This window comes from Arachis hypogaea, chromosome 20, assembly GCF_003086295.3.
Source record: "Arachis hypogaea cultivar Tifrunner chromosome 20, arahy.Tifrunner.gnm2.J5K5, whole genome shotgun sequence".
Taxonomy (NCBI): domain Eukaryota; kingdom Viridiplantae; phylum Streptophyta; class Magnoliopsida; order Fabales; family Fabaceae; genus Arachis; species Arachis hypogaea.
This window is the reverse complement of record NC_092055.1, coordinates 85,906,299-85,978,387: the sequence shown is the minus strand read 5'-3', so window position 1 is coordinate 85,978,387 and position 72,089 is coordinate 85,906,299. Positions and strand designations below refer to the sequence as shown.

Sequence of the window (72,089 nt, the reverse complement as noted above, 5' to 3'; positions counted from 1 at the left end):
CTATCCCTCTGTATAAAATAAAAATCTTAAGCAATAAGGGCGAGGGAACTCTATGAAAGCAACTCAATTCAAAAAATTAACTCATAAATAAGGTCTAACAATCGCCCGCAGCTTCAAACTGAGTCTTCGAACCTGTATCACTGAAAGGTAGAAGATTTTGGGGTGAGAACAAACCACACGTTCTCAGTAGGGAATGGGAATGCCGTAAAAGTAATGAGTAACATGCAAATAATTAACATACTCAAGGAAACTATATTTTTATCAAACCTTTATAAAAATACTTTTGGTTTTACTTTAGCTAATTAATTACCTCCTTCAAAATCTCTAAACTCAAAACAAATTCTAAATATGAAACTAGTCACACTAACCATCTATCAGTCACATAATTAATTCTCAATCAAAACATCAATTCTCAATCACCTTCATATATTCGTCACCCAATAGCACTAATAAGAGATTCAATTCAATATACAAACAAGTCACAGCAAGGCAAATAGCACAATCACAGGGAAGTACAACGTGCAAGCCCAATCAAATACAAATGCACGAACAAGGATGATGCATGTCTAGCCCTAGTGCAGGTAATGAGCTCATTTGTCGGTTACATACCCGCTCCCGACGTTACCCGGAGTCCTTTGACCAGGTAAGGCTTCCCTTTTGGCAATGCCCCTCGTAAGAGTCCTTTGACTTGTGAGGCAAACCACTGCAAGAGTCCTTTGACTTGCATGGCGGAGCTAGTTAACTTATAACTGCCCAACACACTCACTGTAAGAGTCCTTTGACTTACAGGAGCATATGCTAGTTATGTGTTTTCTCGATACCTCTGTAAGAGTCCTCTGACTTATAGGATAGCATTATAGCTAAGTATCCCAGGGAAGCGCTCTTAGTGGTCGTACCACCATCTATCTGGCTGCCTTCACGCATCAGATCATTACATAATCATTCTCATTATCATCATTCATTATCATTCTCATTATTCATCATCACATTCACATTCTTATGCAATATCTTTTTCTTTCTCTGTTCAATCATACTATACAAACTTTACATCTTTCACTTTTGTAATATCTTGGCTCAAGCCATTTCTCTTTACCATTCGTTCATAAAAATCTCAATCATCAATTCAGTTCATAATCTCTGCTATGGCAATCTTGAGTCAAGCCAACTTTAAAACTATCTTTCATTTTAGTTCTCTATCAAAGACTCAAGAAAATCATTTATTTTTAAATTCATTAAACACTTTTCAAAACATAACCTTTCATTAGAAGTAATCAAATAAAACTCTTTCTCAAGTTTACTAACTTCACAAAGATTCAAAAATCATCTCTCTTACTATTCAAATTCAAATATTATTGTTTCACCAAATTTCTAAAAAGGTAATCCTTTATTTCAAGCCCAAAACATAACTCTATCTATGTTGAATCAAATTCAAAATATAATTTCTTTCTTAAATAATTCAAGTTCGAAACATAAACCCTTCCTTGGTAATTCAAATTCAAAATATTATAATTCTTTTCTTAACTAAATAAAATTATTTTCATAATAAATTCAGCCCATACATAATACTTTAATCAATAGTTAAAACTTAAATAACCTAACTTTCCAAATCCAAACCTTCTATAATAACTTTTTCAAGTAAAACCTCAGATTTTACGAAATTTCGGCAGCACCTCCCCTAAAACTCGGACTTAGCCACCCTTACGGGTTCCCTCTTTCTCAACAAATCACCAGCCCTTTTTTTTTCAATAATTTTCAAACAGACAATTCTCAATCAATCAGATATTCGTATTTCATAATAATTAGCAAATCAATCATACTCCACAATTTCTGCTAATCCATCAATCAAATCTCACCATGTCATACTTACTTTTCACTTATCATAAAATCCTTTCAAATTTAAACACAATCAACTAGTAATCCCAAAAAAAATCAGCCTTTCATAATTTTAATTAATGCCATTTACTCTTTAGCGAAGTTACTATTTTGTTTTAAAAGTCAAATTTGAAGAGAATGATTTAGTAATCAAACTTCAATCTTTTAACTGTTCTCAAACTTAATTCTAATTAATTATAAATCAACTTTAGCAACCATCAAAGCCAATTCCAATCAGTCGTTGTCAGCATCACAGCCGTTCCGTTACATCAGATAACTAAAAAAAACAACAACAAGCACTTATTCGTAATAATCAGAATACAGCCACAACTTAGCCAGAATTAATCTTACCAATTAATCAATCACTCACAGCAACAGAACTGGTCACAATCGCAGCCTTAATCTAAACTTCATTCATCAATTATCAAAACGTCAGATTTTTAATAATTAGCTCAACATTTTTTTAGCTTAATAAGTAACATTAAATAAATCATTCACAACCCCATTTCAACTAATTTCAACCCGTCACAAGTCCATTTCACAGCCATTCCAATATACTAAAATTCCAATTCAATATCAAACAATTCAAAATAACTCACTCAAGATCAAAATCTCAGTCAACTCATCACAAAAAAAAAATCAGTAATTCAAAATACAATTCACAACCAGATTTGAACCAATTCAGCAATATCACATAAGATCAGAATTTCCAACAAATCCACTACCGTTACACTATATCAAATAACCAGCACATCATTCAATTCAATATAAATCCGTCAAAGATCAGAATTTCAGTCAGTTTGCAACCATCAAGCAAACCAGCTTATGGCAACCAGCTCAACATAATCAAATAACAGGATTCTCAATAATTCCAAACAATTAGAAAATCGGTAATATTTACAGCCTCAAATCAAAATCAATATCACCAGTTTAATCACCATTCACAACCACATTTAATTCAAATCATAGCTCAGAAAAATCACAATAGCTAACCATTCTCAAACACATTTCAAGTCATTCTTGTCAATTAAGAAATTCTTGACTATTATTAACCATTTGCACTTATCCAATAACTTTGCAGGCATTCTAAATTAAAAACGTTAAATCCCCTACCTCAATGTCGAAACTCACGAAAATCGCCAAGCACAGCAGCTCCGTTAGCAATTTCAAGCACCCATTCAGCTCTCTTGGCGGCAACCACGATGATTCTGGGAAGCTCCAATGATGATGGAAGGCCTCAGCATCAGCCAAACAGCAACAGTAACAATTCAGATTAGAGCCAGAGCAAGGCCAGAGCAATATAAACTCAAACAGTGGCAGTGGCGCTTACGTCAGATTCCAAAACCCAGAAGCAGAGGCAGAACAACATCTTCTTCCCTTGATTCTCGTGGCGCTCCTCTTCTCTTTACACATGGTAGCAGCGACGCTCTCTAGTGGCGGCTCGGACAGTGGACTCCACTCACGGCGACAACGACACTCTCTTCCACAAACCTTGGCAGCAGCGGCGACGAAGGGCAGCGTTGCTTCCTCTTCTCCCTCGCGAACTCCTTTCTTTCCCTCTCCTCTGTTCACATTTCACGGCGGTGGCAGAAACTTCATCAACGGTGATGCAGCAGCACGGTGACAGATCGGCGACACGGCGCTATGGCTCCTGGTTCGCGTTCCTCTCTGCGACCTCCACAGAACGGCGATGACGACGACAAGGATAAACAGCGACGAAGGCGGATGGTTCCAGCGACAGTGACGGCCCTAAGGGAGACAACGAGCAACGGCGGCTGTGGCTCCTCAGACGACGACGCGCGACAGATCCAGCGGCGGTGGGAACAGCTGAGGCGACAGCGACACGGGCTCCACGAAGGTCACAATGGCTGGACTTCGCAGTACTGCAACTCGCGTGGATGGTGACGACAGTGACGGCAAAAGACCCTCAGCGGTGGCTCTGGCGACTGAACGGTGGCTGCTTAGATCACACTCTGATTTCCTCCCTCTCTCCCTGTCTGATTCCGTTTCAGCGTTAGGTTTAGGAAGAAAGGGGGTGGGGGCTGTGTTCAAAGGCTGGGAAAATGGGGAAAAATTAGGGTTAGGGTTTTTGGGATTTGGGAATTAGGATTTCTGAATCAATTTGGGAATTTAGGTTTAGGAATTAGGGAATTTATAAAAGAATATGGATAGATATGAATAGATATTTTGATAAAATTGAAGAGTACAGTAATTTTAAAATCAAATATACTCTCTTAAAAATATTTAGGAATATTATTTATCAACATATTGCTAAGTTCAATCAATTATTTCTAATTTACATTATAAAATGAACAAGTTAATTATATATTGTAAAGTACAATTTAAATTCAAATATCAATTTTCTAGATTAAATCATACAAATCTCTATTATTTTTCTATCTCTGAAACTTTAATTTCAATTTATAAAATAATTAATCATAATAAAAATTGTACATAAATATTAATTGACTTAAACTTAAAGTATTTATAAATATCAATCTAATCATATATAATAAATTAATCTCTAAGAGTACAAATTAATAAAATAGAACATAATTCATTAAAAATTACTTAAATTGAACAGTACAATTCTTTCTTATTTTTCAATTACTAAAATTATAATTTCAATTATACCAAATATCTAATAAAGATTATATAAAAATTCTAATTAATTTAAACTTCAATTATCATGAAACTCCATTTGATTACCTTTAGCAAAATAATTTTCTTAAAATAAAATTATCAACAAATAAAATAAATCATAAATAACTAATTATTTGATTTTCAAAAACTAGGGTTTTTACATTCTACCCACCTTAGAAAAAATTTCACCCTCGAAAATTGCTAGAATAAAATAAGTCAAACTGAAATCAAAGAAAGCAAAATATATGGACAAAAGTATAGGCATTGTCAAGGATGAACTTTCAAAGAGTTACGTAAGCAATCAGATTCAAAGGCAAGTAAAGGTATACAAGAATGACGAGGTATGGTTGGGAAACAATCAAATCACTTTCTAAGGAGAAATTCAAACCAGAGAATTCCAATAAAAGCAACGAAGAAAAGGATGGCACGAGTTCATGTGGCACGAATAAAGATTATACGTCGAATCGAAGCTAACTTCATAACCTCTAACGCTCCCAAACCCCGTGAATCGCATTACCTATTACTTCTATTTCGTCTATGATAACCTGTTAGTGTTGCCATGTACATAATTCATAAGTATTAAGTTGGCCAGACCTAATACCATGAGGCATGCAATGGTAGACTAACAGCGTTAATCATCAGACAGTCATGCATATAGAACTAAAACTCTTGTAATCAGAACAAGTCACAAAGCATGACAAACACTCAGAGTATGCAATGAAGCATAGTCAGTCCATTCCCAAGGCTCTAACAGGAACGACTGCTCTGATACCATTTGTAACGACCCAACTTCCAGAACGTCATGATCGTACTGAAAGTAAGGCGTTACCAACCTGTTTTCCTTTATTAACTATTTACTATTGAGCCTTTAGTTCGATATCGCGATTTAGTTTTATAGAAAATTCCAGAAAATTTTGTTTTCATTTCATAAAGGTCATATATCAAAGATCACCAGGAAATAATAATCACATAATTATTAATAATAATATTTGTCATACAAAAGATTTCAAATAAAACTCAGATACAAATCCTATCGCTCTGTATAAAATAAAAATCTTAAGCAATAAGGGCGAGGAAACTCTATGAAAGCAACTCAATTCAAAAACTTTAGTCATAAATAAGGTCTAACAATCGCCCGCAGCTTCAAACTGAGTCTTCGAACCTGTATCACTAAAAGGGTGGAAGATTTTGGGGTGAGAACAAACCACACGTTCTCAGTAGGGAATGGGAATGCCGTAAAAGTAATGAGTAACATGCAAATAATTAACATACTCAAGGAAACTATATTTTTAACAAACCTTTTTGAAAATACTTTTGGTTTTACTTTAGCTAATTAATTACCTCCTTCAAAATCTCTAAACTCAAAACAAATTCTAAATATGAAACTAGTCACACTAACCATCTATCAGTCACATAATTAATTCTCAATCAAAACATCAATTCTCAATCACCTTCATATATTCGTCACCCAATAGCACTAACAAGAGATTCAATTCAATATACAAACAAGTCACAGCAAGGCAAACAGCACAATCACAGGGAAGTACAACGAGCAAGCCCAATCAAATGCAAATGCACAAACAAGGATGATGCATGTCTAGCCCTAGTGCAGGTAATGAGCTCATTTGTCGGTTACATACCCGCTCCCGACGTTACCCGAAGTCCTTTGACCAGGTAAGGCTTCCCTGTTAGCAATGCCCCTCGCAAGAGTCCTTTGACTTGTGAGGCAAACCACTGCAAGAGTCCTTTGACTTGCATGGCGGAGCTAGTTAACTTATAACTGCCCAACACACTCACTGTAAGAGTCCTTTGACTTACAAGAGCACACACACACACACTCACTGTAAGAGTCCTTTGACTTACAGGAGCATATGCTAGTTATGTGTTTTCTCGATACGTTTGTAAGAGTCCTCTGACTTACAGGATAGCATTATAGCTAAGTATCCCAGGGAAGCGCTCTTAGTGGTCATACAACTATCTATCTGGCTGCCTTCACGCAGCAGATCATTACATAATCATTCTCATTGTCATCATTCATTATCATTCTCATTATTCATCATCACATTCACATTCTTATGCAATATCTTTTTTTTTCTCTGTTCAATCATACTATACAAACTTTACATCTTTCACTTTTGTAATATCTTGGCTAAAGCCATTTCTCTTTACCATTTGTTCATAAAAATCTCGATCATCAATTCAGTTTATAATCTCTGCTATGGCAATCTTGAGTCAAGCCAACTTTAAAACTATCATTCATTTTAGTTCTCTATCAAAGACTCAAGAAAATCATTTATTTTTAAATTCATTAAACACTTTTCAAAACATAACCTTTCATTAGAAGTAATCAAATAAAACTCTTTCTCAAGTTTACTAACTTCACAAAGATTCAAAAATCATCTCTCTTACTATTCAAATTCAAATATTATTATTTCACCAAATTTCTAAAAAGGTAATCCTTTATTTCAAGCCCAAAACATAACTCTTTCTATATTGAATCAAATTCAGAACATAATTTATTTCTTAAATAATTCAAGTTCGAAACATAAACCCTTCCTTGGAAATTCAAATTCAAAATATTATAATTCTTTTCTTAACTAAATAAAATTGTTTTCATAATAAATTCAGCCCATACATAATACTTTAATCAATAGATAAAACTTAAATAACATAACTTTCCAAATCCAAACCTTCTAAAATAACATTTTCAAGTAAAACCTCAGATTTTACGAAATTTCGGCAGCACCTCCCCTAAAACTCGGACTTAGCCACCCTTACGGGTTCCCTCTTTCTCAACAAATCACCAGCCCTTTTTTCTTCAATAATTTTCAAACAGACAATTCTCAATCAATCAGATATTCGTATTTCATAATAATTAGCAAATCAATCATACTCCACAATTTCTGCTAATCCATCAATCCAATCTCACCATTTCATACTTACTTTTCACTTATCATAAAATCCTTTCAAAATTAAACACAATCAACTAGTAATCCCAAAAAAAAAATAGCCTTTCATAATTTTAATTAATGCCATTTACTCTTTAGCAAAGTTACTATTTTGTTTTAAAAGTCAAATTTGAAGAGAATGATTTAGTAATCAAACTTCAATCTATTAACTGTTCTCAAACTTAATTGTAATTAATAACATATCAACTTTAGCAACCATCAAAGCCAATTCCAATCAGTCGTTGTCAGTATCACAGCCGTTCCGTTACATCAGATAACTAAAAAAAACAACAACAAGCACTTATTCTTAATAATCAAAATACAGCCACAACTTAGCCAGAATTAATCTTACCAATTAATTAATCACTCACAGCAATAGAACCAGTCACAATCACAATCACAGCCTTAATCAAAACTCCATTCATCAATTATCAAAACGTCAGATTTTTAATAATTAGCTCAACATTTTTCAGCTTAATAAGTAATATTAAATAAATCATTCACAACCTCATTTCAACTAATTTCAGCCCGTCACAAGTCCATTTCACAGCCATTCCAATATACCAAAATTCCAATTCAATATCAAACAATTCAAAATAATCACTCAAGATCAAAATCTCAGCCAACTCATCACAAAAAAAAAATCAGTAATTCAAAATACAATTCACAACCAGATTTCAACCAATTCAGCAATATCACATAAGATGAGAATTTCCAACAAATCCACTACCATTACACTATATCAAATAACCAGCACATCATTCAATTCAATATAAATCCGTCAAAGATCAGAATTTCAGTCAGTTTGCAACCATCAAGCAAACCAGCTTATGGCAACCAGCTCAACATAATCAAATAACAGGATTCTCAATAATTCCAAACAATTAGAAAATCGGTAATAGTTACAGCCTCAAATCAAAATCAATATCACCAGTTTAATCACCATTCACAACCACATTTAATTCGAATCATAACTCAGAAAAATCACAATAGCTAACCATTCTCAAACACATTTCAAGTCATTCTTGTCAATTAAGAAATTCTTAACTATTATTAACCATTTGCACTTATCCAATAACTTTGCAGGCATTCTAAATTAAAAACGTTAAATCCCCTACCTCAACGTCAAAACTCACAAAAATCGCCAAGCACAGCAGCTCCGTTAGCAATTTCCAGCACCCATTCAGCTCTCTTGGTGGCAACCACGATGATTCTGGGAAGCTCCAATGATGATGGAAGGCCTCAGCATCAGCCAAACAGCAACAGTAACAATTCAGATTAGAGCCAGTAGCGCTTATGTCAGATTCCAAAACCCAGAAGCAGAGGCAGAACAACATCTTCTTCCCTTGATTCTCGCGGCGCTCCTCTTCTCTGTACATATGGTAGCAGCGGCGCTCTCTAGTGGCGGCTCGAACGGTGGACTCCACTGACGGCGACGACGACACTCTCTTCCACAAACCTTGGCAGCAGCGGCGATGAAGGGCAGCGTTGCTTCCTCTTCTCCTTCGTGAACTCTTCTCTTTCCCTCTCCTCTGTTCGCAGTTCACGGCGGTGGCAGAAACTTCATCAACGGCGACGCAGTAGCACGGTGACAGATCGGCGGCGGCGGCGCTATGGATCCTGGTTCGCGTTCCTCTCTACGGCCTCCACAGAACGGTGATGACGACAACAAGGATAAACGGCAACGGAGGTGGCTGGCTCCAGTGACGGTGACGGCCCTAAGGGAGACAATGAGCAACGGCGGCTGTGGCTCCTCAGACGACGACGCGCGACGGATCCAGCGGCAGCGGGAACAGCCGAGGCGACAGTGACGCGGGCTCCACGAAGGTCATGATGGCTGGACTTCGCAGCGCTGCAACTCGCGTGGATGGTGACGACAGTGACGGCGAAGGACCCCCAGCGGTGGCTCTAGTGACTGAACGGTGGCTACTTAGATCACACTCTGATTTCCTCCCTCTCTCCCAGTCTGATTCCATTTCAGCATTAGGTTTAGGAAGAAAGGGGGGGTGGGGGCTGCGTTCAGAGGCTGGGAAAATGGGGGAAAAATTAGGGTTAGGGTTTCTGGGATTTGGGAATTAGGGTTTCTGATTCAATTTGGGAATTTAAGTTTAGGAATTAGGGATTTTATAAAAGAATATGGATGGATATGAATAGATATTTTGATAAAATTGAAGGGTATAGTAATTTTAAAATCAAATATACTCTCTTAAAAATATTTAGGAACATTATTTATCAACATATTGCTAAGTTCAATCAATTATTTCTAATTTACATTATAAAATGAACAAGTTAATTATATTTTGTAAAGTACAATTTAAATTCAATTATTAATTTTCTAGATTAAATCATACAAATCTCTATTATTTTTTTATCTCTGAAACTTTAATTTCAATTTATAAAATAATTAATTATAATAAAAATTGTACATAAATATTAATTGACTTAAACTTAAAGTATTTATAAATATCAATCTAATCATTTCTAATAAATTAATCTCTAAGAGTACAAATTAATAAAATAGAACATAATTCATTAAAAATTACTTAAATTGAATAGTACAATTCTTTCTTATTTTTCAATTACTAAAATTATAATTTCAATTATACCAAATATCTAATAAAAATTATATAAAAATTCTAATTAATTTAAACTTCAATTATCATGAAACTTCATTTGATTACCTTTAGCAAAATAATTTTCTTAAAATAAAATTATCAACAAACAAAATAAATCAAAAATAACTAATTATTTGATTTTCAAAAACTAGGGTTGTTACATGTTCATTCTTTAGTTCTTTGATTTCTTAGTTCTTTTAACATTTCGTTTCTTGATTTCAAAACCCCTTTTTGCCTCCACAACCGAAAGCATAACACTTCCAATTGCATCATAGGGAGAACGACCCGAGGTTGAAAGACTCTCGGTTTATATTTGATTTAAATTGTGATAACATTTGATTGATGATCAATTGTTGGGTTTGGACTATACTTGCAACGTCAATCCTACTTTTAGTGTGAAAAATCCAAACCCATGCTTTTGGTTTCTTCATCAAATTTGGCATCGTTGCCGGGGAGCTAGCGTCATGAGTGCTATATTTTGGTTGTTGTAAATATGTGAATAGTGTAAATAGATACTTTTTGGGTTGTTTGCTTGTTTTTGCTATTAATTAGGATTTTGTTTCTTTGGATACTTGGTGCCTTTAGTTTTTATTTTCTATTTTCTCTATGAGCTATCACCCTTGTTGCTTGGAGCTTGGTTGAGATTGTTTTGTAGGGTATGATGAGTTCAAGTTGGGATTGTATCAAGAAACAGGAGAAGCGATGGAGGGAGGAGGAATCTTCCCCATACTACAACGAGCCAAATCCCTCTCCAAGCCCTTCCCTATATGAATATCAAACCCAAGGACATAACCTCCAACTACCAACCCTTCAAGTACCATATCATACACCTCCATGGAATCAAAATCTCTACACATCTTGCTACCAACGTTATGAACCATCACCCCCTTATACACCACCTCAATATCCCCACTCAAATGACACACCTTCCAACTACACAACCTTTCTCCCAACCTTTGAATCTCCTTTTCCACCTCAATATGAAGTTTTACAACCCTTGCCCCAAGAAGAACAAGACCTTCAAGCATTCTTTCAAGAGCAAGAAGGGTTCCAAAGGACACAAGGGAAGTTCATGGCTACCATAGCTGAAGCGGTGAACCGCTTAACCTCGCTACGCTCAAGCAATCAAGGCATTCCCCTTGAGGAATATAAAGGAGCAACGAAGAAGTGTAGAGAGGAGGAAAATATGGAGTCTCGAGGGAAAGAAGAAGAGCTAGGACAAGAATTGCAAAAAGAGGAGGAAGGTAGAACTAGTGAACCAGAAGAGGTAAATGGAGAGTTGAGGGAACTTGATCAAGAAGTGGATTGCATCAACAATGATTTTTTGTCCACCTTGGTCAATCCCCTCAATGATCTTGAGGAACCTTCCACTCTTGAGTTTGAGAGAGGAAGGGAATAGCTAGAAAAGAGTGGTGAGGAAGAGGTGATCATCTAAGAAGTGGAGGTATACATGCAAGAATTTACAAGGATAACTCCACCCTAAGGACAAATTGAGTGGGTAACAATATCTTCAATGAGCTTCGTAGGCCCGTACCAATTTGTTCTCTTGGAAATGGATTATCAACTTAGGGTGCTTCTTGGAGCATTGAATCATGAAGAAATGGGTGTTGGTTGCCAAAGGGATTCAAGGTATAAATGGTGCAAGATTCAATTAGGAGGAGTCCAAAATTCAAGTGGGTGCTTCAAAGGTGCTTGGGAAGGTTGTTCATCCAAGGGTACAAATGGTTGTCAACAAGAGGATGACAGAGAAACCAACGTATGGGATCCGGGCATATAACTCTACAACAATCAATTTTGGATCCCAAGAGTTTGCCTGAGGTTGCTTGAGAGCTTAATGTACTTCCTTTGGGATCTAGGAGGATTTTTGAAGAGCAACGATGGTTGGCAACTCAAGGATGAGTGGAAGCATAAGCCACCATGACACAAGCTTCAACCAAAAGTCCAACTTGAGGACATAAAACCAAAGTACTAAGTGGGAGACACCCCACCATGGTAATATCCTTGCAACTCTCCTTTCTTTTAGCTTTTAATTGTTGGATTTTGTCTCCTTGATTAGCATAGTTTGATTGCATTCTAGGCTTGAATTTAGTTGAACTTTATGTTTGATCATGTGTTTTTGAAGAATGATGTATTTTGGGCTTGAAAAACTTTGATTGATATCATGATTGATGCCTTAGAGGCTTTAAAATTGTTGCAGAAACAAAGTTCTGTGCGTGCGCACAGCCTTGTGCGTACGCACACTTACCCTGTTTTTCACCATCTGTGTATGCGCACCGATGTGTGCGTACGCACATCTGTTTGCACGCGTCCTGATGGTGGCAAAAATCGACCAGTTAAGAAATTTAATAAATGAATTGCGTTGCAAGTACAGTTCTTAACCAACTAAGATCCGCCTTCTCAATTTAAAAGGGGTTGTCACAAAAATTAAAATTAAAAATACTGGGAGTAGGAGTCCCAGGTCGTCTCTCAATGAGTTGCAGGAAAGAGTGCTAATTTATTAATTAGAAATTTTCCAGAAGGTTTGAATTGGATAATGAGTAATTAAAATAATTTTAAATTAAAGCAATAAAACTAAGAATTTTTATTAATATAAAAAGCCTTGACTGGGGAATTGATTAATCGGAAGTTCTATCCTTGTTGGAATCTTCTCAAGTGTAATGTAAAGCGATTGTTGTTATCACTTAGTTAACCCTTACTGAGTAAAGGAAAGTCAAGTGATTGAACTGATTCTTATCCACAGATCCTAGTCCTTTCCCTTGGGAAGGTCTAGCGTTAGTAGATATAGAATTAGCCAACAATGTTCAAATTAACTAAATACTCGAGCATTCCAACTCAAGTGTCTCCTCTTAATCAACCCCCATGTCAAGTAGAAAATCTACTCCATTGACATAGAATTAATATTCATAAAAATATAAGAAGACATAATAAATTAAATAAAATAAAATATAGAATTAAAATTAATTAAAATTAAAAGTAACTCTATATATTAATAAATTCAAAATGCAACATACTTATTTGAATAGGGTCAATGAGCAATGAATAAAAGTAAAGGAATAAGGAAACAAACTAAAGTAATGTCTTCACGGAGGTAATGATTCTTCAGCATCCAAAAATCCAAAACAAAAGCCTAAACTACTAATGTAAAGTTAATCTAGATTCAGATCTAAAACTAACATTAAACCTAATCTCAATGTATCGGAATGTGTGTGGATGCCTGTTGAGTTTCTGCATGTTTCCTAGGTTTAGTCTGTGTTTCTGGGCCGAAAACTGGGTCAAAATGTGGCCCGAAATTGCCCCAGCATATTCTGTTATTTTTGCAGATCGCGCAGGTCACGTGTACGCGTCATTCAGCGATTTTCCTTGTAACGCGTTCGCGTCGTCCACGCATTCGTGTCATTCGTGCAGACTTCAATCCACGCGTTTGCGTCATCCACGAGTTCGTGTCGCTACGATTTCTTCTTTTCGCGCGCTCGCTTGAGCCATGTGCTCGCGTCATTGTTCGTTGGTCATCTCCTTGGTTTCTTGTGTTTCTTCCATTTTTGCAAGCTTCCTCTCCATTCTCTAAGCCATTCCTGCCCTATGAAGCCTGAAACACTTAACACACGGATCACGGCATCGAATGGGATAAAGGAGAGTTAAAATACATAATTAAAAGATCTCTAGGAAGCAAGTTTTCAACCATGGAATAATTTTGGGAAGAAATTGTAATATCATGCTAATCATATGAATAAGTGGGTAAAGACTTGATAAAACCACTCAATTAAACACAATATAAATCATAAAATAATAGTTTATCAACCTCCCCACACTTAAACATTAGCATGTCCTCATGCTTAGCTTAAGGAGATAAAATAAATGAGTAGGGAAATGTGAAACTCATGCAATGCAATGCAATCTATATATATGAATACAACTATATGATTCTTTTCTACTTGGTTAAAAAGGAAACAAGCTCTTCAAGGCAAATATAAATTAGATTTCACTAATTCAAATTATATAGTAAAAACAGGTAACGTTGTAAGAAGATAGCACATGAAAGAAGGGAACACAGAATCAAGCACTGAACCCTCACTCATGGTGTATATGCACTCTAGTATCTCAAGTGTATAGGGTAATCACTCTACTCTTCTCTAATCATGTTTTCTAAACTTTGTTTTTCACCTAACCAATCAACAATATTTAATGTACCAATGCAACATCATGAGGTCTTTTTCAAGGTTGTAATGGGGCTAAGGTAAGGGTAAAGGTATACATATGAAAGGTATACATATGTCTAAGTGAGCTATAAATTGAATCTTTGACTAACCTAAGCTCTTATCTAGCATGCATACACTCCTTATAACTCTAGAATCATGCCTAGCTACCCATAATTTTCACTTTTGCATTATATACTCATGTATTAACTTTTCCTTAGATTTTTTTATCACATATGCATTGATCTTTGAACTTAACTTAGAATTGGAGTAACTTTGTCCCCTCATTTATTTACTTAATTACTAATATTTTTTTTAAATAAACATAGCTTATCAATGCACATAGATTTTTAATTTTTTTGTAGTTTTACATGAGTAGGTACCCAAATTCCCATTATTTTATAATGACACATTCCTTTATTAACCCATGCTCCCATAATTTTCCCATGCTTAATTAACACACAATTTCTATCTTAAACAAACCAAATATTCAATTGGGATATTTAATTTTTTTTACGCTTAAGGCTAGTAATGTGGTAAAATATAGAACAAATGGGATTAAAAGGCTCAAAGTGGCTGTGAAAGATGATTAAAAGGGTAGGCTTATTTGGAATAAGTGAGCTAAACAATTAATGGCCTCAATCATATGCATGCATATAAATACATTAAACATTGGACATATAGGAAGAAACAAAATAAAGATTACAATCATAAAGAAGTAAACACACAAGAATAAAATATTTATGGTTAAATAGTGTAACCATGTTCTTTGGCTCAAAATCTCACGGGTTGTGTGTTCTTAGCTTTTTAAATTAGTGAAATTTTTTAAAAATAGGGTCTTAAAAAGAAACTTATTATTTTTTCAATCAAGTAGAACATGTATACAACTAATTATTACTATGCAATTTATCCTATCCTAAACAAAAGAAAAAATTAACTAAATATCCTATATTATTGGTGTATAAAGGAGAAGAAATTACCTCCGGAAGTCAGGTACTGACCAACCTCCCCACACTTAAAGCTTTGCACCATCCTCGGTGCCATCTGTCAGGAACAAAGGAGGGCTGGTAGCAGCATCTCCACCATCGGGGCCGTCATGGCTTCCTGTGCTGGTAAATGAAGTGGAGTCTGGGGTGTCTGGGTCATCTCTACGTGGTTGGTTACCAACAAGTAGCTCCTTGAGGTATGTAAATATGTGCTTCTTACAGTGCTCTCTTTGCTTTCCTTTCCATTCAAGCCGGTCTAGCTTCTCAAGGATTTTGTGGAGCAGTTGGTTTGTTGAAGGTGCTTGTGGTGTGGAAGAAGAAGGAATATCTTCTGGTGGTTCTGTGCTCCAGTTGATAGATGCTGCGGGAGGTCTGATATACTTCCCGTTAGGGACGTATTGAACATGCAAGCAACCTTTATGAAAATTAATATATAATTGTCAAATAATTCCACAATATCTCACAAGAAAAATGTAGAAGTAAATAATCACCTATTTAAATATCTAACACCAATTAAAGGAATAAAAGAAAAGAAAGATAAAGAAAATATAGATAATAAAAGTGAAAAAAAAGAAGACATAAATAAAAAGAATAAAGGAAAAGTAAAAAGTAAAGAAAGAAAGAGAAGAACCTTGATAATGGATGTAAAAAATAAGGAGGAAGAAGGTAAAAAGTGAGAAAGAATAAGGAAGGAAGAAGGAAGAAGAAAGAAATAAGAAGGGAAAAAGAAAAATTAGGATTTCGGGAAGAAAAGATAAGATATTTTGGCTGATGTGGAAATTCTGTGCGCCGCATGTGACGCGGACGTGTGGGTCACGCGGTCGCGTGGTATGTGATATTTGTCAAGTGACGCGGACGCGTGACCTGATTTATGCGAATGGCGCGAGGGCAGCCATGCGTTCGCGCAACTCTCTGTTTAAAACCCATTTTGCCAAATTTTAGGGTGACTCGATCGCGTGGCTGACGCGATCGCGTGAATGGCCATGTTTTGAGGATGACGCAGCCGCGTGGGGCACACGGTCGCGTGATGGGGCTGGTGCTTCCAGCATCATTCCAGCCCAGCTCCATCATAACTTGCTGCCATACACCTCTTTTACGTCAATTTTTAGGGGCACGCATTCAAGTGGGTGACGCGGACGCGTGGGAGGCTCGTTTCCAAAATGACGTGGACGCATCATTGACACGGTCACGTGGGCATGATTGTGCCTAAGGCACGCCTCCAGCCACGCTTTTGCATGACTCTCTGTTCAATTTTCTTTTCTTCAGAACGCACATGTGACGCGGACGCGTCAGCGACGCTTACGCGTCGCATGCGTGTTTTTTTTTTTTTTTTTAAGATATGCAGAATGCTAATGCAAATGTGAATGCAGGCTATATGTAGAAATTATAAGAAGAGTCATTAACACCATAAAAATAGAAGTAAAGTGAAATAAATCTAAGACTGAAATTGAACGATCATCTTTGTTATTTTTCATCTTCTCACCATGATAAAGCTTCAGGCGATGTCCGTTGACCTTTAAGAATTTGGAGCTAGAAGGATGACGCAGGTGGAAAACTCCGTATAACTCTACTTTTTCTACTCTGTATGGACCTTGCCATCTTCATCTCAGTTTACCTAGCATAAGCCTCAGTCTGGAGTTATAAAGAAGAACTAACTCTCCTGGTCTGAATTCTCTCCTTTATATGTGCTTGTCATGGACAGCCTTCATCTTTTCTTTGTATCTCCTAGAGTTGTCATATGCTTATAGGCAAAGATTCTCCAGTTCTGCTAGTTGCAGCTTCCTTTCAGCACCAGCTTTCTCAAGATTCATGTTTCACTCCCTCATAGCCCAGAAAGCCTTGTGTTCCACCTCCACTGGAAGGTGGCAAGCCTTTCCGTATACTAAGCGGAAGGGGCTCATCCTAATGGGTGTCTTGTATGCTGTTCTATATGCCCAGAGTGCATCTTGTAGCCTGGCACTCCAATCCTTCCTGTGAGATTTTACTATCTTCTCCAGAATACGTTTTATCTCTCTGTTAGAGACTTTCGCTTGCCCATTGGTTTGGGATGGTAAGCTGTTGCTACTTTGTGAATTATCCCATGCCTCTTCAGTAATCCTGTTAGTCTCCTGTTACAAAAGTGAGTGCCTTGATCACTGGTGCACGAAATCCTGATCGTTCATTCTTTGGTAACGGCGCCAAAAACTTTATACGCACATTTATAATCTTAGTTCTTTGTCACAACTTCGCACAACTAACCAGCAAGTGCATTGGGTCATCCAAGTAATAAACCATACGTGAGTAAGGGTCGATCCCACGGAGATTGTCGGTTTGAAGCAAGCTATGGTCACCTTGTAAATCTCAATCAGGCGGATATAAATGGTTATGGTGAATTGATAGTTAAAATATAATTAAAATATAAAATAGGATAGAAATACTTATGTAATTCATTGGAGAGAATTTTAGATAAGCATATGGAGATGCTTTTGTTCCTTCTGAACCTCTGCTTTCCTACTGTCTTCATCCAATCCTTCATACTCCTTTCCATGGCAAGCTGTATGTTAGGCATCACCGTTGTTAATGGCTACTTCCTATCTTCTCAGTGAAAATGGTCCAAAATGCGCTGTCACCGCACGGCTAATCATCTGTCGGTTCTCGATCATGATGGAATAGGATTCAGTAATCCTTTTACGTCTGTCATTACGCCCAGCACTCGCGAGTTTGAAGCTCGTCACAGCCATCCCTTCCCAGATCCTATTCGGAATACCACAATCAAGGTTTAGACTTTCCGGATCTCAAGAATGGCCACCAATAATTCTAGCCTATACCATGAAGACTCTGATCATAAATCAGGAGGCTAAGAGATATGCATTCAAGCTTGCTTTCATGTAGAACGAAAGTGTTTGTCAGGCACGCGTTCATAAGTGAGAATGGTGATGAGTGTCACATAATCATCACATTCATCATGTTCTTGTGTGCGAATGAATATCTTAGAGAAGAAATAGGCTTGAGTTGAATAGAAAAACAATAGTACTTTGCATTAATTCATGAGGAACAGCAGAGCTCCACACCTTAATCTATGGTATGTAGAAACTCTACCGTTGAAAATACATAAGTGAAAATAGGGTAGACATGGCCGAGTGGCTAGCCTCCCATGGAGGTCTCATAACGTAAAAGTTACATAATGTGTTCCAGAGATCCAGATATGTAAATACAATAGTAAAAAGTCCTATTTATACTAAACTAGTTACTAGTGTTTACAGAAATGAGTAAATGATGCAGAAATCCACTTTTGGCCCACTTGGTGTGTGCTTGGGCTGAGCATTGAAGCTTTCACGTGTAGAGGTCTTCCTTGGAGTTGAACGCCAGTTTGTAACTTGTTTCTGGCGTTTAACTCTGCTTTGCAACTTGTTTTTCGCGTTTAACGCCAGAATAGGGCAGAAAGCTGGCGTTAAATGCCAGTTTGCATCATTTAAAATTAGACAAAGTATGAACTATTATATATTGCTGGAAAGCCCTAGATGTCTACCTTCCAACGCAATTGAGAGCGCGCCATTTGAATTTCTGTAGCTCCAGAAAATCCACTTTGAATGCAGGGAGGTCAGAATCCAACAGCATCTACAGTCCTTCTTCAGCCTCTGAATCAGATTTTGCTCAGGTCCCTCAATTTCAGCCAGAAAATACCTGAAATCACAAAAAAACATAAAAAATCATAGTAAAGTCAAGAAATATGATTTTTAATTAAAAACTAATAAAAATATACTAAAAACTAATCAAATCATACTAAAAACTATGTAAAAATAATGCCAAAAAGCATATAAATTATCCGCTCATCACAACACCAAACTTAAATTGTTGCTTGTCCCCAAACAACTGAAAATCAAATAGGATAAAAAGAAGAGAATATACTATAAATTCCAAATATCAATGAAACTTAGCTCCAATCAGATAAGCGGGACTAGTAGCTTTTTGCATCTGAACAGTGTTGGCATCTCACTTTATCCTTTGAAGTTCAGAATGATTGGCATCTATAGGAACTCAGAATTCAGATAGTGTTATTGATTCTCCTAGTTCAGTATGTTGATTCTTGAACACAACTACTTTATGAGTCTTGGCCGTGGCCCTAAGCACTGTTTTCCAGTATTACCACCGGATACATAAATGCCACAGACACATAACTGGGTGAACCTTTTCAGATTGTGACTCAGCTTTGCTAAAGTCCTCAATTAGAGGTGTCTAGGGTTCTTAGGCACACTCTGTTTTTGCTTTGGACCTCGACTTTAACCGCTCAGTCTCAAGCTTTTCACTTGACACCTTCACGCCACAAGCACATGGTTAGGGACAGCTTGGTTTAGCCGCTTAGGCCAGGATTTTATTCCTTTGGGCCCTCCTATCCACTGATGCTCAAAGCCTTGGATCCTTTTTATTAACCTTGCCTTTTGGTTTTAAGGGCTATTGACTTTTTCTGCTTGCTTCTTTTTTTTTGCAAGATTTTCTCTATTCACTGCTTTTTCTTGCTTCAAGAATCATTTTTATGATTTTTCAGATCATCAAATAACATTTCTCATTTTTCATCATTCTTTCAAGAGCCAACAATTTTAACATTCATAGACAAAAAATTCAAAAGACATATGCACTGTTCAAGCATTCATTCAGAAAACAAAAAGTATTGTCACCACATCAAAATAATTAAACTAATTTCTAGGATGAATTCGAAACCATGTACTTCTTGTTCTTTTGTTTTTAGAATATTTTTCAATTAAGAGAGATGATGGATTCATCGAACATTCATAGCTCATAGACACTTAAACAGTAATGATCATATAGTAAAGACACAAACATAAGTAAAACATAAGGCTCAAGAACCGAAAAACAGGAAAATAAGAACAAGGAGATTAAGGAACGGGTCCACCTTAGTGAGGGTGGCGTCTTCCTCTTCTTGAAGAACCAATGGTTCTCTTAAGCTCCTCTATGTCTCTTCCTTGTCTTTGTTGCTCCTCCCTCATAGCTCTTTGATCTTCTCTAATCTCATGGAGAATGATGGAGTGCTTTTGTTGAGGTCCATGATCTCTTGTTTGCTCCATCCTTTTCTTAGTGATGGGCTTGTCCTCAACAATGAGGATGTCTCCCTCTATATCAATTCCAGCCGAATTGCAGAGGTAGCAAATGAGGTGAGGAAACGCTAACTGGTATGCGAAATTGTTACTCGGGTTGTAAAATTTGTTGTTCGTTCTCTCCCTGGCAATGGCGCCAATAACTGGTGCACAATACCATGGTCCAAACATAACTTCACAACTTCGCACAACTAACCAGCAAGTGCACTGGGTCGTCTAAATAATAAAACCTTACGTGAGTAAGGGTCGATCCCACGGAGATTGTTGGTATGAAGCAAGCTATGGTCACCTTGTAAATCTCAGTCAGGCGGATATCAAATGGTTATGTAGTTTTCGAATAATAATAATAAATAAAAAGAAAATAAAGATAGAAATACTTATGTAATTCATTGGTGAGAATTTCAGATAAGCGTATAGAGATGTTTTCGTTCCTATGAATCTCTGCTTTCCCACTGTCTTCATCCAATCAGTCCTACTCCTTTCCATGGCAACCTTTCTGTAAGGGCATCATCGTTGTTAATGGCTACATCCCATCCTCTATGTGAAAATGGTCCAACTGCTCTGTCACGGCATGGCTAATCATCTGGAGGTTCTCGATCATACTGGAATAGGAATTACTATCCTTTTGCGTCTGTCACTACGCCCAGCACTTGCGAGTTTGAAGTTCGTCACAGCCATCCCTTCCCAGATCGTACTTGGAATACCACAGACAAGGTTTAGACTTTCCGGATCTCAGGAATGGCCATCCATGGGTTTTAACTTATACCACGAGGATTCTAATATCTCGGACTCAGTCCACTGTATTAGATATCCAAGAGATATTCATTCTAGTTTGTTTGCATGTAGAACGGAAGTGTTTGTCAAGCACACGTTCATAAGTGAGAATGATGATGAGCGTCACATAATCATCACATTCATCATGTTCTTGGGTGCGAATGGATATCTTAGAAGCAGAATAAGTTGAATTGAATAGAAAATAGTAGTACTTTGCATTAAATCATGAGGAACAGCAGAGCTCCACACCTTAATCTATGGAGTGTAGAAACTCTACCGTTGAAAATACATAAGAGATGAAGGTTCAGGCATGGCCGAATGGCCAGCCTCCAATGTCTAAGGACTAAACGTTCCAAAAGATGTCAAATACAAGAGTAAAAAGTCCTATTTATACTAAACTAGCTACTAGGGTTTACAGAAGTAAGTAATTGATGCATAAATCCACTTCTGGGGCCCACTTGGTGTGTGCTTGGGCTAAGCTTGAAGTTTACACGTGCAGGGGCTTCTTCTAGAGTTGAACGCCAAGTTGTAACATGTTTTTGGCGTTCAACTCTGGTTTGTGACGTGTTTTTGGCGTTTAACTCCAGACTGCAGCGTAAAACTGGCGTTTAACGCCCTTTTGCGTCGTCTAAACTCGGCCAAAGTATGGACTATTATATATTGCTGGAAAGCCCTGGATGTCTACTTTCCAACGCAATTGGAAGCGCGCCATTTCGACTTTGAGTGCAAGGAGGTCAGAATCCAACAGCATCAGCAGTCCTTCTTCTACCTTTGAATCTGATTTTTGCTCAAGTCCGTCAATTTCAGCCAGAAAATACCTGAAATCACAGAAAAACACACAAACTTATAGTAAAGTCCAGAAATGTGAATTTAACATAAAAACTAATGAAAACATCCCTAAAAGTAACTAGATCCTACTAAAAACATACTAAAAATAATGCCAAAAAGCGTATAAATTATCCGCTCATCACAACACCAAACTTAAATTGTTGCTTGTCCCCAAGCAACTGAAAATCAAATAGGATAAAAAGAAGAGAATATACTATAAATTCCAAACTATCAATGAAACATAGCTCCAATCAGATGAGCAGGACTTGTAACTTTTTGCCTCTTGAATAGTTTTGGCATCTCACTTTATCCATTGAGGTTCAGAATGATTGGCATCTATAGGAACTCAGAGTTCAGATAGTGTTATTGATTCTCCTAGTTCAGTATGTTGATTCTTGAACACAGCTACTTTATGAGTCTTGGCCGTGGCCCTAAGCACTTTGTTTTCCAGTATTACCACCGGATACATAAATGCCACAGACACATAATTGGGTGAACCTTTACAGATTGTGACTCAGCTTTGCTAAAGTCCCCAATTAGAGGTGTCCAGGGATCTTAAGCACACTCTTCTTTTACTTTGGACCTTGACTTTAACCGCTCAGTCTCAAGTTTTCACTTGACACCTTCACGCCACAAGCACATGGTTAGGGACAGCTTGGTTTAGCCGCTTAGGCCAGGATTTTATTCCTTTAGGCCCTCATATCCACTGATGCTCAAAGCCTTGGATCCTTTTTATTACCCTTGCCTTTTGGTTTTAAGGGTTACTGGCTTTTTGCTCTTGCCTTTTGGTTTTAAGAGCTTTTGGCTTTTTCTGCTTGCTTTTTCTCTTTTTTTTCCGCTATTTTTTTCTATATTTTTTTTTCTGCAAGCTTTTGTATTCACTGCTTTTTCTTGCTTCAAGAATCATTTTTATGATTTTTCAGATTATCAAATAACATGTCTCCTTGTCATCATTTTTTCAAGAGCCAACATATTTAACATTCATGAACAACAACTTCAAAAGACATATGCACTGTTCAAGCATTCATTCAGAAAACAAAAAGTATTGTCACCACATCAATATAATTAAACTAAGTTCAAGGATAAATTCGAAACTCATGTACTTCTTGTTCTTTTGAATTAAAACATTTTTCATTTAAGAGAGGTGATGGATTCATATTCACTACTTTAAGGCATAGACACTTAAATACTAATGATCATATAATGAAGACACAAACATGGATAAACATTTAACATAGAAAACGAAAAATAGAAAATTTAAGAACAAGGAATGAGTCCACCTTAATGATGGTGGTGTTTCCTTCTTGAGGAATCAATGATGTCCTTGAGCTCCACCTTAATGATGGTGGCGTTTCCTTCTTGAGGAATCAATGATGTCCTTGAGCTCTTTTATGTCTCTTCCTTGTCTTTGTTGCTCCTTCCTCATTGCTTTTTGATCTTCTCTAATTTCATGGATGATGATGGAGTGCTCTTGATGTTCCACCCTTAGTTTCTCCCAATAATTGTGTGGGGGAAAATGTATCCCCTGAGGTATCTCAGGGATCTCTTGATTTGCAGTCAAATGTTCTACCACTGAGCTATAGACCCTTGATGGAAGCTTTTGTCTTCCCTTTCCTCTTTCTAGATGTTTCTCTGGCCTTAGATGCCATCAATGGTTATGGAAAAACAAAAAAGAAATTATGCTTTTACCACACCAAACTTAGAATGTTGCTCGCCCTCGAGCAAAAGAAGAAAGAATAGATGAAGAAGAAGATGTGAAAAAAACTAGGATTATGAGGAGGGAAGGTGGGGATCCTGTGGGATCCACAGATCCTGAGATGATCCTGTGAGGTCCACAGATCTTGAGGTGTCAAGGATTTACATCCCTGCACCAATTAGGCATGTAAAATGCCTTTGCATGCAATTCTGGCGTTTAAACGCCGAACTGATGCTTGTTCTAGGGATTCAACGCCCAGATGCAGCATATTTCTGGCGTTGAACGCCAGTTCTATGCTCTATTATGGGTGTGATTTTTCTTCTGCTGTTTTTGATTCTATTTTTAATTTTTTTTTATTTATTTTGTGACTCCACATGATCATGAACCTAATAAAATATGAAATAACAAAAGAAAAATAAAATTAGATAAATAAAAATTGGGTTGCCTCCCAAAAAGCGCTTCTTTAATGTCAATAGCTTGAGAGTGGGCTCTCATGGAGCCTCACAGATGTTCAGAGCATTGTTGAGACTTCCCAACACCAAACTTAGAGTTTGGATATAGGAGTTCAACACCAAAATTAGAGTTTGGTTGTGGCCTCCCAACACCAAACTTAGAGTTTGACTGTGGGGGCTTTGGTTGACTCTATTTTGAGAGAAGCTTACTGTGCCTCTTTTCCATGTTTACAGAAGGATGTCCTTGAGTTTTAAACTCAAGGGAGTCCTCATTCAACTGAAGGACTAGTTCACCTCTATTAACATCAATCACAGCTCTTGCTGTGGCTAGGAAGGGTCTTTCAAGGATGATGGATTCATCCTCATCCTTCACAGTATCTAGGATTATGAAATCAGCAGGGATGTAAAGGCCTTCAACCTTTACTAATATGTCCTCTACTTGTCCATAAGCCTGCTTTCTGGAATTGTCTGCCATCTCTAATGAGATTTTAGTAGCTTGTACCTCAACGATTCCTAATTTCTCCATTACAGAGAGTGGCATGAGGTTTATTCCTGACCCAAGATCACATAGAGCCTTCTCAAAGGTCATGGTGCCTATGGTACAAGGTATTAGGAACTTTCCAGGATCCCGCTTCTTCTGAGGCAATCTCAGTTGATCCAATGCATTTAGTTCATTGGTGAATAGGGGAGGTTCATCTCCCCAAGTTTCATTACCAAATAAATTGGCATTCAGTGACATCCTCATTCTCTTCAGAAGAAGAATACTCATCAGAACTCATGAATGGCATAAGGAGGTTCAATAGAATCTCTATGTTCTCTAGATGAGTCTCAGATTCCTTTGATTCCTCAGAGGGAAACTCCTTATTGATCACTGGACATCCCAGGGGGTCTTCCTCCTTGGGATACACGTCCTCTCCTTCCTCCTTGGAATCGGCCATGATGGTCATATCAATGGCCTTGCACTCTCTTTTTGGACTTTCTTCTGTATTCCTTGGGAGAGTACTAGGAGGGATTTCAGTGATCCTTTTACTCAGCTGGCCCACTTGTGCTTCCAAATTTCTAATGGAGGACCTTGTTTCATTCATGAAACTCACAGTGGCCTTAGATAGATCAGAGACAAAGTTTGCTAAATTAGAGGTATTTTATTCAGAATTCTCTGTCTGTTGCTGAGTGGATGATGGAAAAGGCTTGCCATTGCTAAACATGTTTCTTCCACCATTATTAAAGCCTTGTTGAGGCTTTTGTTGATCCTTCCATGAGAGATTTGGGTGATTTCTCCATGAGGGATGATGAGCGGATAATTTATACGCTTTTTGGCATTATTTTTAGTATGTTTTTAGTAGAATCTAGTTACTTTTAGGGATGTTTTCACTAGTTTTTATGTTAAATTCACATTTCTGAACTTTACTATGAGTTTGTGTGTTTTTCTGTGATTTCAGGTATTTTCTGGCTGAAATTGAGGGACTTGAGCAAAAATCAGATTCAGAGGTTGAAGAAGGACTGCTAATGCTGTTAGATTCTGACCTCCCTACACTCAAAGTGGATTTTCTAGAGCTACAGAACTCAACATGGCGCGCTTCCAATTGCGTTGGAAAGTAGACATCCAGGGTTTTCCAGCAATGTATAATAGTCCATACTTTGACCGAGTTTAGATGACGTAAGAGGGCGTTGAACGCCAGTTCTACGCTGCTATCTGGAGTTAAACGCCAGAAACACGTCACAACCAGAGTTGAACGCCAGAAATACGTTACAACCTGGCGTTCAACTCCAGAAAGAGCCTCTGCACGTGTAACATTCAAGCTCAGCCCAAGCAGACACCAAGTGGGCCCCAGAAGTGTATTTATGCATCAATTACTTACTTCTGTAAACCTTAGTAACTAGTTTAGTATAAATAGGACTTTTTACTATTGTATTTGACATCTTTGGAATCATCTTTGGACGCCTGCTTCTTAAATCATGGGGGCTGGCCTCTCGGCCATGCCTGGACCTTTCACTTATGTATTTTCAATGGTAGAGTTTCTGCACTCCATAGATTAAGGTGTGGAGCTCTGCTATTCCTCAAAGATTAATGCAAAGTACTACTGTTTTTCTACTCAATTCAACTTATTCCGCTTCTAAGATATTCATTCCCTTTGAACGCGTGCCTGACAACCACTTCTGTTCTACCTTAGATTGAATGAGTATCTCTTGGATCTCTTAATCAGAATCTTCGTGGTATAAGCTAGATTGATGGCGGCATTCATGAGAGTCTGGAAAGTCTAAACCTTGTCTGTGGTATTCCGAGTAGGACTCTGGGATTGAATGACTGTGACGAACTTCAAACTCGCAAGTGCTGGGCGTAGTGACAGACGCAAAAGGAGGGTGAATCCTATTCCAGTATAATCGAGAACCTCAGATGATTAGCCATGCTGTGACAGAGCATTTGGACCATTTTCACAAGAGGATGGGATGCAGCCATTGGCAAGGGTGATGCCTCCAGATGATTAGCCATGCAGTGACAGCGCATCGGACCATTTTCCAGAGAGGATTAAAAGTAGCCATTGACAACGGTGATGTCCTTACATAAAGCCAGCCATGGAAAGGAGTAAGATTGATTGGATAAAGACAGCAAAAAAGCAGAGGTTCAGAGGAACGAATGCATCTCTATACGCTTATCTGAAATTCTAACCAATGAATTACATAAGTATTTCTATGCTTTTTTTCTATTTATTATTAATATTCGAAAACTCCATAACTATTTGATATCCGCCTGACTGAGATTTACAAGGTGACCATAGCTTGCTTCAAGCCGACAATCTCCGTGGGATCGACCCTTACTCACGTAAGGTTTATTACTTGGACGACCTAGTGCACTTGCTGGTTAGTTGTATCGAAGTTGTGAATGAAAAATGATTTATTAAGACATGCGTACAGAGTTTCTGGCGCCGTTGCCTGAGATCACAATTTCGTGCACCAAGTTTTTGGCACCGTTGCCGGGGATTGTTCGAGTTTGGACAACTGATGGTTCATCTTGTTGCTCAGATTAGGTAATTTTCTTTTTGTTTTATTTTCAAAAATTTTTCAAAAACCTTTCAAAAATTTCTCACCTGTTTTCGAAAAAAAAAATATAAATCTTTTCAAAAATATATTTTTCTTCAGAATTTTTAAGAATGAATTCTAGTATTTCATGATGATTTGTTGAATCCTGGCTGGCTGTAAGCCATGTCTAGTCTTTTGGACTGGGGTTTCAACTTATCATCACAAGAGCTTGTTGATTCTCACACACTTAGTTGCTCTATGCATGGAAAGTATAAATATCTTCTAAAGCTTGACTGGCTATTAAGCCATGTCTGACCCTCAGATTGGAGCTTTAGACTAAGATTGCAAGATTCCTGGAATTCATATTAAAAATTTTGGAATCCTTATTTTTCTTTTTCAATTTAATTTTCAAAAAAAATACCAAAAAAATTAGAAAATCATAAAATAAAAAATATTTCATGTTTCTTGTTTGAGTCTTGAGTCAAGTTGAAAGTTTGGTGTCAATTACATGTTCATCTTGCATTTTTCGAAAATTCATGCATTCATAGTGTTCATCATGATCTTCAAGTTGTTCTTGATAAATCTTCTTGTTTGATCTTGATGTTTTCTTGTTTTGTGTCTTTTCTTGTTTCTCATGTGCATTTTTGCATCCATAGAGTCTAAGCATCAAATATTTCTAAGTTTGGTGTCTTGCATGTTTTCTTTGCATTAAAAATTTTCAAAAATAAGTTCTTGATGTTCATCTTGACATTCAAAGTGTTCTTGGTGTTCATCTTGACATTCATAGCATCCTTGCATGCATTCATTATTTTGATCCAAAATTCTCATGCATTGCATCATTTTCATATTTTTCTCTCTCATCATTAAAAATTCAAAAATCAAAAAAATATCTTCCCCTGTTTCTCTCTTAAAATTTCGAAAATTAGATTTGACTTATTCAAAAAATTTTAAAATCTAGTTGTCTTTATGAGTCAAATCAAATTTTCAATTTAAAAATCTTATCTTTTTCAAAAATCAAAACTTTTTCATTTTTATTAGTTATTTTCGAAAATTTTAAAAATTTTTTTCAAAAATCTTTTTCTTATCTTTATCACATAATTTTCGAAAATAACATCATCAATTAATGTTTTGATTCAAAAAAATTTCAAGTTTGTTACTTACTTGTTAAGAAAGTTTCAAACTTTAAATTCTAGAATCATATTTTGTGATTTCTTGTGAATCAAGTCATTAATTATGATTTTAAAAATCAAATCTTTTTCAAAAATATCTTCTTATCTTATCTTTTTTCAAAAATTTGATTTTAAAATATCTTTTCTAACTTCCTATCTTCTTATCTTTTCAAAATTGATTTTCAAATTTGTTTCAACTAACTAACTAACTTTTTGTTTGTTTCTTATCTTTTTCCAAAACTACCTAACTAACTCTCTCTCTCTAAAATATCTCCCTCTTTTTCAAAAATTTTTTTTAATTAACTAATTATTTTAATTTTTTATTTTAATTTTATTCCTAATTTTCGAAAATTACTAACCTTTTTCAAAAAACTATTTTCGAAAATCACTAACCATTTTTCAAAAATAATTTTCAAAAATTCTCTCTCTCTCTCTCTCATCTCCTTCTATTTATTTATTCATCTACTAACACTTCATCTCACCCAAATTCGAACCCCCTATTCCATCTGTGTTCGAATTTTCTCTTCTTCCCTTCTTTACATTACTCTTCTTTTCTTCTTCTACTTACATAAGGGAACCTCTATACTGTGGTAAAAAGGATCCCTATTATTATTATTTTTCTATTCCCTCTTTTTCATATGATCAGGAGCAAAGACAAGAATATTCTTGTTGAAGCAGATCCAGAACCTGAAAGGACTCTGAAGAGGAAACTAAGAGAAGCTAAATTACAACAATCCAGCAAGCACCTTTCAGAAATTTTCGAACAAGACGAGGAGATGGCAGCCGAAAATAATAATAATGCAAGGAGGATGCTTGGTGACTTTACTGCACCTAATTCCAATTTATATGGAAGAAGCATCTCCATTCCTACCATTAAAGCAAACAATTTTGAGCTGAAACCTCAATTAGTTTCTCTGATGCAGCAGAACTACAAGTTTCATGGACTTTTTAGTTCTTAACTGAATTCTTGCAGATCTGTGATACTGTTAAGACTAATGGAGTAGATCCTGAAGTCTACAGGCTCATGCTTTTCCCTTTTTCTGTGAGAGACAAAGCTAGAGTATGGTTAGACTCTCAACCTAAGGATAGCCTGAACTCTTGGGATAAGCTGGTCAAGGTTTTCTTAGCCAAGTTCTTTCCTCCTCAAAAACTGAGTAAGCTTAGAGTGGATGTTCAGACCTTCAGACAGAAAGAAGGTGAATCCCTCTATGAAGCTTGCGAGAGATACAAAGGACTGACCAAAAAGTGTCCTTCTGACATGCTTTCAGAATGGACCATCTTGGATATATTCTATGATGGTCTGTCTGAATTGGCTAAAATGTCATTGGATACTTCTGCAGGTGGATCCATTCGCTTAAAGAAAATGCCTGCAGAAGCTCAAGAACTTATTGACATGGTCGCTAATAACCAGTTCATGTACACTTCTGAGAGGAATCCTGTGAGTAATGGGACGCCTATGAAGAAGGGAGTTCTTGAAATTGATACTCTGAATGCCATATTAGCTCAGAATAAAATATTAACTCAGCAAGTCAATATGATTTCTCAGAGTCTGAATGGAATCCAAGCTGCATCGAACAGTACTCAAGAGGCATCTTCTGAAGAAGAAGCTTATGATCCTGAAAACCCTGCAATAGCAGAGGTGAATTACATGGGTGAACCTTATGGAAACACCTATAACGCCTCATGGAGAAATCACCCAAATCTCTCATGGAAGGATCAACAAAAGCCTCAACAAGGCTTTAATAATGGTGGAAGAAATAGGTTTAACAATAGTAAACCTTTTCCATCATCCACTTAGCAACAGACAGAGAACTCTGAACAAAATATTTCTAATTTAGCAAACTTAGTCTCTGATCTATCTAAGGCCACTGTGAGTTTCATGAATGAAACAAGGTCTTTCATTAGAAATTTGGAAGCACAAGTGGGCCAGCTGAGTAAAAAGATCATTGAAACTCCTCATAGTACTCTCCCAAGCAATACAGAAGAAAATCCAAAAGGAGAGTGCAAGGCCATTGATATAACCATCATGGCCGAATCCAAAGAGGGAGAGGAGGACGTAAATCCCAGTGAGGAAGACCTCCTGGGACGTCCAGTGATCAATAAGGAGTTTCCCTTTGAGGAACCAAAGGAATCTGAGACTCATCTAGAGACCATAGAGATTCCATTAAACCTCCTTATGCCCTTCATGAGCTCTGATGAATATTCCTCTTCTGAAGAAAATGAGGATGTTACTGAAGAACAAGTTGCCAAGTACCTTGGTGCAATCATGAAGCTGAATGCCAAATTATTTGGTATTGAGACTTGGGAGGATGAACCTCCCTTGTTCACCAATGAACTAAGTGATCTGGATCAACTGACATTGCCTCAGAAGAAACAGGATCCTGGAAAGTTCGTAATACCTTGTACCATAGGCAACATGATCTGTGAAAAGGCTCTGTGTGACCTTGGTTTAGGGATAAACCTCATGCCCCTCTCTGTAATAGAGAAACTGTGAATCTTTGGGGTGCAAGCTGCTAAAATCTCATTAGAGATGGCAGACAATTCAAGAAAACAGGCTTATGGACAAGTAGAGGACGTGTTAGTAAAGGTTGAAGGCCTTTACATCCCTGCTGATTTCATAGTCCTAGATACTGGGAAGGATGAGGATGAATCCATCATCCTTGGAAGACCCTTCCTAGCCACAGCAAGAGCTGTGATTGATGTTGACAGAGGTGAACTAGTCCTTCAATTGAATGAGGACTCCCTTGTGTTTAAAACTCGAGGTCATCCTTCTGTAAACATGGAGAGGAAGCATCAAAAGCTTCTCTCAAAACAGAGTCAACCAGAGCCCCCACAGTCAAACTCTAAGTTTGGTGTTGGGAGGCCACAACCAAACTCTAAGTTTGGTGTTGAACTCCCATATCCAAATTCTAAGTTTGGTGTTGGGAAGTCTCAACAATACTCTGAACATCTGTGAGGCTCTATGAGAGCCCACTGTCAAGCTATTGACATTAAAGAAGCGCTTGTTGGGAGGCAACCCAATTTTTATTTATCTAATTTTATTGTTCTTTCATGTTTTATTAGATTCATGATCATGTGGAGTCACAAAATAAATATAAAAATTGAAAACGGAATCAAAAACACCAGAAGAAAAATCACACCCTGGAGGAGGATCTCACTGGCGTTTAAACACCAGTAAGAAGCATCTGTCTGGCGTTCAACGCCAGAACAGAGCATGGTTCTGGCGCTGAACGCCCAAAATGGGCAGCATCTGGGCGTTTGAACGCCAGAATTGCACCCTGGAGAAGAGCTAGTGCTGAACGCCCAGAACAAGCATGGTTCTGGCATTCAACGCCAGAAATGGGCAACAAATGGGCGTTCAACGCCCAGAACAAGCACCAATCTGGTGCTGAACGCCCAGAGTTGTGTGCAAGGGCATTTTGCATGCCTAATTTGGTGCAAGGTTGTAAATCCGTGAACACCTCAGAATCTGTTGACCCCACAGGATCACCTCAGGATCTGTGGACCCCACAGGATCCCCACCTACCTCCACTCACTTCTTCTCACCCCTCTTTCACACAATCCCATAAACACTCTTCCCCAAAACACTTCACAAATCACCTCAATCTCTCTTCCCTATAACCACTTCACCACTCACATCCATCCACTCTTCCCTATTAACCTACCTCATAAACCGCACCTACCTTCAAAATTCAAAATCAATTTCCCACCCAAAACCCACCCTTATGGCCGAACCTTACCCCCCCTCCCTTCCCTATATAAAGCCCTCCATTCTTCTTCATTTTCACACAAAGCAACCCTCTCTTCCCCTTCTTAGCCGAAACACATCTCTCTCTCCCTCTCCTCCATTTCTTCCTCTCCTTCATCTATTCTTTCTTCTCTTGCTCGAGGGCGAGCAATATTCTAAGTTTGGTGTAGTAAAAGCATAAGCTTTTTGTTTTTCCATTACCATTGATGGCACCCAAGACCGGAGAATCCTCTAGAAAAGGGAAAAGGAAGACAAAAGCTTCCACCTCCGAGTCATGGGAGATGGAAAGATTCATCTCCAAAGCTCATCAAGACCACTTCTATGATGTTGTGGTCAAGAAGAAGGTGATCCCCGAGGTCCCTTTCAAGCTCAAGAAAAATGAGTATCCGGAGATCCGACATGAAATCCAAAGAAGAGGTTAGGAAGTTCTAACAAACCCCATCCAACAAGTCGGCATCCTAATGGTTCAAGAGTTCTATGCCAATGCATGGATCACTAGGAACCATGATCAAAGTAAGAAACCAAACCCAAAGAATTATATTACAATGGTTCGGGGGAAATACTTAGATTTTAGTCTGGAAAATGTGTGGTTGGCGTTTAACTTGCCTATGATGCAAGGAGATGCACGCCCTTACACTAGAAGGGTCAACTTTAATCAAAGGTTGGACCAAGTCCTCATGGACATATGTGTGGAAGGAGCTCAATGGAAGATTGACTCCAAAGGCAAGCCGGTTCAATTAAGAAGACTGGACCTCAAGCCTGTGGCTAGAGGATGGTTGGAGTTCATCCAACGCTCCATCATCCCCACTAGCAACCGATCTGAAGTTACTGTGGATCGGGCCATCATGATTCATAGCATCATGATTGGAGAGGAAGTAGAAGTTCATGAAGTCATCTCCCTTGAATTCTACAAAATAGCCGAAAAGCCCTCTCCTGGGGCAAGGCTAGCTTTTCCTCATCTTATTTGCCATCTATGTTACTCAGCTGGAGCTTTCATAGAAGGAGACATTCCCATTGAGGAAGAGAAGCCCATCACTAAGAAAAGGATGGAGCAAGCAAGAGAGCCCATTCATGGATCTCAAGAAATGCATGAAGCTCATCACTATGAGATCCCGGAGATGCCTCAAATGCATTTTCCTCCACAAAACTATTGGGAGCAAATCAACACCTCCCTAGGAGAATTAAGTTTCAACATGGGACAACTAAGGGTGGAACATCAAGAGCACTCCATCATCCTTCATGAAATAAGAGAAGATCAAAAAGCAATGAGGGAGGAGCAACAAAGACAAGGAAGAGACATAGAAGAGCTCAAGGACATCATTGGTTCCTCAAAAAGGAAACGCCACCATCACTAAGGTGGACTCATTCCTTGTTCTTATTTTCTGTTTTTCATTTTCTTAATGTTAAGTGCTTATCCATGTTTGTGTCTTCATTACATGATCATTAGTATTTAGTAACTTTGTCTTAAAGTTATGAATGTCCTATGAATCCATCACCTCTCTTAAATGAAAACTGTTTTAATTCAAAAGAACAAGAAGTACATGAGTTTCGAATTTATCCTTGAACTTAGTTTAATTATACTGATGTGGTGACAATGCTTCTTGTTTTCTGAATGAATGCTTGAACAGTGCATATGTCTTTTGAAGTTGTCGTTTATGAATGTTAAATATGTTGGCTCTTGAAAGAATGATGACAAAGAGACATGTTATTTGATAATCTAAAAAATCATAAAAATGATCCTTGAAGCAAGAAAAAGCAGCAAAGAACAAAGCTTGCAGAAAAAAAAAAAGAGAAATGGCGAAAAAAATAGAAAAAAAGAAAAAAAAAAAGCAAGCAGAAAAAGCCAAAAGCTCTTAAAACCAAAAGGCAAGAGCAAAAAGCCAATAACCTTTAAAACCAAAAGGCAAGGGTAAATAAAAAGGATCCCAAGGCTTTGAGCATCAGTGGATAGGAGGGCCTAAAGGAATAAAATCCCGGCCTAAGCGGCTAAATCAAGCTGTCCCTAACCATGTGCTTGTGGCGTGAAGGTGTCAAGTGAAAACTTGAGACTGAGCAGTTAAAGTCAAGGTCCAAAGCAAAAGAAGAGTGTGCTTAAGAACCCTGGACTCCTCTAATTGGGGACTTTAGCAAAGCTAAGTCACAATCTGAAAAGGTTCACCCAAATATGTGTCTGTGGCATTTATGTATCCGGTGGTAATACTGGAAAACAAAGTGCTTATGGCCACGGCCAAGACTCATAAAGTAGCTGTGTTCAAGAATCATCATACTGAACTAGGAGAGTCAATAACACTATCTGAACTCTGAGTTCCTATAGATGCCAATCATTCTGAACTTCAATGGATAAAGTGAGATGCCAAAACTATTCAAGAGGCAAAAAGCAACAAGTCCCGTTCATTTAATTGGAGCTATGTTTCATTGATAGTTCGGAATTTATAGTATATTCTCTTCTTTTTATCCTATTTGATTTTCAGTTGCTTGGGGACAAGCAACAATTTAAGTTTGGTGTTGTGATGAGCGGATAATTTATACGCTTTTTCGCATTGTTTTTAGTATGTTTTTAGTAGAATCTAGTTACTTTTAGGGATATTTTCATTAGTTTTTATGTTAAATTCACATTTCTGGACTTTACTATGAGTTTGTGTGTATTTCTGTGATTTCAGGTATTTTCTGGCTGAAATTGAGGGACTTGAGCAAAAATCAGATTCAGAGGTTGAAGAAGGACTGCTGATGCTGTTGGATTCTGACCTCCCTGCACTCAAAGTGGATTTTCTGGAGCTACAGAACTCACAATGGCACGCTTTCAATTGCGTTGGAAAGTAGACATCCAGGGCTTTCCAGCAATGTATAGTAGTCCATACTTTGACCGCGTTTAGATGACGTAAAAGGGCGTTGAACGCCAGTTCTATGCTGTTGTCTGGAGTTAAACGCCAGAAACACGTCACAAACCAGAGTTGAACGCCAGAAATACATTACAACCTGGCGTTCAACTCCAGAAAGAGCCTCTGCACGTGTAACATTCAAGCTCAGCCCAAGCACACACCAAGTGGGCCCCGAAAGTGGATTTATGCATCAATTACTTACTTCTGTAAACCCTAGTAACTAGTTTAGTATAAATAGGACTTTTTACTATTGTATTTGACATCTTTGGAATCATCTTTGGACGCCTGGTTCTTAGATCATGGGGACTGGCCTCTCGGCCATGCCTGGACCTTTCACTTATGTATTTTCAATGGTAGAGTTTCTGCACTCCATAGATTAAGGTGTGGAGCTCTATTGTTTCTCAAAGATTAATGCAAAGTACTACTGTTTTTCTATTCAATTCAACTTATTCCGCTTCTAAGATATTCATTCGCACTTCAACCTGAATGTGATGAACGTGACAATCATCATCATTCCCTATGAACACGTGCCTGACAACCACTTCCATTCTACCTTAGATTGAATGAGTATCTCTTGGATCTCTTAATCAGATACTTCGTAGTATAAGCTAGATTGATGGCGGCATTCATGAGAGTCTGGAAAGTCTAAACCTTGTCTGTGGTATTCCGAGTAGGACTCTGGGATTGAATGACTGTGACGAACTTCAAACTCGCAAGTGCTGGGCGAAGTGATAGACGCAAAAGGAGGGTGAATCCTATTCCAGTATAATCGAGAACCTCAGATGATTAGCCGTGCTGTGACAGAGCATTTGGACCATTTTCACAAGAGGATGGGATGCAGCCATTGGCAAGGGTGATGCCTCCAGACGATTAGCCATGCAGTGACAGCGCATCGGACCATTTTCCAGAGAGGATTAAAAGTAGCCATTGACAACGGTAATGTCCTTACATAAAGCCAGCCATGGAAAGGAGTAAGATTGATTGGATGAAGACAGCAGGAAAGCAGAGGTTCAGAGGAACGAATGCATCTCTATACGCTTATCTGAAATTCTAACCAATGAATTACATAAGTATTTCTATCCATATTTTCTATTTATTATTAATATTCGAAAACTCCATAACTATTTGATATCCGCCTGACTGAGATTTACAAGGTGACCATAGCTTGCTTCAAGCCGACAATCTCCGTGGGATCGACCCTTACTCACGTAAGGTTTATTACTTGGACGACCCAGTGCCCTTGCTAGTTAGTTGTATCGAAGTTGTGAATGAAAAACAATTTATTAAGACGTGCGTACAGAGTTTCTGGCGCCGTTGCCTGAGATCACAATTTCGTGCACCAAGGGATTATAGGTGTTACCATAGGGTTCACCCATGTAATTTACCTCTGCTATTGCAGGGTTCTCAGGATCATAAGCTTCTTCTTCAGGAGATGCCTCTTGAGTACTGTTGGATGCAGCTTGCATTCCATTCAGGCTTTGAGAAATCATATTGACTTGCTGAGACAATATTTTATCCTGAGCCAATATGGCATTCAGAGTATCCATTTCAAGAACCCCCTTCTTTTGAGGCGTCCCATTACTCACAGGATTCCTCTCAGAAGTGTACATGAACTGGTTATTAGCAACCATGTCAATGAGTTCTTGAGCTTCTGCAAGCATTTTCTTTAAGTGAATGGATCCACCTGCAGAAGTATCCAATGACATCATAGCTAATTCAGACAGACCATTATAGAATATATCCAGGATGGTCCATTCTTAAAGCATGTCAGAAGGACACTTTTTGGTCAGTTCCTTGTATCTCTCCCAAGCTTCATAGAGGGATTCACCTTCTTTTTGTCTGAAGGTTTGAACATCCACTCTAAGCTTACTCAACTTTTAAGGAGGAAAGAACTTGGCTAAGAAAGCCTTGACCAGCTTATCCCAAGAGTTCAGGCTATCTTTATGTTGAGAATCTAACCATATTCTAGCTCTGTCTCTCACTGCAAAAGGGAAAAGCATGAGCGTGTAGACTTCAGGATCTACTCCATTAGTCTTAACAGTATCACAGATCTGCAAGAATTCAGTTAAGAACTGAAAGGGATCTTCAGATGGAAGTCCATAAAACTTGCAGTTTTGTTGCATCAGAGAAACTAATTGAGGTTTCAACTCAAAATTGTTTGCTCCAATGGTAGGGATGGAAATGCTTCTTCCATGTAAATTGGAATTAGGTGCAGTAAAGTCACCAAGCATCCTCCTTGCATTATTATTATTTTCGGCTGCCATCTCCTCTTCCTGTTCGAAAATTTCTGTAAGGTTATCTCTGGATTGTTGTATTTTAGCTTCTCTTAGTTTCCTCTTCAGAGTCCTGTTAGGTTCAGGGTCTGCTTCAACAAGAATGTTCTTGTCCTTGCTCCTGCTCATATGAAAAAGAGGGAACAGAGAAATAATAATAATAGGGATCCTTTTTACCCAGGTATAGAGGTTCCCCTGTGTGAGTAGAAGAAGAAAAGAATGTAATGTGAAGAAGGGAAGAAGAGAAAATTCAAACACAGATAGAAGAGGGGGTTCGAATTTGTGTGAGATGAAGTGTTAGTATATGAATAAATAAATAGAAGGAGATGAGGGAGAGGGAATTTCGAAAATAATTTTGAAAAAGAGTTAATGATTTTTGAAAATTAAGATAAAATCAAAATTAAAATTAAAAATTGAAACAATTAATTAATTAAAAAGAATTTTTGAAAAAGAGGGAGGTATTTTCGAAAATTAGAGGGGGATAGTTAGTTAGGTGGTTTTGAAAAAGATAAGTAACAAATAAAAATTCAATTAGTTAGTTGAAAAAGATTTGAAATTTGTTTTTGAAAAAGATATGATTGAAATTTTAAAAGATATGATTGAAATTAGTTTTGAAAAAGATTTGAATTTTAAAATCACAATTAATGACTTGATTCATAAGAAATTACAAGATATGAATCTAGAACTTAAAGTTTGAATCTTTCTTAACAAGAAAGTAACAAACTTGAAATTTTTGAATCAAAACATTAATTGTTGATAATATTTTCGAAAATTATGAAATAGAATTAAGAAAAAGATTTTTGAAAAATATTTTTAAAATTTTCGAAAATAAATAAGAAAAATGAAAAAGATTTGATTTTTGAAAAAGATTTTGAAAAGATAATATTTTTAAATTGAAAATTTGATTTGACTCATAAGAAACAATTGATTTTTAAAAATTTTTGAAAAAGTCAATCCAAATTTTCGAAATTTATGAGAGAAAAAAGGAAAGATATTTTTTTGATTTTTGAATTTTTAATGATGAAAGAGAAAAACATGAAAAAGACTCAATGCATGAAAATTTTGGATCAAAACAATGAATGCATGCAAGAATGCTATGAATGTCAAGATGAACACCAAGAACACTTTGAAGATCATGATGAACATCAAGAACATATTTTTTGAAAATTTTTCAATGCAAAGAAAACATGCAAGAAACCAAACTTAGAAATCTTTCATGTTCAGACACTATGATTGCAAGAATGCACATGAAAAACAAGAAAAGACACAAAACAAGAAAACATCAAGATCAAACAAGAAGATTTACCAGGAACAACTTGAAGATCATGAAGAACACTATTAATGCATGAATTTTCGAAAAATGCATAAATTTTTTAGAAAAAATCAATTGACACCAAACTTTAAAAATTGACTCAAGACTCAAACAAGAAACACAAAATATTTTTGGTTTTTTATGATTTTATGATTTTTTTGTATTTTCTTTTAATTTTTTTCGAAAAAAATATGGAAAAAGAAAATAAGAAATCCAAAATCTTTAAGAAGAATTCCAGGAATCTTTCAATATTAGCCCAAAGCTCCAATCAAAGGGTTGGACATGGCTTAATAGCCAGTCAGCTTTAGGATGGAATTACATGCATTGTGGTGATTAGTTGAAGACCAATCTCAAAGCAGTTTGGATATGGCTTTACAGCCAGATAGGATTCAACATGTTACCATGAAATTCTAGAATTCATTCTTGAAAGTTTTGAAGCCATAGAATAATTAAACATTTTTTTTCAAATATTAATTGGGAAAAAACGAAAAAGAAGGAAATATTTTTGAAAAATTTTTTGAAAACTTTTTGAAAACAAAATAAGAAGAAAATTACCTAATCTGAGCAACAGGATGAACCGTCAATTGTCCAAACTCAAATAATCCCCGGCAACGGCGCCAAAAACTTGGTATGCGAAATTGTTACTCGGGTTGTAAAATTTGTTGTTCGTTCTCTCCCTGGCAACGGCGCTAATAACTGGTGCACAATACCATGGTCCAAACATAACTTCACAACTTCGCACAACTAACCAGCAAGTGCACTGGGTCGTCCAAGTAATAAAACCTTACGTGAGTACGGGTCGATCCCACGGAGATTGTTGGTATGAAGCAAGCTATGGTCACCTTGTAAATCTCAGTCAGGCGGATATCAAATGGTTATGGAGTTTTTGAATAATAATAATAAATACACAGAAAATAAAGATAGAAATACTTATGTAATTTATTGGTGAGAATTTTAGATAAGCGTATAGAGATGCTTCTGTTCCTCTGAATCTCTGCTTTCCCACAGTCTTCATCCAATTAGTCCTACTCCTTTCCATGGCAAGCTTTCTGTAAGGGCATCACCGTTGTCAATGGCTACATCCCATCCTCTCTGTGAAAATGGTCCAACTGCTCTGTCACGGCATGGCTAATCATCTGGAGGTTCTCGATCATACTAGAATAGGATTTACTATCCTTTTGCGTCTGTCACTATGCCCAGCACTCGCGAGATTGAAGTTCGTCACAGCCATCCCTTCCTAGATCCTACTCGGAATACCACAGATAAGGTTTAGACTTTCTGGATCTCAGGAATGGCCATCCATGGGTTCTGACTTATACCACGAAGATTCTAATATCTCGGACTCGGTCCTCTGTATTAGATATCTAAGAGATATTCCTTCTAGCTTGTTTGCATGTAGAACGGAAGTGTTTGTCAGGCACGCGTTCATAAGTGAGAATGATGATGAGCATCACATAATCATCACATTCATCATGTTCTTGGGTGCGAATGGATATCTTAGAAGCGGAATAAGTTGAATTGAATAGAAAACAGTAGTACTTTACATTAAATCATGAGGAACAGCAGAGCTCCACACCTAAATCTATGGAGTGTAGAAACTCTACCCTTGAAAATACATAAGAGATGAAGGTTCAGGCATGGCCGAATGGCCAGCCTCCAATGTCTAAGCACTAAACATTCCAAAAGATGTCAAATACAATAGTAAAAAGTCCTATTTATACTAAACTAGCTACTAGGGTTTACAGAAGTAAGTAATTGATGCATAAATCCACTTCCGGGGCCCACTTGGTGTGTGCTTGGGCTGAGCTTGAAGTTTACACGTGCAGAGGCTTCTTCTAGAGTTGAACGCCAAGTTGTAACGTGTTTTTGGCGTTCAACTCTGGTTCGTGACGTGTTTCTGGCGTTTAACTCCAGACTGCAGCGTAGAACTGGCGTTCAACGCCCTTTTGCGTCATCTAAACTCGGCCAAAGTATGGACTATTATATATTTCTGGAAAGCCCTGGATGTCTACTTTCCAACGCAATTGGAAGAGCGCCATTTTGAGTTCTGTAGCTCCAGAAAATCTACATTTAGTGCAGGGAGGTTAGAATCCAACAGCATCAGCAGTCCTTCTTCTACCTCTGAATCAGATTTTTGCTCAAGTCCCTCAATTTCAGCCAGAAAATACCTGAAATCACAGAAAAACACACAAACTCATAGTAAAGTCTAGAAATGTGATTTTAACATAAAAACTAATGAAAACATCCCTAAAAGTAACTAGATCCAACTAAAAACATACTAAAAATAATGCCAAAAAGCGTATAAATTATCCGCTCATCACTAACCTTGCCAAAGTGGAGGACTTGTCAGCCACCTTGTAAAGTTCTTGAGGTTTCTCTGGCCTTAGGTGCCATTGATGGTTATGGAAAAACAAAAAGCAATGCTTTTACCACACCAAACTTAAAAGGTTCGCTCGTCCTCGAGCAAAAGAAGAAAGAAAGTAGTAGAAAAAGAAGAAAATGGAGGAGATGGAGTGAGAGAGTGTATTCGGTTAAGGGGGAGAAGTAGTGGTTGTGATGTGTGAAAATGGAGTAGTGTTAAGGGGTTTATATAGGGGTGGGGGGAGGGTAGGTTTCCGCCATTAGGGTTGGGTTTGGAAGGGAAAAGAATTTGAATTTTGGAGGTAGGTGGGGTTTATGGGGAAGAGTGGATGGATGTGAGTGGTTAAGGGTATTTAGGGAAGAGGTATAAAGGTGATTGGTGAAGGGTATTTGGAGAAAAGAGGTATGAAAAGGTGTGAAGAGGAGAGAAGAAGAGGTGGGGTAGGTGGGGATCCTATGGGGTCCACAGATCCAGAGGGGTCAAGGACTTAGCATCCCTGCTCCATTTAGGCGTGCAAACGCCCTTAGAATGCATGTCTGGCATTAAACACCAGCTTGCTACTTGTTTCTGGCGTTTACCGCCAATTCCATGCTCTGATCTGGCGTTAAACGCTAGTCTGGTGCTTGTTTCTAGCGTTTAACACCAGCTTGATGCTTCTTTCTAGCGTTAAACACTAGTTTGATGCTTCTTACTGGTGTTTAAACGCCAGTACGCTCTTTCTCCAGGGTGAGCTATTTTTAATGATGTTTTTCATTCTATTTTTTATTTTTCAGTAGTTTTTGTGACTTCACATGATCATCAACCTAAAGAAAACATAAAATAGCAATGGAAAATAAATAGATATAATTAAATAGTATTGGGTTACCTCCCAACAAGCGCTTCTTTAATGTCAATAGCTTGACAGTGAGCTCTCATGGAGCCTCACAGATGTTCAGAGCATTGTTGGGACCTCCCAACACCAAACTTAGAGTTTGAATGTGGGGTTCAACACCAAACTTAGAGTTTGGTTGTGGCCTCCCAACACCAAACTTAGAGTTTGACTGTGGGGGCTTTGGTTGACTCTGTAGTGAGAGAAGATTTTCATGCTTCCTCTCCATGGTTACAGAAGGAGAACATTGAGTCTTAAATACAAGGTAGTCCTCATTCAGTTGAAGGACTAACTCTCCTCTGTCCACATCAATCACAGCTTTTGCTGTGGCTAGGAAGGGTCTTCCAAGGATGATGGATTCATCCTCATCCTTCCCATGTCTAGGATTATGAAATCAGTAGGGATGTAAAGACCTTCAACCTTTACTAACAAGTCCTCTACTAATCCATAAGCCTATTTTATTGATTTGTTTGCCATCTCTAGTGAGATTCTTGCAGTTTGTACCTCATAGATTCCCAGTTTCTCTATTACAGAGAGTGGCATGAGGTTTATCCCTGACCCAAGGTCACACAGAGCCTTCTCAAAGGTCATGGTGCCTATGGTACAAGGTATGAAGAACTTTTCGGGATCCAGTTTCTTCTGAGGCAATGTCTGCCTTATCAATGCACTTAGTTCATTGGTGAACAAGGGGGATTCATCCTCCCAAGTATCATTACAAAATAAACTGCCATTCAACTTCATGATGGCTCCTAGATATTTAGGAACCTGCTCTTCAATGGTGTCTTCATCCTCTTCAGAGGAAGAATAGTCATCAGAGCTCATGAATGGTAAAAGGAGGTTCAATGGAATCTCTATGGTCTCTAGATGAGCCTCAGATTCATTGGATTCCTCAAAGGGAAACTCCTTATTGGTCAGTGAACATCCCAGGAGGTCTTCCTCACTAGGATTCACGTCCTTCTCCTCCTCTCTGGGTTCAGCCACACCAAGTAAGGTTATGGCCTTGCACTCTCTTTTTAGATTCTCTTCTGTATTGCTTGGGAGAGTACTAGGAGGAGTTTCAGTGACTCCTTTACTCAGCTGGCTCACTTGTGCCTCCAAATTTCTAATGGAGGACCTTGTTTCATTCATGAATCTTAGAGTGGCCTTAGATAGATCAGAGACTATATTTGCTAAGCTAGATAGATTCTGCTCAGAATTCTCTGTCTGTTGCTGAGAGGATGATGGAAAAGGCTTGCTATTGCTAAACCTGTTTCTTCCACCATTATTAAAGCCTTGTTGAGGCTTTTGTTGATCCTTCCATGAGAAATTTGGATAATTTCTCCATGAAGGATTATAAGTGTTTCCATAGGGTTCTCCCATGTAATTCACCTCTGCTATTGAAGGGTTCTCAGGATCATAAGCTTCTTCTTCAGAAGATGCTTCTTTAGTACTGTTGGATGCAGCTTGCAATCCATTCAGAGTCTCAGAAGTCATTTTGACTTGCTGAGTCAATATTTTATTCTGAGCCAATATGGCATTCAGAGTATCAATTTCAAGAACTCCCTTCCTCTGAGGCATCCCATTACTCGCAGGATTCCTTTCACAAGTGTACATGAACTGGTTATTTGCAACCATGTCAATGAGTTCCTGAGCTTCTACAGGTGTTTTCTTTAGGTGAATGGATCCACCTGCAGAATTGTCCAATGACATCTTTGATAATTCAGACAGACCATCACAGAATATATCCAGGATGGTCGATTCTGAAAGCATGTCAGAAGGACACTTTTTGGTCAGTTGCTTGTATCTCTCCCAAGCTTCATAGAGGGATTCACCTTCTTTCTATTTGAAGGTTTGAACATCCACTCTAAGCTTGCTAAGCTTTTGAGGAGGAAAGAACTTGGCTAAGAAAGCCGTGACCAGCATATCCCAAGAGTTCAGGCTATCTTTAGGTTGAGAGTCCAACCATATTCTAGCTCTGTCTCTTACAGTAAACGGGAAAAGCATAACACTGTAGACCTCGAGATCAACCCCATTGGTCTTAACAGTATTACAGATTTGCAAGAATTCAGTTAAGAACTGAAAAAGATCTTCTGATGGAAGTCCATGAAACTTGCAATTCTGTTGCATCAAAAAAACTAATTGAGGCTTTAGCTCAAAATTTTTTGCTCCAATGGGAGGGATTGAGATGCTTCTTCCATGTAAGTTGGAATTTGGTGCAGTAAAGTCACCAAGCATCTTCCTTGCATTGTTGTTGGGTTTGGCCATGTTTCCTTCTTTTTTGAAAATTTCTGTCAGATTTTCCCCAGAGAGTTGTGCTTTAGTTTTCCTTAGCTTCCTCTTCAGAGTCCTTTCAGGTTCAGGATCGGCTTCAACAAGAATGTTCTTATCCTTGTTCCTGCTCATATGAAAAAGAAGAGAACAGAAAGAAAATATGGAATCCTCTATGTCACAGTATAGAGATTCCTTATATGAATATAAGAAGAGAAGAATAGAAGAAGAAAAAGATAAGAATTCGAACACAGAGGAGAAGAGTGGGTTCGAATTTTTGAGTGAAAGAGGGGTGTTAGTAGATAAATAAATAAATAGAAGGAGATGAGAGGGAGAAGAATTCGAAAATTAAATAAAATAAAATAAAAAAATTTTTGTTTTTATTTTAAATATTAGTTATAATTCAAAAAGACAGAAAGGAATAAAATTAAAATTAAAATTTAAAATAATTAGTTAATGAAAAGAAATTTTGAAAAAGAGGTTAGTGATTTTCGAAAATTAGAGAGAGAAAATTAGTTAGGTAGTTTTGAAAAAGATAAGAATCAAACAAAAAGATAGGATTAATTTGAAAAAGATTTGAAAATCAATTTTGAAAAGATAAGAGGTTACAAAAGATTTTGAAATTGATTTTGAAAAAGATGTGATTGACATTTATTTTGAAAAAGATTTGAAAAAAAAATTTAAAAAGATTTGATTTTGAAAATTAAAGTTGATTACTTGACTAACAAGAAACAAAAAGATATGATTTTAAAATTTAAAGATTGAACCTTTCTTACTAGGCAAGTAACAAACTTAAAATTTTTGAATCAATTACATTAATTGTTAGCATTAATTTTGAAAATATGAAATGGAAATAAGAAAAAGATTTTGAAAATAAATTTTGAAAATTTCGAAATAATGAAAGAAAAAAATAAAAATGATTTGATTTTTGAAAAAGATTTGAAAAGGATAGAATTTTTAAATTGAAAATTTGATTTAACTCATAAGAAACAATTAATTTTAAAAACTGTTTGACTAAATCAAACCAAATTTTCGAAAATTTATGAGAGAATAAGGGAAATATATTTTTTTTAATTTTGAATTTTTAATGAGGAGAGAGAAAAACACAAAAAAGACACAAGACATAAAAATTATGAATCAAAATAAGAAAAATATGCAAGAACACTTTGAATGTCAAGATGAACACCAAGAACACTTTGAATGTCAAGATGAACATCAAGAACATGTTTTTGAAAATTTTAAGAAAAGAAAAGCATGCAAGACACCAAACTTAAAAATTTTTTAAGTAAAAAAGCTTAAACATAGAATAAAATTACCTAATCTGAGCAACAAGATGAACCGCCAGTTGTCCAAACTCGAACAATCCCCGGCAACGGCGCCAAAAACTTGGTGCACGAAATCCTGATCGTTCATTCTTTGGTAACGGCGCCAAAAACTTTATACGCACGTTCATAATCTTAGTTCTTTGTCACAACTTCGCACAACTAACCAGCAAGTGCATTGGGTCATCCAAGTAATAAACCATACGTGAGTAAGGGTCGATCCCACGGAGATTGTCGGTTTGAAGCAAGCTATGGTCACCTTGTAAATCTCAGTCAGGTGGATATAAATGGTTATGGTGAATTGATAGTTAAAATATAATTAAAATATAAAATAGGATAGAAATACTTATGTAATTCATTGGTGAGAATTTCAAATAAGCATATGGAGATGCTTTTGTTCCTTCTGAACCTCTGCTTCCTTACTATCTTCATCCAATCCTTCATACTCCTTTCCATGGCAAGCTGTATGTTGGGAATCACCGTTGTCAATGGCTACTTCCCGTCCTCTCAGTGAAAATGGTCCAAAATGCACTGTCACCGCACGACTAATCATCTGTTAGTTCTCGATCATGCTGGAATAGGATTCAGTAATCCTTTTACGTCTGTCACTACGCCCAGCACTCGCGAGTTTGAAGCTCGTCACAGCCATGCCTTCCCAGATCCTACTCGGAATACCACAGACAAGGTTTAGATTTTCCGGATCTCAAGAATGGCCGCCAATAATTCTAGCCTATACCACAAAGACTCTGATCGTAAATCAGGAGGCTAAGAGATATGCATTCAAGCTTGCTTTCATGTAGAACGGAAGTGTTTGTCGGGCATGCGTTCATAAGTGAGAATGGTGATGAGCGTCACATAATCATCACATTCATCATGTTCTTGTGTGCGAATGAATATCTTAGAGAAGAAATAGGCTTGAGTTGAATAGAAAAATAATAGTACTTTGCATTAATTCATGAGGAACAGCAGAGCTCCACACCTTAATCTATGGTGTGTAGAAACTCTACCGTTGAAAATACATAAGTGTAAATAGGGTAGACATGGCCGAGTGGCCAGCCTCCCATGGAGGTCTTACAACGTAAAAGTTACATAATGTGTTCCAGAGATCCAGAGATGTAAATACAATAGTAAAAAGTCCTATTTATACTAAACTAGTTACTAGGGTTTACAAAAATCAGTAAATGATGCAGAAATCCACTTCCGGGCCCACTTGGTGTGTGCTTGGGCTGAGCATTGAAGCTTTCATGTTTAGAGGTCTTCCTTGGAGTTGAACGCCAGTTTGTAACTTGTTTCTGGCATTTAACTCTGCTTTGCAACTTATTTCTGGCGTTTAACACCAGAATAGGGAAGAAATCTGGTGTTAAACGCCAGTTTGCATCGTCTAAACTTTAAAAAAGTATAAACTATTATATATTTCTGGAAAGCCATGGATGTCTACTTTCCAACACAATTGAGAGCGCGCCATTTGGATTTTTGTAGCTCTAGAAAATCCACTTTGAGTGCAGGGATGTCAGAATCTAACAGCATCTGTAGTCCTTCTTCAGCCTCTGAATCAGATTTTGCTCAGGTCCCTCAATTTCAGCCAGAAAATTCCTGAAATCACAGAAAAATACACAAACTCATAGTAAAGTCCAAAAATGTGATTTTTAATTAAAAACTAATAAAAATATACTAAAAACTAATCAAATCATACTAAAAACTATGTAAAAATAATGCCAAAAAGCGTATAAATTATATGCTCATCAATCACTCATGATTGCTCATGGGGATCCAAAACGGCAAATAATATGATTTCTAACAAAGGAAACAACAGTGTTAGCATCATCAGTACGGGTAGGAATTGCTTCCACCCATTTAGAAACATAATCTACAGCTAACAGTATATAAAAGTAACCATTAGAATTTGGAAATGGACCCACGAAATCAATGCCCCAAATATAAAAAATTTCACAGAAAAGCATAATCTATTGAGGCATCTCATCCCTCTTAGATATATTACCAAACCTTTGGCATGGGGAACAAGATTTACAAAATTCAGTAGCGTCTTTAAAAAGAGTAGGCCACCAGAATCCACAGTCTAGAATTTTTCTAGCTGTTCTTTGAGGGCCAAAATGTCCTCCACTCTCAGATGAGTGGCAGGGCTCCAAAATGGACTGGAATTCTGATTGAGACACACACCGTCTAATTACCTGGTCAGCACCACACCTCCATAAATATGGATCGTCCCATATAAAATATTTAGACTCACTTTTCAGCTTGTCTCTTTGATGCTTAGTGAAGTTTGGAGGAAAAGTGTGGCTAACTAGATAATTAGCTACAGGTGCATACCAAGGAACTATCTCAGATACTGCATGTAAACTATCAAATGGGAAATTATCATTTATAGGAGTGGAGTCATCCTTAATGTGCTCATGGCGACTCAAGTGGTCTGCCACTAAATTCTGGTTACCACTCCTATCCTTAATTTCTAAATTAAATTCTTGCAGCAGCAGTATCCAACGTATTAGCCTTGGTTTGGATTCCTTTTTAGCTAATAAATATTTTAGAGCTGCGTGGTCTGAGTACACTGCTACCTTAGTACCAAGTAAATAGGCTTGGAATTTATCCAAAGCAAAAACAATAGCAAGAAGCTCTTTTTCAGTAGTAGTATAGTTAGATTAAGCAGCATCTAAAGTCTTAGATGCATAAGCAATTACAAAAGGATCCTTACCTTTGCGCTGAGTCAGCGTCGCTCCTACTGCATGGTTGGAAGCATCACACATAATTTCAAATGGCTGGCTCCAGTCTGGTCCTTTTACAATTAGAGCTTGAATCAGAGCGATCTTCAGCTTATCAAATGCCTGCATACAATCCTCACTGAACTCGAACTCAATATCTTTCTACAGCAATCTGGATAAAGGTAATGCTACCTTTCTGAAGTCCTTAATGAATCTCCTGTAAAAATCTACGTGGCCAAGGAACAAACGGACTTCCCTCACGGAGGAGGGGTAAGGTAAACTAGAAATAACATCCACCTTTGTTGGATCTACAAAAATACCAGTATTAGACACAACATGTCCTAGTACGATTCCTTGTTTTACTACAAAGTGACATTTTTCAAAATTTAACACAAGGTTCGTACTAACACACCTGTCTAATACTCTAGATAAAATATCCAAGCAAAGGCTAAATGAATCACCATATATGCTAAAATCATCCATAAAAACTTCCATATAATTCTCAATAAGATCTGAAAAGATACTCATCATACATCTTTGGAAAGTAGCAGGTGCATTACACAAGCCAAAAGGCAGTCTTTTATAAGCATACGTTCCAAAGGGACATGTAAAAGTGGTCTTCTCCTGGTCTTCAGGAGCTATATGAATTTAAAAATTTCCTGTATAACCATCTAAAAAACAATAATGAGATTTACCTGACATGTGATCAAGCATCTGATCAATGAATGGCAAGGGATAATGATCCTTGCAAGTGGCTTGGTTGAGACGCCTATAGTCAATGCAAACTCTCCATGAATTCTGTACTCTTGTTGTCAGGAGCTCTCTATGCTCATTCTTTATTGTTATGGCTCCAGATTTCTTGGACACTACCTGTACTGGGCTGGCCCATTTACTGTCTGAGATGGGATAAATGATATATGCTTCAAGTAGCCTGGTCACTTCCTTCTTGACAACTTCTAAGATGGTGGGATTCAATCTTCTTTGAGGCTAACGGACAGGCTTTGCTCCCTCTTCTAAGAATATTCTGTGCTCATAAATTTGGGGACTAATGCCTACTATATCCGCCAAGCTCCATCCAATTGCTTTCTTATATTTTTTCAGCACACTGAGCAGTTGCTCCTCTTGTTGAGAGGTAAGTTCCCTTGCAACGATAATTGGAAACTTCTGATTATCCTCAAGGTAGGCGTACTTGAGGTGTAGAGGGAGGGGCTTTAATTCTAATTTCTGCTCATAGCTAGGCTCTGAATCATCTGAGACTGCTGATAATGTTAAAGGGTCTTCATTGTTTTCAGAAAGTGTCCCCACACTTGGACCTTTCTCCATGTACTTCTCTTATATTTCCTCTTGGTGAACTTCAGCTACAGTTTCATCAATAATGTCGCACTGGAAGATAGAATGATCTTTCGGAGGGTGCTTCAAAGCTTCATTTAAACTGAAAATCACTGTTCTTCCATCTATCTCGAAGGAGTAAGTTCCTGAGAATGCATCCAACTTGAACTTTGAAGTCTTCAGGAATGGTCTTCCAAGCAGGATTGATGATGGTCTTCCTGAGTCATTACGGGGCATTTCCAGGATGTAGAAGTCAATGGGAAATGTGAGCCCCTTAATGCTCACTAATACATCTTCAGCAATTCCAACTACTGTAATAATGATTTTATCTGCTAACACAAAACGAGCTGCCGACCTTTTTAAGGAAGGGAGCCTCAAAGTATCATATATAGACAATTGCATTATACTAACACATGCTCCTAAGTCATACATGCAGTCAGAAAAAATTACACCTCCAATGGTACAATTAACCATACATGGACCTGGATCACTACATTTTTCAGGTATACCCCCCATTAAAGCAGATATAGAACTACCTAAAGGAATAATTTCTAATTCATTAATTTTATCTTTATGTATGCACAAATCTTTTAGAAATTTTGCATATTTAGGTACCTGCTGAATAACATAAAAAAAGGGAACAGTTACTTCAACCTTTTTGAATATTTCTACCATTTTGGGATCAAGTTCCATCTGCTTTCTGGGCTTCCTTGCAAGTTGTGGGAATGGGATAGGAATGACGTTACTTGCAGCTTCTGCATCCTTTGATGTTTCATTCTGTGGTTGAGATGCTTTTTCTTCAACTATGTTTTGTACGTCTTCTTCCTCTTCAGCATCTTCCACTTCCACTACATCCTCAGCTGATACGTGTTCTGGTGAGCTTGGCTCCTCATGGTTCCTCTCCTGCAAAGTGGTTCCAGACCTTAAAGTAATGAAATTAATGCCACCCTTTGGATTATGTAGGGGTTGAGAAGGAATTCCACTAGAGCTTGAAGGTTAGTTAGTAGAATCATGTGATGAATCTAATCGGGAGACGAGAGCTTGTAAAGTGGCAGTCATACCATTTAAAGTAGCGTTCAGCTGCGCTTGCATGTCTTGTTGCCCTTGTGCAAGAGAACGGAGCATCTCGTCATTTGATGAGGAATTGGAGTAAGTGATCTAAGGAACCTGCTGTTGGTTGTGCTGGGGTCCTTGGGGCTGTCTTAAGTGAGGTACTCTGTAAGGTTAGTTCTGATTCTACTGTCTGTTGTTATTATTGTTATTCCACCTCTGGTTTTCATTGTTGTCTCTGCCTCCTCTGTTATGGTTGTCCCTCCAACCTTGGTTGGAGTTGTCTTGCCATCCTTGGTTATAGTTTCCACCTTGGTTGTAGTTGCCAGCCTGTTGATTGTATCCTTGATTTAGGCGGTCATAGAAGTTATGAGTGGCTGCCACAATGTTGTCTTCCTGTTGGAGCTGTGGACATTCATCAGTATAATGACTATAATCAGCACAGATCCCGCATACTCTTTGTGGAACTAACTGTTGGCTTTGCTGTGGTGGGGAATGCTGTGCTTTATGTGTTTGTTGTTGGTTTAACTGCATCTGTTTCAGTAGGTTGGTCATTTCACATATACTCTGGGTAAGAGCAGTAGTTTCAACGTTAGAGAAAATCTCTGCAATAGCTTTAGAGTTGCTATGCCTCTGCCTATGATTCCTAGTAGACTCAACTAAGTTGCTGATTAGTTGCCATGCTTCATCTGCAGTCCTGTACTTTTTCAAGGAACCATTACTAGCACCATCCAGTGCAGTCTTATCCTGGGGGTTCATGCCTTGAGTGAAGTAGCTGATCAATTCTAATCTATCGATCATGTAATGGGGGCATACGTCCAGTAGATTGTTGAAGCGCACCCAATATTCGTAGAGAGTCTCAGATTCGCCTTGAACAATCATTGAAATCTCTTTTCTCAATCTATCAGAAACTTTTGCTGGAAAGTATTTTTCCAAAAATTCTCTTCTAAGCGTATCCCAGTTAGTAACAGTTGCTTCAAGTTGGATGTAGTACCATTCCCTTGCTTTTTCTCAAGAGAAAATGGGAAAGCAGTTAACAGAATAGAAGTTTCATCTGCACCATGATGCCTAACAGTAGAACAGGCTATCTGGAAATCCCTAAGATTCTTAATAGGCTGTTGAGCAGGTAAGCCATGAAACTTGGGCATCAAGTTGATTAATGCAGTCTTCAGTTCAAAATCTGCAGCCAGATTTGGATGACGCACTTGATACGGTTGCAGTGTAAAATCTGGGCCTCCTGCTTCCTGGTGAGTAATCCTCCTAGGTGCTGCCATGTTACCTGCTGGTGCACGAATTATGAATCACACTTTTCACAACTCGTACCACTAACCAGCAAGTGCACTGGGTCGTCCAAGTAATACCTTACGTGAGTAAGGGTCGAATCCCACGGAGATTGTTGGTTTGAAGCAATCTATGGTTATCTTGTAAATCTTAGTCAGGAAGTCAATTATGTTTATCAGTAGAATTTTGAATAACCAAGAGAGCATAAATTAAAGGTTACTTGTTATGCAGTAATAGAGAATGTGTTGGAGTTTTGGAGATGCTTTGTCTTCTGAATCTCTACTTTCCTCTCTCTTCTAATTCACGCACACACGTCCTCCTATGGCAAGCTGTATGTAGGTGGATCACCGTTGTCAATGGCTACCATCCATCCTTCCAGTGAAAAGATTCCCAATGCGCTGTCACCGCACGGCTAATCATCTGCAGGTTCTCAATCATGCCGGAATAGGATCTGCTATCCTTTTGCGTCTGTCACTACGCCCAGCACTCATGAGTTTGAAGCTCGTCACAGCCATTCGATCATTGAATCCTACTCGGAATACCACAGACAAGGTTTAAACTTTCCGGATTCTCATGAATGCCGCCATCAGTTCTAGCTTATACCACGGAGATTCTGATTAAGGAATCTAAAAGATACTCATTCAATCGGATATAGAACGGAGGTGGTTGTCAGGCACACGTTCATAGTTTGAGGAAGGTGATGAATGTCACGGATCATCACCTTCATCATAGTTAAGCGCGAATGAACATCTTAGATAGGAACAAGCGTGTTTGAATGGAAAACAGAAATACTTGCATTAATTCATCGAGACACAGCAGAGCTCCTCACCCCCAACAATGGGGTTTAGAGACTCATGCCGTCAGAGAATACAAAGTTCAGCTCTAAAATGTCATGAGATACAAAATAGGTCTCTAAAAGTTGTTTAAATACTAAACTAGTAGCCTAGGTTTACAAAAAATGAGTAAACTATGATGGATGATGCAGAGATCCACTTCTGGGGCCCACTTGGTGTGTGCTGGACTGAGACTTAAGTAATTCACGTGCAGAGGCCATTTGTGGAGTTGAACGCCAGTTTTTATGCCAGTTTGGGCGTTCAACTCCAGCTTTTGATCCTTTTCTAGCGCTGGACGCCAGAATTGGGCAGAGAACTGGCGTTGAACGCCAGTTTACGTCGTCTATCCTTATGCAAAGTATGGACTATTATATATTGCTGGAAAGCCCTGGATGTCTACTTTCCAACGCAATTAGAAGCATGCCATTTCGAGTTCTGTAGCTCCCGAAAATCCACTTTGAGTGGAGGGAGGTCAGAATCCAACAGCATCAGCAGTCCTTTTTCAGCCTGAATCAGATTTTTGCTCAGCTCCTTCAATTTCAGCCAGAAAAATACCTGAAATTACAGAAAAATACACAACTCATAGTAAAGTCCAGAAATATGAATTTTTCCTAAAAACTAATGAAAATAGACTAAAAACTAACTAGAATATACTCAAAACTATATGAAATTAACCCTAAAAAGCGTATAAAATATCCGCTCATCACAACACCAAACTTAAACTGTTGCTTGTCCTCAAGCAACTAGACAAATAAAATAGAAGACTAATAGGTTGAGAAGCAATAATATCTCAGAGTTTTTGAATGAAGCTCAGATTCTAATTAGATGAGCGGGGCTAGTAGCTTTTTGCTTCTGAACAGTTTTGGCATCTCACTTTATCCATTGAAGCTCAGAGTGATTGGCATCTATAGGAACTCAGGATTCAGATAGTGTTATTGATTCTCTTAGTTCAGTGTGATGATTCTTGAACACAGCTTCTTTATGAGTCTTGGCCGTGGCCCTAAGCACTTTGTTTTCCAGTATTACCACCGGATACATAAATGCCACAGACACATAACTGGGTGAACCTTTTCAGATTGTGACTCAGCTTTGCTAAAGTCCCCAATTAGAGGTGTCCAGAGTTCTTAAGCACACTCTTCTTTTTGCTTTGGACCTTGACTTTAACCGCTCAGTCTCAACTTTTCACTTGACACCTTCACGCCACAAGCACATGGTTAGGGACAGCTTGGTTTAGCCGCTTAGACCAGGATTTTAGTCCTTTAGGCCCTCCTATCCACTGATGCTCAAAGCCTTGGGATCCTTTTCATTTGCCCTTGCCTTTTGGTTTTAAGGGTTATTGGCTTTTTCTGCTTGCTTTTTCTCTCTTTTTTTTTTTTTCTGCAAGCTTTGTTCTTTGCTGCTTTTTCTTGCTTCAAGAATCATTTTTATGATTTTTTCAGAGTATCAATAACATGTCTCATGTTCATCATTCTTTCAAGAACCAACATATTTAACAGTCTGAAACAATAAATTCAAAAGACATATGTACTGTTCAAGCATTCATTCAGAAGACAGAAAGCATTGCCACCACATTTAACTAATTAGAATTTCTCTTATTAAAACTCGAAATTTTATTGCCTCTTATTCAAAAGATCTACTACTTTATTCATGTTTCCTGATGATGAGAAAAATAAAATATAGCTTAATTGGAGATAAAATCAAAATAGATACTAATTACTACTATATGACTCCTAAGGTAAACTTCTATAAGAACACTGTCACAGAGTTAAGGCAGAAATTGGAAATTAACAACCTTTATTCTGGGGGAACGGGGGTTCCTCTGATCCTTGGGGTGCTTGGTCCTACAAGAGAAGACTTTTGGCGCTTCAATTCCCTTAAGTCACGCCCCTACTCCTCTTGTTCTTTAAACATATAGGTCAGCATTTGACTGTGTTCCTTCTGTTCTTTTATTATTTGCTCCATAGCTTCCCGTATCTTGGTAACGGACGTCTCAAGATACTCCCAGTATTCAGATTGAGGGATCTCTGGGAGGAATTCCTGTGCTCTCTTCTTGATGGGATCCTCCTGTGCTTGTTGTTTTTCCATTGATGCTTTGGTGATTGGCTTTTTAATTAGGATATATTCAGTTATTCCCATCCTTACTCCAGCGTCCTTGCAGAGCAGAGAAATCACGCTCGGATAAGCCAACCTGGCCTCTTTAGAATTTTTGTTAGCAATTTTATAGAGTTCAGTTGAAATCAGCTGATGAACCTCCACTTCCTTTCCCATCATGATGCAATGGATCATCACTGCTCTTTTAACTGTGACTTCAGAACGGTTGCTAGTAGGCAACAGAGAATGCCCAATGAAGTCCAGCCATCCTCTGGCGACTGGTTTGAGATCCTCTCTCTTGAGTTGATTTGGGACACCCTTTGTGTTGGTGGTCCACCTGGCTCCAGGGATACATATGTCCTCTAGAATCTTATCCAGGTCAATGTCTGCTCTCATCATCCTCCTGTTGAAGGAGTCTGGATCATCCTTTAGCTGAGGTAGCTTTAAGATCTCTCTGATCTTGTCAGGGGTGGTATGAACAATCTTCCCTCTGACCATGGTCTGAAATTCATAGAAGGCAGTTCCAGATAGTTTTTGCTTGTCAGTCTGCCACATATTAGCATAGAACTCCTAGACCATGTTCCTTCCTACTTTCATTTCAGGATTAGCTAGGACTTCCCAGTTCCTGATTCGAATTTGCTCCTGGATCTCCGGATATTCATCTTCTTTCAGATCGAATTTAACTTCCGGGATCACTGATCTCAGACCCATTACTTTAAGATAATGGTCTGAATGTTCTTTAGATAAGAACTTCCCTTGATTCCAAAGTGGTTTTGGAACGCTCTCTTTCTTGCCTCTTGGAGTGGGTTGTTTTCCTTTAGGAGCCATGATCTTAGTGATCTTGGATAAACACACCAAACTTAGAGGTTTGCTTGTCCTCAAGCAAAAGAAAAGAAAGGAGAGGGATAGAAGGAGAGCTAGGTGCAATTGTTGATGGAGGAGGAGGGAGGCCGAACCCAAATTTAAAGGGATGGGCGGGTGGGTTTTCGAAAAATTGGAAAAGATAAGATAAAAAGATTGAGTTGAAAAAGATAAGATAGAAGATATATTTTAATTTTGAAAAGATTTGATAGATTTTTGAAAAAGATAAATCTGAATTTTGAAAAAGATAATATGGAGATTTGAAAAAGATATGGATTAGTTGAAAAGATTTTTGAGTGAAAAAGATAGATTTGTTTTCAGAAAAGTTTTGAAAAGAGTTTGGATTGAATTTGGAAAGAGGGATTTTTAGAAATTAAGGATTTTAGAAATCAGGGTTCTTAACATGTTCATGTAAAAATCATGCATTGAAACATAAAATTTGAAATTAAAATGGAAATACGTGTGGAAAAATGAATTTGGCTCCTCCCTGCTGTCCTGGCGTTTGAACGCCCAAACACTGCCTGTTTTGGGCGTTCAGCGCCCAAATGCTGCTCTCCTGGGCGTTTAACGCCCAGCTGCTGCCATTACTGGCGTTCAACGCCCAGTGGGTGCCCCTTTCTGGCGTTGAACGCCCAGATTGCTACCATTACTGGCGTTCAATGCCCAGTGGATGCCCATTTTGGGCGTTGAACGCCCAAAATATACTTTTACTGGCGTTTTCTTGCCAGTTAGCTCTTTTTCTCTGTTTTATGTGCCGAGGTCTTCTGTAAATGATTATTTACCTTGTTGCCAAAACAAATAAGAATAAAAAATAGAAATAGGGCAAAATGCTTAGAGGATTGTTGCCCCATGGCTGGGTTGCCTCCCAGCAAGCGCTTCTTTATTGTCTTTAGCTGGACCTTGCTGAGCTTTTAATCTAGCTTCAGCCTTGAGCATTCTTGCTCAATGTTGCCTTCAAGATAATGCTTGATTCTCTGTCCATTGACAATGAACTTCTTATCAGAATCAATATCTTGAGGCTCCACATAACCATATGGTGATACACTTGTAATCACGTATGGTCCCCTCCACCGGGATTTCAGTTTCCCAGGGAATAGCCTGAGTCTAGAGTTAAACAACAGGACGTTCTGTCCTGGTTCAAAGATTCTAGATGACAGCTTTCTATCATGCCATTTTTTTTATTTTTCTTTATAAAGCTTGGCATTTTCGAAAGCTGTGAATCTGAATTCCTCTAGCTCATTTAGCTGGAGCAATCGTTTTTCTCCTGCTAATTTGGCATCAAAGTTTAGGAATCTGGTTGCCCAGTAGGCTTTATGTTCCAGTTCCACGGGCAGGTGACATGCCTTACCATACACGAGTTGGTATGGAGAGGTCTCTATAGGGGTCTTGAATGCTGTTCTGTAAGCCCACAGAGCATCATCCAAGTTCCGTGCCCAATCCTTTCTACGGGTATTTACTGTCCGTTCCAGGATTCTCTTTAATTCTCTGTTAGAGACTTCAGCTTGCCCATTGGTTTGTGGATGATATGGAGTGGCCACCTTGTGGCGAATTCCATACCGAACCATGGCAGAGTAAAGCTGTTTATTGCAGAAGTGAGTGCCCCCATCACTGATTAGTATTCTAGGGACACCAAACCTGCTAAAGATATGTTTTTGGAGGAACTTCAGCACTGTTTTAGTATCATTGGTGGGTGTGGCAATAGCCTCAACCCATTTTGATACATAGTCAACTGCCACCAGAATATAAGTGTTTGAGTATGATGGTGGGAAAGGTCCCATGAAGTCAATTCCCCATACGTGAAACAACTCAATTTCCAAGATTCCTTGTTGAGGCATGGCGTAACCATGAGGCAGATTACCAGCTCTTTGGCAACTGTCACAATTACGTACAAACTCTCGGGAATCTTTACAGAGTGTGGGCCAATAGAAGCCACATTGGAGGACCTTGGTGGCTGTTCGCTCACCTCCGAAATGGCCTCCATATTGAGATCCATGGCAATGCCACAGGATCCTCTGTGCTTCTTCTCTAGGCACACATCTATGTATAATTCTGTCTGCACATCTCTTAAAGAGATAAGGTTCATCCCACAAGTAGTACTTTGCATCAGTAATTAATTTCTTCTTTTGTATCCTGTTGTACTCCTTGGGTATGAACCTTGCAGCTTTATAGTTTGCAATATCGGCAAACCATGGTGCTTCCTGAATGGCAAATAAATGCTCATCAGGAAACGTCTCAGAGATCTCAAGAAAGGGGAGGGACGTCCCTTCCACTGGCTCTATCCGGGACAGATGATCAGCCACTTGGTTCTCTGTCCCTTTTCTGTCTCTTATTTCTATATCGAACTCTTGCAGAAGCAATACCCATCTGATGAGCCTGGGTTTTGAATCCTGCTTTGTGAGTAGATATTTAAGAGCAGCATGGTCAGTATACACAATCACTTTTGATCCTACTAAGTATGATCTGAACTTGTCAATGGCGTAAACCACTGCAAGTAATTCTTTTTCTGTGGTTGTGTAATTTTTCTGGGAATCATTTAGAACGCGACTGGCATAATAAATGACATGCAGAAGCTTGTCATGCCTCTGTCCCAATACTGCACCAATGGCATGATCACTGGCATCACACATTAGCTCAAATGGTAACGTCCAGTCTGGTGCAGAAATGACTGGTGCTGTGACCAGCTTAGCTTTCAGCGTTTCAAACGCCTGCAGGCACTCTGTGTCAAACACAAATGGCGTGTCAGCAGCTAGCAGATTGCTCAGAGGTTTTGCGATTTTTGAAAAATCCTTTATAAACCTCCTATAGAATCCTGCATGCCCCAGAAAGCTTCTGATTGCCTTAACATTGGCAGGTGGTGGTAATTTTTCAATTACCTCTATTTTTGCTTGATCCACCTCTATCCCCTTGTTTGAGATTTTATGCCCAAGAACAATTCCTTCAGTCACCATGAAGTGACACTTTTCCCAGTTTAAAACTAGGTTAGTCTCTTGGCATCTTTTCAGAACAAGTTTCAGGTGATCAAGACAGGAGCTGAATGAGTCTCCATATACTGAGAAGTCATCCATGAAGACTTCCAGAAATTTTTCCACCATATCAGAGAAAATAGAGAGCATGCATCTCTGGAAGGTTGCAGGCGCATTACATAGCCCAAATGGCATCCTTCTATAAGCAAACACTCCAGATGGACATGTGAATGCTGTTTTCTCTTGATCTTGGGGATCTACTGCAATCTGGTTATTGCCTGAGTAGCCATCCAAAAAGCAGTAATAATCATGACCTGCTAGTCTTTCTAGCATCTGGTCTATGAATGGCAAAGGAAAATGATCCTTTCTGGTGGCTGTATTGAGCCTTCTGTAGTCAATACACATGCGCCACCCCGTAACTGTTCTTGTAGGAACCAGTTCATTTTTTTCATTATGAATCACTGTCATGCCTCCCTTTTTTAGGACGACTTGAACAGGGATCACCCAGGGGCTATCAGAAATAGGATAAATAATCCCAGCCTCCAGTAATTTGGTGACCTCTTTCTGCACCACTTCTTTCATGGCTGGATTTAGCCGCCTCTGTGGTTGGACCACTGGTTTAGCATTATCCTGCAATAAGATTTTGTGCATGCATCTAGCTGGGCTTATGCCCTTAAGGTCACCTATGGACCACCCAAGAGCTGTCTTGTGTGTCCTTAGCACTTGAATAAGTGCTTCCTCTTCCTGTGAATTTAAAGCAGAGCTTATGATCACTGGAAAAGTGTCACCTTCTCCCAGAAATACATATTTCAAGGATGGTGGTAATGGCTTGAGCTCGGGTTTAGGAGGTTTTTCCTCTTTCAGAAGAAAGTTCAGAGGCTCTTTCATGTCCCCTGAATCCTCCAAATCAGGCTGAACATCTTTAAAGATGTCTTCCAACTCTGATTCGAGACTCTCAGGCATGTTGATCTCTTCTACCAAAGAGTCAATAAGATCAACTTTCATGCAGTCTGTTGATGTGTCTGGATGCTGCATGGCTTTGATAGCGTTCAACTTGAACTCATCATCGTTGATTCTCAGGGTTATTTCCCCCTGTTGGACGTCAATGAGGGATCGTCCAATTGCTAGGAAGGGTCTTCCTAGAATGAGAGTAGCACTCTTGTGCTCCTCCATTTCCAGCACAACAAATTCAGTGGGAAAGGCAAATGGCACAACTTTGACAATTATGTCTTCAATCATGCCTGATGGGTATTTAGTAGAACCATCAGCAAGTTAGAGACATATCTGGGTTGGTTTAACTTCTTCAGTTAAGCCAAGCTTTCTGATAGTGGATGCAGGTATTAGGTTGATGCTTGCCCCAAGATCGCATAAAGCTGTCTTGGTGCAATTACCTTCTAATATGCATGGTATCAGAAAACTCCCAGGGTCTTTAAGCTTTTCAGGAAAGCTTTTCAGAATGACTGCACTGCATTCTTCAGTGAAGAGAACTCTTTCTGTTTCTCTCCAATCCTTTTTATGACTCAAGATCTCTTTCATGAACTTGGCATAAGAAGGTATTTGCTCAAGTGCTTCTGCAAATGGAATCTTTATTTCAAGAGTCCTGAGATAATCTGCAAAGCGAGCAAATTGCTTATCCTGCTCCTCTTTCCGGAGTTTTTGAGGATAAGGTATCTTGGCTTTATATTCTTCAACCTTAGTTGCTGCAGGTTTATTGCCTACAGAAGTGGTTGAAGAAGCCTTTTTAGAGGGGTTGTTATCAGCATTTGTGTGTGTCTGATCCCTCACTGGCACTTGAGTGCCAGAGTTAGAAGCTGGAGTGAAACTGGACGCCAGCTCCTGGTCTGCTCATGGCGTCTGAACGCCAAAACTGTGCCCATTTTGGGCGTTCAGCGCCAGATCTTGCCCATTTTGGGTGTTCAACGCCAGATTCTTGTCCATTTCTGGCGTTGAACGCCAGTCTTGCCTTGTTTCTGGCGTTGAACGCCAGTTCTAAGCATGGTCTGGGCGTTCAGCGCCAGCCTTCCACCAATTTTCTAGCGTCTTAGCGCCAGAATTATTTTTCCTTGGGCTCTTACTGTCCTCAGGTGAATCTTTGGTGGGTTGCTCATTTCTTAGCTTTTTGCTGCCTTGAGGTGGGGTATTTAATGTTTTCCCACTTCTTAGTTGAACTGCTTGGCATTCTTCTGCTATTTGCCTTGACAGCTTCTGCTTTGTTTGCTTAAACTGTTTGTCCATATGTATATTAGCCATCCTTGTCTCTTGTAACCTGTCTTTAAGTTTGGCTAGCTGCTTTGTCAGAAAGTCCAATTGCTGATTGAATTCAGCAGCTTGTTTCACAGGACTGAGTTCAGCAGTTACTATTTTAACCTCTTCATTCATGGAAGGGTTGCTGCTTAGGTACAGATGCTGATTCCTGGCAACTGTATCAATGAGCTCTTGAGCCTCTTCAATTGTCTTTCTCATGTGGATAGATCCACCAGCTGAGTAATCTAGAGACATCTGAGCTCCTTCTGCAAGCCCAAAGTAGAAGATGTCTAACTGAACCCACTCTGAAAACATTTCAGAGGGGCATTTTCGTAGCATCTCTCTGTATCTTTCCTAGGCATCATAAAGAGATTCATTATCTCCTTGTTTAAAACCTTGGATGTCCAGCCTTAGCTGTGTCATCCGTTTTGGGGGAAAGTACTGATTCAGGAATTTTTCTGTCAGCTGTTTCCATGTCTTTATGCTGGCCTTAGGTTGGTTATTCAACCACCTCTTAGCTTGATCTTTTACAGCAAATGGAAACAGTAATAGTCTGTAGACATCCTGATCTATTTCTTTATCATGTACTGTGTCAGCAATCTGTAGAAACTGTGCCAGAAACTCTGTAGGTTCTTCCTGTGGAAGACCGGAATACTGGCAACTTTGCTGCACCATGATAATGAGCTGAGGATTCAACTCAAAGCTACTGACTCCAATGGAGTGTATGCAGATACTACTCCCATATGATGCAGTAGAGGGGTTAGAATATGACCCCAGAGTCCTCCTGGACTGTTCATTTCCGCTTAGGTCCATGATGGAGAAAGGGAGATGATGTAAAATAGAAAAAATATTTTTATTTATTTATTTATATATTTATTTCGAAAATGAAATAAATTAGAATAAAATAAATAAAAATTGAGTGTAGATTTTCGAAAAACTGAGGAGAGAGAGAGTGGTTAGGAGGTTTCGAAAAGGATATGATGATTTTAAAAAAAAAAGTTTTAAATTTTGAAATAAAAATCTGAATTTTAGAAATATATTTTGAAAATTTGTTTTTAAAATAGAGAGAAAAGATATTTTTGATTTTTTTAGAGGAAAGAGAAAAACAATAAGATAGCACAAGATTTAAAATTTTTAGATCTAATGCTCCTTATTTTCGAAAAATCTTGAGGGAAAACACCAAGGAACACCAAACTTAAAATTTTTTGAAAACCAAACCAAAATTTTCGAAAATCAAGGGAAATCAACAGGAAAACACCAAACTTAAAGTTTGGCACAAAATTTAATAGAGAAAATATTATTTTTGAAAAAGATTTTAAAAAGAGTGTACCAAACTGCCACAGACTTAGACTAACGCTCTAGCCAATTGGGCAGTAAATGTAACACTTGTTTTAAAGAAGGATATTTTTAATTTTTAACCAAGAACAATAATAAGACACTTTAAACCAAAAAGAAAAATTTTCCTAATCTAAGCAACAAAATAATCCATCAGTTGTTCAAACACGAACAATCCCCGGCAACGGCGCCAAAAACTTGGTGCACGAATTATGAATCACACTTTTCACAACTCGTACCACTAACCAGCAAGTGCACTGGGTCATCCAAGTAATACCTTACGTGAGTAAGGGTGGAATCCCATGGAGATTGTTGGTTTGAAGCAATCTATGGTTATCTTGTAAATCTTAGTCAGGAAGTCAATTATGTTTATCAGTAGAATTTCGAATAACCAAGAGAGCATAAATTAAAGGTTACTTGTTATGCAGTAATGGAGAATGTGTTGGAGTTTTGGAGATGCTTTGTCTTCTGAATCTCTGCTTTCCTCTGTCTTCTAATTCACGCACACACGTCCTCCTATGGCAAGCTGTATGTAGGTGGATCACCGTTGTCAATGGCTACCATCCATCCTTCCAGTGAAAAGATTCCCAATGCGCTGTCACCGCACGGCTAATCATCTGCAGGTTCTCAATCATGCCGGAATAGGATCTGCTATCCTTTTGCGTCTGTCACTACGCCCAGCACTCGTGAGTTTGAAGCTCGTCACAGCCATTCGATCATTGAATCCTACTCGGAATACCACGGACAAGGTTTAGACTTTCCAGATTCTCATGAATGCCGCCATCAGTTCTAGCTTATACCACGGAGATTCTGATTAAGGAATCTAAGAGATACTCATTCAATCAGATATAGAACGGAGGTGGTTGTCAGGCACACGTTCATAGTTTGAGGAAGGTGATGAATGTCACGGATCATCACCTTCATCATAGTTAAGCGCGAATGAACATCTTAGATAGGAACAAGCATGTTTGAATGGAAAACAGAAATACTTGCATTAATTCATCGAGACACAGCAGAGCTCCTCACCCCCAACAATGGGGTTTAGAGACTCATGCCATCAGAGAATACAAAGTTCAGCTCTAAAATGTCATGAGATACAAAATAGGTCTCTAAAAGTTGTTTAAATACTAAACTAGTAGCCTAGGTTTACAAAAAATGAGTAAACTATGATGGATGATGCAGAGATCCACTTCTGGGGCCCACTTGGTGTGTGCTGGGCTTAGACTTAAGTAATTCACGTGCAGAGGCCATTTGTGGAGTTGAACGCCAGTTTTTATGCCAGTTTGGGCGTTCAACTCCAGCTTTTGATCATTTTTTGGCGCTGGACGCCAGAATTGGGCAAAGAACTGGCGTTGAACGCCGGTTTACGTCGTCTATCCTTGTGCAAAGTATGGACTATTATATATTTCTGGAAATCCCTGGATGTCTACTTTCCAACGCAATTGGAAGCATGCCATTTCGAGTTTTGTAGCTCCAGAGAATCCACATTGAGTGCAGGGAGGTCAGAATCCAACAGCATCAATAATGTTCAGCTCCTTCAATTTCAGCCAGAAAAATACCTGAAATTACAGAAAAACACACAACTCATAGTAAAGTCCAGAAATATGAATTTTTCCTAAAAACTAATGAAAATAGACTAAAAACTAACTAGAACATACTCAAAACTATATGAAATTAACCCCAAAAAGCGTATAAAATATCCGCTCATCACCTGCACATGAATCAACTGAATTAGTAGTAAATGAGCTTGTCTCACTCTTAGATGGCGGTTCAAATTCGCCCTCATATGAGACTGGTGAATCGATAACAATCACTTCACCACCCTCAGAGGCTAACCGATGTCGAGCTCGCCTAATACGTGAAAGAGTTCTTTCAATTTCAGGATCAAAAGCGGCTAAGCTCGGATTAGGCAACGAACGCATCATTCAATGAGAAAGACATATAGCTCATGGTAAAAAAATAAAAATGAAATATGCGAATAAAATAAAATATGTACACTAATTAATAATCTAGCACACTATTGCAACTCCCCAGCAATGGCGCCAAAAATTGATGGTGGCGGAAATCGACCAGTTAAGAAATTTAATAAATGAATTGCGTTGCAAGTACAGTTCTTAACCAACTAAGATCCACCTTCTCAATTTAAAAGGGGTTGTCACAAAAATTAAAATTAAAAATACTGGGAGTATGAGTCCCAGGTCGTCACCCAACGAGTTGCAGGAAAGGGTGCTAATTTATTAATTAGAAATTTTCCAGAAGGTTTGAATTGGATAATGAGTAATTAAAATAATTGTAAATTAAAGCAATAAAACTAAAAATTATTATTAATATAAAAAGCCTTGACTGGAGAATTGATTAATCGGAAGTTCTATCCTTGTTGGAATCTTCTCAAGTGTAATGTAAAGCGGTTGTTGTTATCACTTAGTTAACCCTTACTGAGTAAAGGAAAGTCAAGTGATTGAACTGATTCTTATCCACAGATCCTAGTCCTTTCCCTTGGGAAGCTCTAGTGTTAGTAGATATAGAATTATCCAATAATGTTCAAATTAACTAAACACTCGAGCATTCCAACTCAAGTGTCTCCTCTTAATCAACCCCCATGTCAAGTAGAAAATCTACTCCATTGACATAGAATTAATATTCATAAAAATATAAGAAGACATAATAAATTAAATAAAATAAAATAGAGAATTAAAATTAATTAAAATTAAAAGTAACTCTATATATTAATAAATTCAAAATGCAACATACTTATTTGAATAGGGTCAATGAGCAATGAATAAAAGTAAAGGAATAAGGAAACAAACTAAAGTAATGTCTTCACGGAGGTAATGATTCTTCAGCATCCAAAAATCCAAAGCAAAAGCCTAAACTACTAATGTAAAGCTAATCTAGATTCAGATCTAAAACTAAGAGTAATCCTAATCTCGATGTATCTGAATGTGTGTGGATGCCTGTTGAGTTCTGCATGTTCCCTAGGTTTAGTCTATGTTTCTGGGCCAAAAACTGGGTCAAAATGTGGCCCAAAATCGCCCCCAGCGTATTCTGTTATTTTTGCAGATCGCGCAGGTCACGCGTACGCGTCATCCACGCGTTCGCGTCATTCAGCAATTTTTCTTGTCACGCGTTCGCGTCGTCCACGCGTTCGCGTCATTTGTGCAGACTTCAATCCACGTGTTCGCGTCGCTGCAATTTTTTCTTTTCGCGCGCTCGCGTGAGCCATGCGCTCGCGTTATTGTTCGCTGGTCATCTCCTTGGTTTCTTGTGGTCCTTCCATTTTTTCAAGCTTCCTCTCCATTCTCTAAGCCATTCATGCCCTATGAAGCCTGAAACACTTAATACACGGATCACAGTATCGAATGGGATAAAGGAGAGTTAAAATACATAATTAAAAAATCTCTAGGAAGCAAGTTTTCAACCATGGAATAATTTTGGGAAGGAATTGTAATATCATGCTAATCATATGAATAAGTGGGTAAAGACTTGATAAAACCACTCAGTTAAACACAATATAAATCATAAAATAATGGTTTATCACATCTTGTTCGCAGCGCTCGCACCCTCTATGCACACACACCCCAGGATATTTTTATTCTGTGCGCGCGCACGCTCGTCTGTGTACACATGGTCATTTTGCCCTGCTCATGCAAAAAGAAAAAGGTGTTCTGTGCGTGCGCACGACTCTGTGCACACGCACACTTCTTGACACCCTCTTTGCCAGTAGCACTCGCACGTCCTGTGCGTATGGACGCTCCCAAATTTTTGCTGGTGTGCGTACGCACACATCTTTATGCATACGCACGGGTCGCGTTCTGAGTAGTAATGAGAAAAAAAACTGCCCTGTTGTGCCAGCCCGATCCCCTCTCTTCTTTCTTCTTTCTTCCTTCTTTTTCTTCTTCCTTTCTTCTCTTCTCCGGCAAAACTCCGTTGCCGTGAGCCTCGTAGTGGCTATCACAAGTGCCACTGTTACCTATCTTTTTCTTTCCTATTCTTCATCTTTTTAATTTTCTTGTTTTAATCTTCTTTGTTATACTTACTTGCTTGCTTAATTTCTATTGTCTTTATTTAAATTTGGTTATTTAGTTTAAGTTTTGTTAATTGTTTGTTGCATTGCAATTGTTTAATTTTTCATTTATTGGTTGTTCATGCTTGAAATTTTGGCTTGAATTGATGAATATGTACACCGCATACCATCTATTTGTTTAAATGCCTGAATGAACTTTTTGTTTTATTCATATGTTTTCATGACCATATGTGTTAGACCATACCCTTGTTTGGCATTCTAATCAAGAATTGTGCACTTTTAAATCATTATGATGTTATTTTGGGATTGCAATTTCAATAATGTACTTGTTTAATGCTTTGAGTTGCTAGCACCAACTTGATTTGAAAAGTGACATTTGACTTCTTTTTGGTGGAATTTTTAACAAGGACATATTGAATTTAGTGAATTGAATTGAATTGCTTGTTGATGAGCGGATATTTTATACGCTTTTTGGGGTTAATTTCATATAGTTTTTAGTGTGTTTTAGTTAGTTTTTAGTTTATTTTCAGTAGCTTTTAGGCAAAATTCATATTTCTGGAATTTACTATGAGTTTGTGTGTCTTTCTGTGATTTCAGGTATTTTCTGGCTGAAATCGAGGGAGCTGAGCAAAAATCTGATTCAGGCTGAAAAAGGACTGCTGATGCTGTTGGATTCTGACCTCCCTGCACTCAAAGTAGATTTTTTGGAGCTACAGAACTTCAAATGGTGCGCTTCCAATTGCGTTGGAAAGTAGACATCCAGGGCTTTCCAGCAATATATAATAGTTCATACTTTTCTCAAGGATAGACGACGTAAACTGGCGTTTAACTCCAGTTCTATGCTATTGTCTGGCGTCCAGCGCCAGAAACAAGTTAGGAGTTGGAGTTCAACGCCAGAATTGGATCCAAAGCTAGCGTTGAACGCCCAAAACAGCCCTATACACGTGATTAGCTTAAGTCTCAGCCCCAGCACATATCAAGTGAGCCCCAGAAGTGGATTTCTGCACCATCCATCTCAGTTTACTCATTTTCTGTAAACCTAGTTTACTAGTCTAGTATTTAAACAACTTTTAGAGACTTGTTTTGCACCTCATGATTTTTAGATCTGAACTTTGTACCTTTTGACGGTATGAGTCTCTAAACTCCATTGTCGGGGGTGAGGAGCTCTGCTGTGTCTCAATGAATTAATGCAAGTAATTCTGTTTTCCATTCAAACATACGTGTTCCTATCTAAGATATCCATTCGCACTTCAATGTGAATATGATGAACGTGACAATCATCATCATTCCCCCACGAACGCGTGCCTGACAACCACTTCCGTTCCACTATAGAATGAATGAATATCTCTTGGATCTCTTAATCAGAATCCTCGTGGTATAAGCTAGATTGATGGCAGCATTCAAGAGAATCTGGAAAGTCTAAACCTTGTCTGTGGTATTCCGAGTAGGAATCAGGGATTGAATGACTGTGACGAGCTTCAAACTCGAGAGTGCTGGGCGTAGTGACAGACGCAAAAGGATAGTAAATCCTATTCCGGTACGATTGAGAACCTACAGATGATTAGCCGTGCGGTGACAGCGCATTTAGACCATTTTCACTGGAATGATGGATGGTAGCCATTGACAACGGTGACCCACTAACACACAGTTTTCCATAGGAGGACGTGCGTGCGTGAATCAGAAAACAGAGGAAAGCAGAATTCCAGAAGACAAAGTATCTCCAAAACTCCAACATATTCTCCATCAGTGCATACAAGTATAATTTGTGTTCTGCCCCTTTTATTCCTTGCAATCAATATTGATAAGTGAAGTATTTTATTATTTTCCTGACTAAGAGTTACAAGATAACCATAGATTGCTTCATGCCAACAATCTCCGTGGGATCGACCCTTACTCACGTAAGGTATTACTTGGACGACCCAGTGCACTTGCTGGTTAGTGGTACGAGTTGTAAAAAGTGTGATTTACAATTCGTGCACCAAGTTTTTGGCGCCATTGCCGAGGATTGTTTGAGTTTGAACAACGGACGGTGAATCTTGTTGCTTAGATTAGGAAATTTTTGCCTTTTGGGTCAGAGACTTTTATTTTCTTTTCAAAAATTTTTCAAAAATAATTTTTCTATTAAATCTCGTGCCAAACTTTAAGTTTGGTGTTTTCTTGTTGGTTTTCCTTTGTTTTTCGAAAATTTTATTTTGGTTTTCTAAAAATTTTAAGTTTGGTGTTCTTTCTTCATGTTCTTGTGTTTGTGAGTCTTCAAAGTGTTCTTGAGTTTTCCTTGCATCTTGATCTTAAAATTTTTAAGTTTGGTGTTCCTTGGTGTTTTACCTCCAAAATTTTCGAAAACAAAGAGCATTAGATCTAAAAATTTTAAATCTTGGGCTATCTTACTGTTTCTCTCTTTCCTCTTTAAATTCAAAAATATCTTTTCTCTCTATTTTTTAAAACAAATTTTCGAAAATTATTTTTAAAATTCAGATTTTTTTTTCAAAAATTTAAAATCTTTTTCAAATCATATCTTTTTCAAAATTTCCTGATCACTTTCTCTCTCCTCATTTTTTCGAAAAATCTTCACCTATTTTTATTTATTTTATTTTAATTTATTTTATTTTCGAAATAATTAAATAAATAAATAAATAAATAAAAATAAAATTTTTATTTTACATCATCTTCCTTTCTCCATCATGGATCTAAGTGGAAATGAACAGTCTAGGAGGACTCTGGGGTCATATGCTAACCCCTCTACTGCTTCATATGGGAGTAGTATCTGCATTACCCTCCATTGGAGTCAGTAGCTTTGAGTTGAATCCTCAGCTTATTATCATGGTGCAGCAAAGCTGCCAGTATTCCAGTCTTCCACAGGAAGAACCTACAGAGTTTCTGGCACAGTTTTTACAAATTGCTGACAAAGTGCATGATAAGGAGGTAGATCATGATGTCTACGGATTATTACTGTTTCCATTTGCTGTAAAAGATCAAGCCAAGAGGTGGTTAAATAACCAACCTAAGGCTAGCATAAGGACATGGAAACAGCTGATAGAAAAATTCCTGAATCAATAGTTTCCTCCAAAACGGATGACACAACTAAGGCTAGACATCCAAGGCTTTAAACAAGGAGATAATGAATCTCTTTATGATGCCTGGGAGAGATACAGAAAGAGCTCAGATCTCTTTAGATTGCTCAGCTGGTGGATCTATCCACATGAGAAAGACAATTGAAGAAGCTCAAGAGCTCATTGATACAGTTGCTAGAAACCAGCATCTGTACTTAAGCAGTGACCCTTCCATGAAAGAAGAGGCTAAAACAGTAACTGCTGAACTCAGTCCTGCAGAGCAAGCTGCTGAATTCAATTAGCAATTGGATTTTCTAACAAAGCAGTTAGCTGAATTCAAGGATAAACAACAAGAGACAAGGATGGCTAATATAAACATGGAAGTACAATTAAAGCAAACAAGGCAGCAGCTGTCAAAACAAATAACAGAAGAATGCCAAGCAGTTCAACTAAGAAGTGGAAAAGCACTAAATACCCCACTTCAAAGCAGCAGGAAACCAAGAAATGAGCAAACCACCCAAAATCCATCTGAGGACAGTAAGAGCCCAGGGAAAAATAATTCTGGCGTTAAAACGCCAGAAGCTGGGTGGAAGGCTGGCGCTGAACGCCCAGACCATGCTCAGGATTGGCGTTCAATGCCAGAAACAAGCAAGGATCTGGCGTTGAACGCCCAAAAGAAGCATAGTTCTGGTGTTCAAACGCCAGGAACAGATGAGGAGCTAGCGTCTAACGTCACTCTAGCTTCTAACTCTAGCTTCTAAAAAGGCTTCTTCAACCACTTCTGTAGGAAATAAACTTACAGCAACAAAGGTTGAAGAATATAAAGCCAAGATACCTTATCCTCAAAAACTCCGCCAAGAGGAGCAGGATAGGCAATTTGCTCGCTTTGTAGATTATCTCAGGACTCTTGAAATAAAGATTCCATTTGCAGAGGCACTTGAGCAAATACCTTCTTATGCCAAGTTCATGAAACAGATCTTAAGTCATAAGAAGGATTGGAGAGAAACTGAAAGAGTTCTCCTCCCTGAAGAATGCAGTGCAGTCATTCTGAAAAGCTTTCCTGAAAAGCTTAAAGACCCTGGGAGTTTTCTGATACCATGCACATTAGAAGGTAATTGCACCAAGACAGCTTTATGTGATCTTGGGGCAAGCATCAACCTAATACCTGCATCCACTATCAGAAAGCTTGGTTTAACTGAAGAAGTTAAACCAACCCGGATATGTCTCCAACTTGCTGATGGCTCCATTAAATACCCATCAGGCGTGATTGAAGACATGATTGTCAGAGTTGGGCCATTCGCCTTTCCCACTGACTTTGTAGTGCTGGAAATGGAGGAGCACAAGAGTGCCACTCTCATTCTAGGAAGACCCTTCCTAGCAACTGGACGAACTCTCATTGATGTCCAATAGGGGGAAATAACCCTGAGAGTCAATGATGATGAGTTTAAGTTGAACGCTGTCAAAGCCATGCAGCATTCAGACACATCAAAAGACTGTATGAAAGTTGATCTTATTGACTCCTTGGTAGAAGAGATCAACATGGCTGAGAGTCTCGAATCAGAGTTGGAAGACATCTTTAAAGATGTTCAGCCTGATTTGGAGGATTCAGAGGAAATGAAAGAGCCTCTGAGATTTCCTCAGGAAGAGGAAAAACCTCCTAAACCCGATCTCAAACCATTACCACCATCCCTGAAATATGCATTTCTAGGAGAAGGTGACACTTTTCCGGTGATCATAAGCTCTACTTTAAATCCACAGGAATAGGAAGCACTTATTCAAGTGCTAAGGACACACAAGACAGCTCTTGGGTGATCCATAGGTGACCTTAAGGGCATAAGCCCAGCTAGATGCATGCACAAAATCTTATTGGAGGATAATGCTAAACCAGTGGTTCAACCACAGAGGCGGCTAAATCCAGCCATGAAGGAAGTGGTGCAGAAAGAGGTCACCAAATTACTGGAGGCTAGGATTATTTATCCTATTTCCGATAGCCCCTAGGTGAGCCCTGTTCAAGTTGTCCCCAAAAAGGGAGGCATGACAGTGGTTCATAATGAAAAGAATGAACTGGTTCCTACAAGAACAGTTACAGGGTGGCGCATGTGTATTGACTAAAGAAGACTCAATACAGTCACCAGAAAGGATCATTTTCCTTTACCATTCATAGACCAGATGCTAGAAAGACTGGCAGGTCATGATTATTACTGCTTTTTGGATGGCTACTCAGGCTATAACCAGATTGCAGTAGATTCCCCAGGATCAAGAGAAAACAGCATTCACATGTCCATCTGGAGTGTTTGCTTATAGAAGGATTCCATTTGGGCTATGTAATGTGCCTGCAACCTTCCAGAGATACATGCTCTCTATTTTCTCTGATATGGTGGAAAAATTTCTGGAAGTCTTCATGGATGACTTCTAAGTATATGGAGACTCATTCAGCTCCTGTCTTGATCACCTGAAACTAGTTCTGAAAAGATGCCAAGAGACCAACCTGGTTTTAAACTGGGAAAAATATCACTTTATGGTGACTGAAGGGATTGTCCTTGGACATAAAATTTCAAACAAGGGAATAGAGGTGGATCAAGCAAAAATAGAGGTGATTGAAAAATTACCACCACCTGCCAATGTTAAGGCAATCAGAAGCTTTCTGGGGCATGCAGGATTCTATAGGAGGTTTATAAAGGATTTTTCAAAAATTGCAAAACCTCTAAGCAATCTGCCAGCTGCTGACATGCCATTTTTGTTTGACACAGAGTGTCTGCAGGCATTTGAAATGCTGAAAGCCAAGCTGGTCACAGCACCAGTTATTTCTGCACCAGACTGGACATTACCATTTAAGCTAATGTGTGATGCCAGTGATCACGCCATTGGTGCAGTACTGGGACAGAGGCATGACAAGCTTCTGCATGTCATTTATTATGCTAGCCGCATTTTAAATGACGCCCAGAAAAATTACACAACCACAGAAAAAGAATTGCTTGCAGTGGTTTATGCCATTGAAAAGTTTAGATCATAC

General features: G+C 38.2%; 3 non-coding genes across 3 annotated transcripts; 2 read left to right on the top strand and 1 right to left on the bottom strand.

Annotated features, from left to right (window-relative positions):
• Positions 1-29,443: 29,443 nt before the first annotated feature.
• LOC112787494 (small nucleolar RNA R71) lies at positions 29,444-29,551 on the bottom strand. The gene has a single exon (XR_003194905.1). It is a non-coding gene; the product is annotated as a small nucleolar RNA R71 (small nucleolar RNA).
• A 7,123-nt stretch (positions 29,552-36,674) lies between these two features.
• LOC112788575 (small nucleolar RNA R71) lies at positions 36,675-36,782 on the top strand. Its single transcript, XR_003195935.1, has one exon. It is a non-coding gene; the product is annotated as a small nucleolar RNA R71 (small nucleolar RNA).
• A 6,690-nt stretch (positions 36,783-43,472) lies between these two features.
• Positions 43,473-43,580, top strand: LOC112787798 (small nucleolar RNA R71). Its single transcript, XR_003195189.1, has one exon. It is a non-coding gene; the product is annotated as a small nucleolar RNA R71 (small nucleolar RNA).
• The last annotated feature ends 28,509 nt before the right edge of the window (positions 43,581-72,089 follow it).